Raw genomic sequence first — 72,089 nt, forward strand, 5'->3', positions numbered from 1 at the left:
CCACCAATATAAATTTAATTAAAGATATATGTTGTAAGGATGGTCTGTTGTGTATCTCTTCAGCCTGTGTGGAAAAAACCCCTGCTCATTTACAGATAGATTACCAATCTGCACGTCAACAAGTCATCTTTTCCCAGGGAATCGGTTTCTCCATGCTTTGATCACTCTGATAGTAGATAGAAAACGTATAGTAATGTAAACTTTTTCCAATGAAGAAAACTACCTATTGGAAGATATTTCTGAGATAATAAATTTCTTGACAACATTGTGTTAATGGCTGAGAAAGGAAACAACTGGCTTCTATTTGGGGAAGAATTCATTAATAATGTTTCAAGCAGGTTAGTGAGCTAATATTCCTAATGATTAAGAATGAACATGCATAGTTCTCTAAAATAGTCAAGGACTTGTTAAAAATAAGATATTAAAAACTTCCATAAAAAATTTATGTTACAGCTAAGAGACAAAACAACCAAAACAATTTTGAGTATTCTAAATCCTAATATGAACCTATGCAAAATCTAAAGCTTAGAATCTCTAGTGGTAAAACTTAGGATCCAAATAATGAGAACTGTCTAATAATGTTGTTGATTCTGGATAGCCAATTGGAAATTTTAGCTTTATTTTTTCATCTAGTCCCCTGCGTAAAGTCAGTAATGAGTAATTGTAAGTGAAAACACCATATCACTGCCCCACAGATTTTTCTACATGGTGTACACTCAAAGGTGCTCCTTCTGTTACAGTTGCAAACACGAATTCCAAAGATTTTGCTTTTTGTAGCTTTCCCTCTCATTTATAGCTGGTTGAAAGCCTTGGCCCAAACAGAATCTCCTTTTTGTTTGTTTGTTTGTTTTGTTTTGTTTTGAGTAGCTGGAGCTACAGGTGCATACCACCACGCCTGGCTAATTTTGTGTAGTTTTAGTAGAGACAGGGTTTCACCATGTTGCCCAGGCTGGTCTTGAACTCCTGAGCTCAAGCGATCTGCCTGCTTTGACCTCCCAGAGTGCTGAGATTACAGGCGTGAGCCACCACACCCATCCCAGAACCTCCTAATTTTTAAATTGTTGCATGTGCAGCTAGTCTAGATGTTTCTGAAATCCCCTAACTATTCCTAGCCCTGCTTTGTTGTTTGAAGTACACAAATTCATTCCAGGACATTAATATTGTTAACCCTCCCTTGCCAGGGATTATTCAAAGATTAATCTAGCTGCTCTACTAGTTACCTATGGTGACTTTTTGGGTTTTGTTTTGTTTTTGTTTTTGTTTTTTAGGTTTTTTTTTTTTTTTTTAATCATCTGTGAAAATTCCAGAAGTACTATGGTGAGTTTTACAGTCATACACAATTAATGGTTTTCTCACATTGGCAGGAAATGAATGAACTATTCTGCTTAATCAGATAGTTTGACTACCAAATAGTTATGTGTACCAAATGTGCTTTTACCAGTTAATGAATCTTTCGTGATTCAGATGTTACTTAAGGACCAAATCCTAGTCTTTTATAGCTCTGTGTGTGTGTGTGTGTGTGTGTGTGCGCCCACACGGATGTGCACATGTATCTTTCGAAAAGTTGAGGTCTACATGAATAACTTACTATACACACACACACGTATACGTGTATAAACACAGACACACACACGTTTAAGAAAGTAGACATTCCAATTATTTTTATAGCTTATTGGCCTGATCTATGCCATGGTGTCATACTCATTGCTTCCAAAGGAGGTTGTATTGGACACCTTGTGATTGTATGATGTTTTTTCCTACCCAGCCAAATTTGAAGAACACTTTTTCATTCTTGTAGTGGCAATAAGGTTCTTTGCCTCAATGTCATGCCAAGCCATCAAACCCTTATTCAGAAGTTAATCACAAGAGGGCGCTGTTGCTTATAAAAATGAATCAGCATGTGTAATGATTTGTTTGAGCTCATTGGTGGTGGTGGGGTTGTCCAAAGTCCTGTTTCTAGATCCCCTGTTTTAAGTTTCATGTATTCTTTCAGCCTCATAAAAATCATTAGCAAATATTTTAAGAGGTGGCCTACTTTCCCAATGTCTGCATCCAAAATGAAGAGAACAGCTTTGCTGTCAAAGATTCTCTCTCTCTCTCTTTTTTTTTTTTAGACGGAGTTTCGCTCTTGTTCCCCGGGCTGGAATGCAATGGCGCGATCTCGGCTCACTGCAGCCTCCGCCTCCTGGGTTCAGCGATTCTCCTGCCTCAGCCTCCCGAGTAGCTGGGATTACAGGCGCCCGCCACCACGCTCGGCTAATTTTGTATTTTTAGTACAGACGGGTTTCTCCATGTTAGTCAGATTCTCTTCTTAAGAGCCTGATTAACAGTTGGTTCTGGTAGCACTTCCCATGCCTCTCAACACAGAAGCAAGGAGCAATCACTTTTGTTTGACCGGAACTTCAATTGGTTTCCTTGGCAGAGAAACTCAGTTTTCAGGCTGGACTATACAACATCTTCATCCCCAGGCAGCTCCAAAATACATGGAATAATATTTTAAAATCATATGTCATTTCCATTTTAGAGCAGTGGTTTTTAGAGTATATTCAGGGAGCTTGGAAAGTTTGTTTGGTGGAAATACTCCTAAGTTGGAATTGAATCCAGAGAGGCCTGTTTCCTGAGTTCCACATCAACAAATATTGATTGGATGCTTGTTAGCTTAGGACACCATGACAGATAGCAATCCAAAAGGAACTCAACCAGGAAAATAAGCAGTGACCGTAATATAGTAAATCCTCACCTCACGTGGTCAATATATTTTTAGAAGCTGTGACTTTAAAGGAAACAATGTCCAACATTATTCAGTTATAATGTTGATGAGGAAAAAAAAATTGATTTGTTATATGTCGTTTAGCTTTAAAGTCGAAGTTTCCAAGAACCTATGGACGTTAAGTGAGGACGTACTGTATGTACACTGGAGAAGAGGTATGCTAGTCTGTCTTTGACTACCAAATCTTACTAACTCTACACCTATCAGATAATGGGGGTTTTCGCAAGAGTAGCTGTCTGGAGGAAGCTGGCTCACCAACTTGTTCCTCAAAACATGGGCTAAAATCACATTTACGTAATCTTAATTATTTATTTCTCTATTAGTGGACTGCATATCCAACACCTGACCCTGCAGGATAACAAATTGCTTACATCATACCAATTTATGCCAAATATCTCTGCTTCCCCCTCCACCATCACATTTCATCCTGCTTTCTGCCCCAGAGGGTTCCTGAGCCCTCTAGCTTCTGGTTGGTTTCAACCAATTGGAAGTCCCCGCAGAATACCAGAGAAGGGGAGAAGAGTTGGGGTAGGGTATTTATTTTCATGGCTCCTTCTCTATGAGGTCACCTCAGGTTGGCTTGTCACTCTTAATTGAATGTCCCTACTCCTCTCAAGATGACTTGCTATTCCTAATTATCTTCCTTTCTGGTTCCAGTAACCCCTTCTTATGTTTTTAGGTCTAGGTGTGATGGGTACGGTGACAAGTCTGCTGTTGCTGTGCTGCTAGACTTGGATTCCTGAACAACCATTTGTGATTCCCCCTCCACACCATCTATATATTTCTAATTAAATGCTCCTTAGGTTATCCTAATTTAAGTGTGTTGTACTTTTGCTGTTGATACTCCAATGAATACTCAACACTTCTAATTTTCAAAATCTAGAGTAAGTGCTTTATTTCCATATGTGACAAAATGAGGGTGAATTGATAAAACCGACATGCATGATTAGGCATGCATCTTTGACTTTGAACTAAGGGATGGGCCAGCAGAAATATGACTTAACACCACTTAATCTAAGACCTAGTTTATGAAGAGTTATTGGAAGCTGTGTTCCAGGGTACTTATGGTGAAATGAGGCAAAATATGTTCCTTATGATCCTAAATTATTTATCTTTTTCCAAATAGTGTCCCACTGGATCTCTAAAGAATGCACTTTTATTTCCCCCAGGTAGTCATTTGTCTTCCTCCATCTTAACTTCAAATAATTAATTTGTTACCTCATTAGCAGACTAGATTACAAGTACCAATAACTCATCTATGAAAGCTCCAAAAAGAAACTCCTGGTAGTATTACTTCAACCAGAGGAATCTGCTAAGCCAGATATACCTGCTTGCAGTCAGTGAAAAGCCCCAAAGTGTTACTAGCTGAGAAAGGAGTAATTTATTAGTGGTTTTCTAGCCTCAAGAGCATCTGTAAAAGTAAACCTGCAGAAGTTCTTCTGATCTGCTTCCCTTGTATTCAAGGGTACCTGAGTGAATGCTTATACTAGGGATTATGGAAGACAGGTCAGGTTCTAAAGCCAAAGACAGTCTGAGAATACTGTACTTGGTAATTTCAACCAGTCCCACGTCGAACCTACCAAGAAGCCAACATACTTCCTCTTCCTGCAAAATAGTTTTCTGGTTGATTTTCATAGGGGCAGGAAAGTGCTTGCTGTTGCCAGTCTATCAAAAGCTACAATGGTAACCCCCGATGTCAGATCTTTGTGTCTCTCTGACATAATAATTTGACCTTTGCTTGGGCTCCAAGGAAGGCTACCTCTAACACCTCAGTAGTAATAAGACTAACACCTTATATTTATATAGTTCTTATTAAAATATCATCCTTCACACATTTCATCTGAGTTTCAACAACTCTGATGTACTGAAGCAGTGCAAGGATTAGTCTCCAATATATGGATGCGGAAGCTGAGCCTTGGAATGGTTAACTGACCCCAAAAGTCACAGGACAAGTTACTAAGTTCTTTTCACTCAAAATCTAATCATCACTTTTGAGCCATGAAGATGCCCATATCTAAAATCTCATGATCCTGTGTGGTGGATATTCATAGCAATATATATAGGGGTCTCTGCCTCATAAGAAGTGATAGGCTGTGTTTTGGAAGTCTTGGTTCACAGGTAAGGATGAGTGCTTTCCTAGCACCTTTACAGCACCTGAAACCCCTTGGAATTAACCTTTAGACATAAGGGGCTTATAGTGAATCCATTGTACCTCAGGATGCTCTGTCTGGTCTAGGCCTCTATATCTAAAGAAAACTTTATGGGTCTGGCCTGGTGCCCACCTCATGTGAACTTCCTCAGGGCTTTTGAATCCAGATGAGCTCCTGGAAATTTAAATGCCCTGGCCTGCAGCCTCGTCAATGCTATTAGTGTCTAAGGAAGGGCCAATTTTGTAAATCTGAGACCATCCTGCCAGTTTTATCATCTATTATAGACAATGCAGAAAGGACTCCATGGAGGGGAAAATTTCTTTAGCTCCAACAGTAAAGTTCGTTATATTTTGTTTACACTTAATATACATAAACACATAGAAGCAATTTGAGTTGGCTAACTGTAACCTCCATTGGTCATATTTTACGTGCAGTAGTTTCCCTTATTTGACTCCCTGTAGCAGAAATTTACACTAGGAATCATATGAGCAAACATAAAGTCAGCTGGGCCAAGCGGTATGTGGCTATTTGTCAGATTAGAGAGGCAGGAAAGGTTAAAGACAAGTTAGAGAACTTGTAGGCTAAAATAGGGCCCTGCATAGGTTATTGTAATCAGAAACAAACCTGGCTTTGAGGTTACTGGGTTTAAGTATGTTCTTAAGTTGACTATGTACTTTCAGATGTGGCAGTTGTTGCCCACCTTAAGGCCAGCAACAGCACAGAAAACTACTCCCCATGGAGTGTAAAGTGATAACAATCTAAAATCATTTTTACAAACACTTCCTTCTCCTACTCAGAAAGCAGCATTTTCTTTTATTCTCTGAGCAGGCAGAAGCACCCATGGGTGCATGAAAGTGTGTTAGTGCTTTTCTTCTTGCAGCTCTATCTGTTTTTCCTTCACCTATTTTGAAAATTTGCTATTAGGTGCATAAGTATTTATGATTGTTATATCCCCTTGATGAAATGATCTCTTTGCTATTATAATAAATGGTAATATAGAAAAGAAAATGTTAATATTATTTGCTCTGAAAACTACCTTGATAGCAGTATAGCCATCTAGCTTTCCTTGTGTTAGTGTTAACATATTTTTCATCATTTTACTTTTAACCTAGTTCTGTCTTTCTATTTGAAGTCCATTTCTTGAGGGGCACATAGTTGGATCCTACTTTTTAATAAAGTGTGACAATTCTTACTTTTTAATGGACTGCATTTAATGTGCTTATTGATATGGTTAAGTTCAACTCTGTTGTCTTATTTGTTTTCTATTTGCCTCATTTGTAATGTGTTCACTTTTTATGTTTTGTTTTAGATTAATTGAATATTTTTTCTGATTCCATTTTATCTCCTCTGTGGACATTAACAATAACATTTTGTTTGGTTAATTTAGTGGCTGCTTTCCGGTTTATGGCACATATTTTTAACTTATCACAGTCTATATTCAAGTAAAGTAATACCACTTCATGTATGCTATAAGAATGTTACAGTAGTATACTTTCAATTCTCCCCTCTTGATCTTTGCACCACTATTTTCATGTGCTATGTTTATTATGTTATAAATGCCACACTACATTGTTAATATTTTTGTTTAAACAGTATATTCTCTTTTGTATTAGATTTAATTCATATACAATAAAATTCACTCTCTTAAAGGGTACAAGGTAATGGTTTCTAGTATATTCACAAAATTGTTCAACCCTCAATCCTGTCTAATTCCAGAACATTTTCATCACCCTGAAAATAATCCCATGCAATCACACCCCATTTTCCTCATCCCTTCCTCCTTCCAGCCCCACGAAAACACCAGTCTGTTTTCTGTCTCTATAGATTTGTCTTTTCTGGACATTTCATATAAATGGAATCATACAACATATATGACCTTTTGTGTCTGGCTTCTTTAACAAGGATCATCCATGTCATTGCATGTGCTGGTACTTCATTCCTTTATTTTTTAAATTCAAGTGAAATTCAAGTAACTTAAAACTAACCATTTTAAAGCAAACAATTCGAGTGCTATTTAGTACATCCACAGTGTGCAATGTGGTGCAACCACCTCCTTTAGCTACAAAACATTCTCATCACTCCAAAAGAAAACCCCATATCCATTAAGCAGTCACTCCCCAGGCCCCAGTCACTGGTAGCCACTAATCTACTTTCTGTCTCTATCGATTTACCTATTCTGAATGTTTTATATAAATAGAATCTTACAATATGTGACTTTTTGGGGTCTGTTTTTTTTTCATTTAGTATAATGTTTTCAAGGTTCATCCAAGTTATAGCATGTATGAGTACTTCATTCTTTTTTATGTTGCATAATAATCTGTCATATGGTTTTACCACATTTGTTTATCCATTCATCCATTGACAAATATATTGTTTCCACCTTTTGGTGATTTTGAATAGTGCTGCTATGAACATTCATGGACAAATATTTGTTTGAATACCTGTTTTCAAGTCTTTCAGGTATGCCTAGGAGTGAATTTGCTGAGTCATATAGTAATTCTGTTTAATGTCTTGAGGAACTGCCAAACTGTTTTCTACTGGACCAACACCATTTCACATTCCCAGCAGCTATGCACAAAAGTCCAATTTTTCCACATCTTTACAAAAATGTGTTATTTTTCCATTTTTAATTATTGCCATCCCAGTGAGTGTAAAGTGGTATCTCATTGTGGTGGTTTTTGGTGGTGGTGGTAGTGGTGGTGTTGTTTTTATTTAGACAAGGCTCTGTCACCCAGGTTTGAGGGCAGTGGCAGGATGATACCTCACTGCAGCCATAAAGCCTGGGCTCAAGGAATCCTCCTGCCTCAGCCTCCTGAGTAGCTGGGACTAAAGGCACATGACATCATGCCCGGCTAATTTATTTTTATTTATTTTTTGTAGATATGGGGTGTTGATTTGTTGCCTAGGCTGGTCTCAAATTCCTGGGCTCAAGCTATCCTCCCACTTTGGCCTCCTAAAGTACTGGGATTACAGGCATGGGGCCATTGCACAGGTCTCATTGTGGTTTTGATTTGCATTTCCCTAATGACTAATGATGCTGAGAGTCTTATGTGCTTGTTGGCCATTTGTGTATCTTCTTTAGAGAAATGTTAATTTAAATGCTTTGCCCATTTTCAATTGGGTTATTTGTCTTTTCACTGTTGAGTTGTAAGAGTACTTTATATATTATAGATACCTATCCTTTATCAAATATATGATTTCTGAATATTTTCTCTCATTCTGAGGGTTATCTTTTTACTTTCTTGATGGTGTCTTTTAAAGCACAGGATATTTTAGTTTTGATGAAATATCAAAAATATGTTCCTTTTGTTACTTTTGCTTTTGGTGTCACGTGTAAGAAATCATTGCCTAATCCAAGTGCACAATATTTAACTCCTATGTTTTGGCTCATACGTTTAAGTCTTTATATTGAGTTAATTTTTAAACATAGTGTGAAGTAAGAGTCCAAATTTATTATTTTACGTGCAGCTACCCAGTTGTCCCAGCACCATTTGTTGAAAAGACTTTTCTTTCCTCTATTAAATTGTCTTGATACACTTATTAAAAACGGATCCACCACTTTAATAAATAAAGCCACGGAAGTATGGCTTTATTTCTGGATTATCCATGCCATTGATCTATATGTCTGTGTTTATGCCAGTACTACACAGTCTATTTTTTTTTTTTTTTTAAGATAGAGTCTACCTCTGTCACCCTGGTTGCACTGTAGTGACATGAACATGGCTCACTATAGCCTCTACATACTGGGTACGAGTGATCCTCCTTACTCAGCTTCCTGTGTAGCTGGGACCACAGGTGGTGCCACCATACCTGGCTAAGTTTTTGTAGAGGTGGTATCTCACTTTGTTCCCCATGCCGCTCTCAAACTCCTGGGCTCAAGCAGTTCTCCTGCCCTGGCCTTGCAGAAGGCTGGGATTACAGGCATGAGTCACTGCGCCTGGCCTCACAGTCTTGATTACAGTAACATTGCAGTAAGTTTAGAAATAGTCAAGTGCCAGTGTTTCAACATTGTTCTTTTTCAAGATTGTTTTGGCTATTCAGGCTCCCTTGCAATTCCATATGCATTTAGTCTCAGCTTGTCAATTACTGCCAAAAAATAAAAGAAGAAGAAGACAACTGGGATATTAATAGATTACATTGAATCTGTACGTCACTTTGGGGAGTATCGTATTTTAACAGTATTAAGTCTTCTGATCCATGAACACACACTCTTTTTCCATTTATATAGATCTTCCTTAATTTCTTTCAATAATGTTTTATAGTTATTGGTGTACAAGTCTTGCACTTTTAATTTATGCCTAAGTATTTTATTCTTTTGTGTTACTATAAATGGAATTTCTCTTTTAATTTCCTTTTCATATTTTTCATTGCCAGTGTATAGAAATACAATTTTTGCTTTTGGTTGTATATTGATCTTGTATCCTGCAACTTTGCCTAATGCATTTGTTAGCTATAATAGTTTTTTAGTGGATTTCTCAGGATGTCCTATGTATAAAATCATGTCTTCTGCAAATTGACGTAGCTTTCCTTCTTTCTTTCCAATCTTTATGTTTTCTCTTTGTTTTCCTTGTCTAATTGATCAGGCTGGAAACTTCAATACAATATTAAATAGAAGCAATGAGAATAAACATCTTTTTCTTGGCCCCAGTCTAAGGAGGAAGGTTTTAGTCTTTCATCATTAAATATGATGTTAGCAGTAGATTTTCATAGAGACACTTTCTCAGTTTGAGACAGTTCCCTTGTATTCCTAGTCGTTGAGTGTAGTGTTTTTATCATGAAAATGTGTTGGATATTGTCAAATGCTTTTTCTGCACCAACTGAGATCATTGTGTGAGTTTTATCCTTCATTTTATTAACTAGGTATATGACATCGATTGATTTAAATATGTTGAACCAGTCTTGCTTTCCTGGTATAAATCCCACTTGGTCATGGTGTCTATTATTTTTAATATGCTGTTGAATTTGGTTTGCTAGTATTTTGTTGAGTATTTTTACATATTTATTTATAAGGGATATGGCTCTATAGTTTTCTTATAATGTCTGTCCGGCTTTATTGTCATGATATTACTGGTCTCAGAGAGCATAAGTTGGGAAATCCCTTATCTTCAGTTTTAAAAAGAGTTTGAGCAGGATTGGTATTAATTATTTAAATGTTTGTTAAAATTCACCAGTGAAGCTATCTGGTCCTGGACTTTTAATACATTGCTTGATTGGATTTGCTACTATTTTTGTGTGTGTGTGTGTGTGTGTGTGTGTGTGTATCTATGTCCATAAGGGATATTGGTCTGTATTTTCTTTTCTTTTGGTATTCATGTCTAGTTATAGTATCAAGTTTTTGGCCTCTATGAAGTTTTGGCCTCTAGAACTAGTTGGGAAGTTTTATCTCCTTTCCCATCTTTTAGAAACTTTTGTGAAGGGTTGGTGTTAATTCTTCTTTGAACATTTGGTAGAATTCTCCAGTGAAGTTATCTGCCGTGGACTTTTATTTGTTAAAATTTTTTTTTTTTTTTTTTTTTTGAGACGGAATCTCGCTCTGTCGCCCAGGCTGAAGTGCAGTGGCCGGATCTCAGCTCACTGCAAGCTCCGCCTCCCGGGTTTATACCATTCTCCTACCACAGCCTCCAGAGTACCTGGGACTACAGGCGCCCGCCACCTCGCCCGGCTAGTTTTTTGTATTTTTTAGTAGAGACGGGGTTTCACCCGGTTAGCCAGGATGGTCTCGATCACCTGAGCTCATGATCCACCCGTCTCGGCCTCCCAAAGTGCTAGGATTACAGGCTTGAGCCACCGCACCCGGCCTAAAATTTTTAAATTACCAATTCAATCTCTATTTTTATATCTGTGCAGTTTTCTCGTTTTTTTCTGTTGATTTTTATTGCTCATGTCCTTTTAGAAATGTGTCTATTCCATCTAGTGTATCTAATTGGTTTGCATACAATTGTTCATAGTATTGGTTTTCTTGTTTCTGTTTTTGTTGTTTTTTGTTTGTTTGTTTGTTGGTTGGTTTGCAAAGGATCTCATTCTCTAACCCAAGATGGAGTGCAATGCTGAGATTATATCTTACTGCAGCCTAACTCTTGGGCTCAAGTGATCTGCCTGCCTAAGACTCCTGAGTAGCTGGGAGTACAGCTGTGTGCCATCATGCCCAACTAATTTTTATTTTTTTGTGGCGTTGGGCATCTCTCTTTGTTGCCCAGACTGGTCTGGAACTCCTGGCCTCAAGCAATCCTCCCTCCTTGGCCTACCAAAGAGTTGGGATTACAGACTTGAGGCGCTCCACCCAATCCATGATATTATTTTATAGTCATTTTTATTTATCTAATGTCAGTAGTAATGTCCCCTCTTTCATTCCTGAATTTAGTAATTTGAGTCTTCTCTCTATTTTGGCTTAGTCTATCTAGTGAAAGATTAATCAATTTTGTTAATTTTTTAATAGAACCAACTTTTGCATTTTGTTATTTTTCTGTATTGTTTTTCTATTCTTCATTTCATTTATTTTCATTCTTCTGCTTGCTTTGGGTTTAGTTTGTTGTTTTTCTAGTTTTTCAAGGTGGAAGGTAGAAGGTTATTGAGTAGGTTATTGATTTAAATATTTCTGCTCATTTACAACTATAAATTCCCCTCTAAACACTGCTTAGCCACACGTTATAATATTTGGTAGGTTGTGGTGTGTTTTCATTCATTTCAAAGTATTTTTAAATTTACCTTGTAATTTCTTCTCTTACTCATTGGTTACATAGAAGTGTGTTAGTTAATTTCCATGTATTTGTTAATATTCCAAATTTCCACCTGCTAATTTCATTCCAGTGTGGTCAGAGAACAAACATTGTATGATTTCTCCTTTAAAATTTATTGAGATATGTTTTATGGATTAACATATGGTGTGTTCTATATAATGTTCCATATGCTCTTTGGAACAATATGTATTCTGTCAGTGTAGAGTATTCTATAGAAGTCTATCGGATCTGGTTGATTTATAGTGTTGCTCAGGTCTTCTACTTTCTTGTTAATCTTCTGCCTACTTGTTCTGTCCATTGCTGAAAGTGGGGTATTCCAGTCTCCAGCTATAATTGTTGAATTGTCTGTTTATCACTTCAATTTGGTCAGATTCTGCTTCATGCATTTTGGGACTCTGATCTTAGGGGTGTGTGTGTGTATATATATATACACACACATATATGTACAAAATATATTATTATGTGTGTATATATTATATATATACATATATATGTTATATCTTCTTTATGGATTCATTCTTTTATCTTTGTAAAACCCTTTTTATCTCTGGTAGCCATTTTTGTCTGAAAAGACTATTTGTTTGATATTAATATAGCCACTTCAGCTCTCTTTTGGTTACTGTTTTCATATCTTTTTGTCATCCCTTTACTTTCAATGTATTTGTGTCTTTGAATTTTTTTTTTTTTTTTTTTTTTTTTTTTTTTGAGACAGAGTCTCACTCTGTCACTCAGGCTGGAGTGCAGTGGAGCGATTCTCAGCTCACTATACCTCCACTTCCTGGGTTCAAGCGATTCTCCTGCCTCAGCCTCCGGAGTAGCTGGGACTACAGGCACCACTATGCCCGATTAATTTTTGTATTTTGTAGAGACGGGGTTTCACCATGTTGGCCAGGCTTGTCTCAAGCTCCTGACCTCAGGTGATCCGCTCACCTGGTCTCTCAAAGTGCTGAGATAACAAGAGTGAGCCACCGCGCCCGGCCTGTTTCTTTGATTCTTAATTGTTTGACTTCTAGGCAGCATACACTTGAATCATGTTTTTTATGTCTGTTCTTCCGATCTCTGCCTTTGAGTGGATTGTTTATTCACATTTAATGCAGTTACTGATAATGTGGGATTTATGGCTGCCATTTGTTTTGTGTATATGCCATGTCTTTTTGTTCCTTTATTTCTCCATCATGTCCTTTTGTGTTAAATAGCGTTTTCATTCCCTTCTCATTTATTTTACTATATTTTTGGTGTAATTTTCTTATTGTTTGTCCTATGGATTACAATTAACATCTTAAATTATAACAATCCAGCAACTTAATTTCATAGTAAAAATAAATTTTACTCCTAAACGGCTCCATTATTTCTCCCCTCCTTTGTTCTGTTACTGTCATATAATTGCATCTTTACATATGGTATGCCCATCAACACAGATTTATAATTATTGCTTTATGTAGCTGCACTTTAAATCAGGAGTAGAAAAGAGTTATAAACAAAAACTGTATTTATACTGTCTTTTATATGTACCTGTACAGTTACATGTGCTTTTTATTTCTTCATGTGTGTTTAAGTTACTGTCTAGTGACCTTTCATTTCTACCTGAAGAATTCCTTTTAGTACTTCTTGTAGGACAATCCACTAGTGTTGAATTCTCTTAGTGATTACTTATCTTGTGATCTTTTAATTTCTCCTTCATTTTTGAAGAATAGATGCACTGGAATAGAACACTTGAATGACATTCTTTATTTTATTTTCTTTTTTTTTGTGTGAAACGGAATCTCACTCTGTCGCCCAGGCTAGAGTGTGGTGGTGTGATCTCGGCTCACTGCAAGCTCAACCTCCCAGGTTCAGGCCATTCTCCTGCCTCAGCCTCCTGAGTAGCTGGGACTACAGGCACCCGCAACCACGCCTGGCCAATTTTTTTGTATTTTTAGTAGAGATGGGGTTTCACCGTGTTCGCCAGGATGGTCTCGATCTCCTGACCTCGTGATCTGCCCGCCTCAGCCTCCCAAAGTGCTGGGATTGCAAGCGTGAGCCACTGCGCCCGGCCGACAGTCTTTATTTTCTTTCAGTACTTTGAGTATGTTATCCCAATTCCTTCTGAACTGCAGTTTCTGAGCTGGGCATATTATGAAGCATCTCTTGTACATGATGAGTCACTTTTGTCTTACTGTTTCAAGATTCTTTGTCTTTGACTAATTTCTTTTTATTTTTAAAACTTTTCTATTGCGGTAAAATACATGTAACACAAAATTGATCATCGTAACCATTGTTAAGTGTAGAGTTTAGTGGTATTAAATATATTCAGAATGTTGTGCAACCATCACCAAATCCATCTACATAACTGTTTTATCTTACAAAACAAATTCTATACCCATTAAACAGTAACTCTCCATTTTCTCCTTCTTCCAGCCCCTAGCAGCCACCATTCTACTTTCTTTCTGTATGATTTTGACTACTTTAAGTACCTCGTAAATGGCATCATGCAGTATTTGTGGTTTTGTGACTGGTTTATTTCACTTAGCCTAATGTCCTCAAGGTTCATCAATGTTGCAGCATACTTCAAAATGTTCTTCCTTTTTACGGCTGAATAATATTCAATTGTATGTATATTCCACATTTGCTTATCCATTCATCTGTTGATGAACACTTGGGTTCTTTCAGTGTTTTAACTATTCTGAATAATATTCCTATTAACATGGCTGTCCAAATACCTCTTTGAGAACCTGCTATGAATTCTATTGGGTATATAACAAGACATGAAATTGCTGAATCTTACAGTAATTTTGCTTTTATATGTTTGAGGAAACACTATACTGTTTTCCACAGTGGCTGTACCATTTTGCATTCACATCAATAGTGTGTAAGGGTTCCAACCTCTCTACGTCATCACCAACACTTATTATTTTCTGATTCTCTTCATAGTTACCATCCTAAGAGATGTGAGGTGGTATCTCACTGCGATTTTGACTTACATTTGCCTAATGATTAGTGATGTTGAGACTCTTTTTAAGTGCTTATTAGCCATTTGTATATCTTTAGAGAAATGGTCTTTTTTACTTTTGACGTTTAATTATAATGTATCTCGCTAAGGTTGTCTTTGAGTTATTCCTACTTGGAGTTGAGCTTCTTGGATGTATATATTAATGTAGTCCATCAAATTTGGGTAGATTTTGGCTATTATTTCTTCAAAAGTTCTTTCTGCCCTTGTATATTCTCTTTCCTTCTGGTACTTCCATTATATGTATGTTTGTATGCTTGATGGTGCCCCATATTTCTCAGAGGCTCTGCTCACTTTAAAAAAATTATTTTACATTTCTGTTTATCAGACTAGATAATCTCATTGGACCTATCTTGAAAGGTGCTGATTCCTTTTTTTGCCAGTTCAAATCTATTGTTGAGCACATCTAGTACATTTTTTATTTCAGTACTTTTCAACTCCAGAATTTCTGCTTAGTTCTTTTTATAATTTCTCTCTGTATCGATCCTTCCCAAACTTTTCTTTAGTCCTGTAAACATGGTCTCCTTTTGTTCTTTGAATATATTTGAAATAGTCAATTCAAAAGTCTTTGTCTAGTAAGTCTAAGGTCAAAGCTTCCTCAAGAACACTTTCTATTGATTGCTCCTTTTCCTGTGTGTCAGCCATAATTCCTTTTTTTTTTTATGTCTCATACTTTTTGTTGACACTTGGACATCTAAAATATAATCTGGCAACTTTGGAAATCGGATTCCACCACTACACCCAACTCCCAGAGTTTGTTGTTGTTGCTATTTTTTATTGTCCAACTCCCTCCTCCCCCAACCCTCCACTACCCTTCCCAGCCTCTGATAACCCTCATTCTACTCATTCTACTCTCTATGTCCATGAGTTGAATTGTTTTGATTTTCAGATTCCACAAATAAGTGAAAACATGCTATGTTAATCTTTCTGTCCCTGGCTTGTTTCACTTAATGATTGCTAGTTCCATCCATGTTGTTGCAAATGACTGGATCTCATTCTTTTTATGACTGAATAGTACTCCATTGTGTATATGTACCACATTTTCTTTATCCATTCATCTGTTGATGGACACTTAGGTTGCTTCCAAATCTTAGCTATCGTAAACAGTGCTGCAACAAACAGGAGTGCACAAATCTATTTCATATACTGATTTCCTTTCTTTTGGGTATATACCCAGCAGTGCATATTTGCTGAATCTTATGGTAGCTCAATTTATAGTTTTTTGAGAAAATTCGAAACTGTTATAGTGGTTGTACTAATTTACATTTCCAACAACAGTATACGCGGTTTCTCTGTTCACATCTTCACCAGCATTTGACATTTCTTATGGAGCAGTCTGCTGGTAATGAATTCCTTCAGCTATTATAAGTCTTAAAAAATCTTCTTTTTTGCCTTCAATTATGAAAGTTCTTTTCACTGGATATAGATTTCTAATACATAGTTTTTTAATCCTGTCAGTACTTTAAATATGTTCTTCCAACATCTTCTTATGTGCATACTTTCTGGTGAGAAAGTTGTCCTATTTATCTTTCTTCCTTTCTACATTACATAATCATGCTGTGTCTTAGTGTAATTTTCTTCATATTTCTTGTACTTGGTATGCATTAAGGCTCTTGGATATATGGATTTATGCTTTCACTTAATTTGGAAAATTTTCACCTACTATTTCTCAAAACAGTTTTCTGCCCTTTTTCCCTTTGCTGTACAGACTGTATTTATGTATATCAAGACACTTAAAGTTGTTCCATATCTCACTGATGCTTTGTTGATTATTTTTCACTTCTATTTTTCTCTTTGTGTTTCATGTTGAATTTTCTATATTGCTGTGACTTCACGTAGATGAACTTTTTTCTTCTGCAGTATATAATTTGCCATTAATCCCATTCAGTATATATTTTAATCTCAGAAATTGTAGTCTTTGTCTCTAGTAGTTCTATTTGTTTCATTTACATATATGTATCTTCTCAGTCTCAACTTTTAATATATGGAATATGGTTATAGTGACTGTTCAAGTGACCTTGTCTATTAACTCCATCCTCTGTCATTTCTGGATAGGTTTACACATATTTTTCTCTCTAATATGGGCCATAATTTTCTGTTTCTTTGCATGTCTAGTAATTTTTTCATTTAAAACTAGACATTGTGATCTTATCTTGCTGAATGCTGTGTATTTTTTAACCTTTTTATTTATTTATTTATTTTTTGAGACAGGGTTTTGCTCTTATTGCCCAGGCTGGAGTGCGACGGTGCCATCTCGGCTCACTGCAACCTCCGCCTCCCGGGTTCAAGTGATTCTCCTGCCTCAGCCTCCCTATTAGCTGGGATTACAGCCATATGCCATCACACCCTGCTAATTTTTGTATTTTTAGTAGAGACGGGGTTTCACCCTATTGGCTAGGCTGGTCTTGAACTCCTGACCTCAGGTCATCCACCCACCTAGGCCTCCCAAAGTGCTGGGATTACAGGCATGAGCCACCATGCCCTGCCTGTATTTTTTAAAATCTTAACAATACTTTTAGCTTTGTTCTGAAACAGTTAAATTACTTGGAAACTCTTTGTTCCTTTCAATTCTTACTGGTAATATTTTTTAGGTAAGTCCGGCCCCATTACTGGGGCAAGATCTTTCTGTGTTTTTGTGTAACATTCCATGAATCCTGAATTTTGCTATTCTGGCTAGTGGGAATATGTCCTATTGCTGAGCACATGTGAATGTCAACCACTGTTACCTCTACTTCTTTCAGTTTGTTCTTTCTTTGGCCTCAGATAATTTCATTGTATGAGTGAGATGATCAGTATTCTGATGAATACTCAAGGAGGACCCTCCCTCTGCAGATCTCTGGAGTTTCTCTCTCTCTCTCCCCCCCCCACCCTCCGTGTGTGTGTGTGTGTGTGTGTGTGTGTGTGTGTGTGTGTGTGAATCTCCTTATTCCTTATCCCATGAATTATAGCCACCTTCATCTTGGATGCTGAGCTCCACCTCTTCAATTTAGGAAGTCTACTTGGGTTCCCCCACTCTGACCCATGGCCTAAAATCGCTCTCAAATCAGTAAGGCAGGCAATTGTAGGCTTCACCAAGTTTGTTCCTCATCTCTTAAGGATCCCTGTTTTTTATTGCCTGATTCCAGTGTCTTTAAAACAAAAACAAAAACCAAACCCTTGTTTCATATTTTGGGTGTTTTGGGGATTGTTCAGGTGGGATGGTAAAACTCATCTATCTTGGCCAGAAGCAGAAGTCTTCCTAAAGTTTTTTAGTCCTCATTATTTCCAATGCCTTGGTGCCAGGGCAGGGTATATATTCACTACAACAGCAGGTCAAAATTATTCAAGAAGATTTTGTTTACTCTGTGGCATGTGGGCTTTCAGTGTAGGGTTTTCTGGTGTGTCTCTTGTGATATGAATATTTGTATTAAGATGGCCTAATCTTTTGTCTCAGTTGTGTCTCAGTTTTCTCTCAATTGGAATTTCAGTTAACATGTGTTTCTCTTTAATTCTAGCAGGATGGGGTTTTACTTTTCCTATCACAAGTGAGGAAAGTGGAAAATGGTTTTAAAGTCTTGGAATTCACAGAAAGAAGTCCTGTGAACACCATGTGAAATTAAGCCATTCTTGTTGAGGGAAGGGAGTATAATAACAGGGAGGGAGAGGAGACAATATTCCTTTTAAATCCTATATGGCAAACTTTCAGTTTCCATGACTACTATGAGTCAGAAAACTGTAGTTTAAGAAGAAATCTTTCCAATCATTCCATCCCATTCCGCTACAAGACCTTTTATTAAGACTTTAAAAGCTAGGAAAGATGATTAAAATAACTTCTCCAAGGGAGAGAAGTAAATGAACAGAGATGTAGTTGAAGACTAATAGGGATTGATCTATACTACATCTAAGATTCCTTGCAATTCCAAACCCAATTCCAGAATACCCACTCTATACAGAGTCAACTATCAGTTTCTAAAGTGTTATGGAGTCAAACTAGACCGTTTAAAGACTAAATGTTGACCGAGTGTCATTGTCACACATCCACAAAAAGACATGGTAGTCTTTCAAAACATTTTTTTCAAGTATCTATATCACACATGAGTTTTATCTACTGTAATTAAAGTAATATATTTAGCTATAATTCTAAGGACTAAGCACCACCACCAATATCTCCTGTGTTCCTGGAATGAACATAATCTTAATATAAACAGGGGAAAAACAGAATGAAAACAAGGTTAGAAAGATAGTCCCTAGCTGCTTGTGAGAAAGTCAAAACAACTATAACAAAAGTCTGAGCATGGATATATTTTAAACGGCCTACATACTTTTAATTCCCTGAAAATAATGCAGAAAATCTAAAAATGTTGAAAACCTTCTTGGGGATTGCAAGTGTGGAAATACAGAATGAATTGCAAACTTTACATTTTTTTCTGTACATATTTAAGAATCTGTTTCCATTTCAATATTTCCTTGCTCTTTTTGTTATTGAAATGCTAATTCAGATGATTGCCAGTGAAATAGAAGATCCTATAATGGATATTCTGAGATTGAAAAGTGAAGGAGGGTATTGCTTCTAGTTCAATTCTATGGACCCAAACATTCAACATTAAGTAAAATCAATGGTCTCCTCCTAAATTCTCAGGACTTTATTTTAAATAAGCTTTCCCTATTTACATAGCATGGCACTGATGTTGCTGACAAATTCCAATGTAGCATGCAACAGTGGTTCCTAATTGCTTTAGCATTTATCATGCACAAGAGACAGGAGGGAAGTTGTCTCATTTTGTACAGCTCAGTTGCATTTCTTATCTCTGAAGTACATTTAAGCAGCAAACTGGGATTTAAGGTAGCTGCCTGAAAACCAGCATCCATTAACATGTATATCTTGGGGGGAAAATGAATTGGGTGTTCTAAAGCAGAGTACAGTTCCATCTCATTCTGTGCATTAATTTTACATAATTTCTCTTTTGCACGTTTATAAATTAAGGACCATAATCCTCCTTACCCATACAAATTCTCATGCTCACGTTTTCCAGGTTGTGCCTTTTGTCTGCTTTGTTTTCAAAACATTCATTTTATTTTTCCTTTTTTGCCCACACTATGCAGATGTAAGTTTTCAAAAAATTATGAAAAAGTATTTTGGTGTACTTCCAAGATACCCTTTGGGCTCAATTAGCACCTGGTAATATTCTTCCAAGCAGTCATGGGAGGTGCTTAACTACTGTGCAATTAGGCATCTTTTACCTGACAAGTCTTCTGAACAGGTTTTATGTTACAAAGAAATAGTACCCCTTCACATTCTACAGCAAACATTTGGTTACCATATATGAGTCTAGGAGAGTGGGGGAGCTCAAGTTCTGCTTATGCACTCTTGAATGTAATCCTTCCTGCCAGTGAGTTCTGATGATTTGTCTAAGCAGCCACAGACTACGGCTACTGTTCCAGGAATTCAAATCCCATTAAGATGTAAACCCCCAAAGGGGTATACAAAATCAGATGGACTGAGAAGCACAGGTGTGCCTATTTGTCTTTGAGGGGCTGTTTGGATGAATAAAGTATATTTGGACTATGCCCTGACAAATATAGATTGCCCCCTTGAAGTGAGGATTAAAGTTTATGTATATATACATATGTATATATGGGTATGTAAATATACACTGATCCTAAAATGGTCGCTGCTGTAGATAGTTTCTAACAGTTTCTAATAATAAAGGCAGTCTAATTACACCTTCCTATTGTGACATAGATATTGTTTTACAAAATACCCCCTAGGTGCATCAAGTGAAGTCAAGCTTTACAATAAACTATTGTCTGTATATAGACAATCCATGTACCTTGTAGATTTTGCACACCATTTGTGACTTGCTTTCCTATCCTGTGGCCCATGTGATCCCACAGATGCCGTCTTTGGACAGGCACTGGTCTCTAAGTCTTACTCTTACTGCCCTTCTGCATGGCAAGGGTGATTTGGTAAAGAAAGAATCAGGGGTAGGGGCCAATTATTTTTCTAAAGTTCTTTTAAACTTTTGGTTTCTAATAAGGCAGGCATTATAATTTGCTAATAAATTATTGATATTCAATCCATCGTTTCTTCTATATTCCATCAGTGCAAGCATACTTTCTTGTCTGTGACGAGTTTATTTTCCATGTACTCACAGTTGCCTTCCGAGTGGTTAAAAATAAGAAAATGAAAAGGGAGTCATTTAAAGGGCAAGAGTAAGTGTCAAGGGAAGGAGACAGAAAAAAAAAAAAAAGTAAATGATCACCTCAACCTCCTTGAGTAGTTGCTTCAATAAAGGATTCACTCATTATCCAAGGTCTGCATGAAAATTTAGGTAAGTCATTTTATAAATTGTTCTACACTAGTATCACCTCCACATTTGAAAAATCAAGAGTTGACTTTACTGACTCTATTGAAAAGCCTCATGTTTCTAGGCAAAGTACCTTTAACCCAAACCCTAAAATACCCCATTTGTTTCATTCTGAAAAATGCAGTCAATCCTACTACAAAGCAGGAAAATATATTTATAATAAAGTAGAGACAATAGTAATAAAAATGAATCTCCACAGGAATAATGTACATGAACACATTTATTGTGAGTAGCTCTATGGAAAGGCAAGTCAGATATATATAGATATACATATATATATAAACACTATACACAGTTGCAAAGTCATCTCCCAAAACCGCAAACGAGATGTTTACAAAGAAAAGAAAGTACAAGAGTATTTACAAAGGAAGACAAAGCCAAAGCAACTCAAAACATATCTGTGAAGCAGAAATAGCAGATGTAATTAGCTGGTGGAACTGTAAAGTTTCAGTTTTTAACGACCAAGTGACTATGCCTGATACCAAATTAAATGTAGAGGTCACAAAAAAAAAAAAAAAAAAAATTCCATCATCGTTTTTTCTTAACAGCAGCATGAACTGATAGCTGGAAGGTAAGTGATATGTTGGTAAACATATTCCTTAAAGATTCTTCCAGCATAATACTGAATAAATTAATTGTCTGTAAACTAATAAATAATGACAAAAAGATCGCATTTGTTATGCAGTACCTGTGACTATGTGTGCCTGTTACTATTTGTATAACACATACTACTGTGTATGAGGTTTCTCATTCATTTATTCAGCAACTGTTACATCTGTGCTGTACCCTCTTTACCCTGTCTGCTGGCAGCTTCTGAACCTAATATGCAAATAAAGTGATATAGCATTTTCCCCCAAGTAATCTTTTTTCCCACAATTCTGAACAATTATTACTTAACTTACTTGAAAATAAAATGGTGACAGAAGGCTTGAAAAAAGGCTGCCTAAAGAGCACGTTGTTATCATAATGAACAAAAGCCACACTGTGTTATTTGATTAGGTTGGAAAAAGAGAAGAGTCTGAAGGAACTGAAGAAGTTGATGCCCTAGCAGTGACCAGTAACTGGAACAATGACAGATCTCGTAGCCACATCCTCTCCTCAGCACAATTTACAAGGGGAAAAAAGAGCCCACCATCCCTTTGGTTGGTAGGCAAGGAAAAACATAAGTCAGCTCGATTCTTTGGAAAAGTTAGTTTAGCAACATGTACTATATAAGCTTGCTTGAAGATAGAAGTACACATTCAAAGACATCAAAACCAAGTAGTGAAAAACTTTAGATAAATATTACACTACTTCCAAGTTGCACATTAAATGCGAAGCAAATTTCATTTTAACAGTTTACACACAACAGGTACATCTACAATCACATGTGCACAGGTACACAAAGGTGTACATACACACGAATACGCACACACACTAGTGCTCACACACACACAGACACTCACTCACACCCATCTGTGATATGATGAGGTTTGCCAATGATGGTACAGCAAGCCAAGATTTGTGTGCCACCACGAAACAAAGCTCTAAGCAAGCTTCAAGACCTTTGTACCTATTCTTGTGGTCACCACCTTGTTAGTGTCATGTTCTCAAAGGTCCAGGTTCCTAAAATCTTAATTCAGTTTACATCAGAGGCAAGCAAAAATAGAACGGGGAGGAGCTTGCTCTGATTTTTTTTTTAATTTGGTACATCTTATATTGGCTCAATATCCAGAAGGAAACAAGGCCTTATAAGAGGTTCCTTTTGGCTTAAGTTTTCATCAGAATATTGATTGATAAGTAAACACTAATTTCTTGAATATGGGAAACTGATCTCTTTATAGTAGCCATGGGCATAGGAGGGAGAGTGTGCATTGGGGAAAATGGAGAAATAATAAGAAAAAGTAGAATAGACGTTGAAAGTGGGGAGAGGCCCAGAGAAGCAGGGAGGGGCCTTGGGAAGAGACTTTTGAAGAGCGTTGCTTCTTTTAGGAGGTAAATGTAGGTTTCACAATAAATGAAAAATAGTAGGTTTGGAAATACTCAGTCGATTTTCAGGCAGAACATCATAGTGTTGTATGTGAACAAATAGACAGCTGTTTCTCAGTTCTGCCTTTAAAATGTTGGAAATGCTCAATCAGGATATCAGTTTCATTGACATTTAACATGAGCAGAATATTGCAGTTTTGCTAATGAGCAAAACTTTAAATAATCCGCCCTTTAGTCCTGCCTGTAAAATATTGGTAATGTTCCATCAAGATATCAGTTCAGTTGACATTTAATTCATTGATCAAGAAATGTTTTGTGTGTGTAATACTCGGAAAAAAGATTCCAGATCATACCTACCTTCCCATTATGACAGCTTTTTTTTCTTTATGTGCTGGTTTAAAGGTTTTTCAACTTCAAAATTGAATCTAAATATTTTACATTATTAAAATTAGCATTGACCAAATTTATACATATTCTAAGTAACTTTTTTTAAAGAGGGAAAGAGTTATGAGATGCTCACTCATATAGTATCTGTTCCCTTTCAAAGGGACATATTGGGGAGGAATACCAGAAAACAAAAACAAAGCACAATGTAAATATTGTTAATTAGAAATCACTGGATCCATAAGCAGCAGTACAAATGATCTGCATTAATAGGATCATTCAATTGCCAGAGTCCACTTGTAGGCTTGTAGAAATTTGGGTTGCTTTCTACTCAGAAGCCTCTGAGTTTTCTTTCCTTTAGGCAGATCTGGAGTAGATGAAGATAAAATTCCATAAGCATCACTTTTCTTCTAAAATGTGTTTTTGCGGCAATATAATCACTCTAGGAAAAAGATGATAAAACAAAAGTTACTTGCAGAATTAATGTGGAGAGCTGTCACCCCCACCCTGTTTTAAAACAAAACAAAACAAAATCTAACTAGAAGTTTTTGAGAGATATATAGAGGAGACTGCCTGGGCATGGACATGGTTAATCAACTCTGCTGGCTGCCTGTGAGGAATATCAGCTGGGCAAAGACACAAGGGCAGTTATTCCTCTTGCCCCCAGGCTGCTACTCTGACATTTCTGGTGGACAGCATCTTTGCACGTGCGTGCACTGTTCTACTTTCTTCCAGTGGAGCCCACAAGTGAGTCAGGCATTGTGCAGAGAAACAGATTTTTTTCTTCTTCTTCTACATGTTTGACTATGCCTTCACCAGGTTATATGGCACAAGTCATAGGATTTAAGTACAGCCTTGGAGATGGTCTCTAGACTCAATCATTGAATTTCTTCTCATAGAACAAAGTCATACCTGCAAAGGAGACTTGAAATTCCCATCGGTTTAATAAAAGAAAAAAGTTCCAGCATTATTCTCTTGGCTTTCTGCTTTTGAGTGGGTGCATAATGGGGAGTATGGCAGGGGTTGTGGATCAGATACACAGAAGAAGGTGCTGGACCAGGGAAGGGACAGGAATAAATGATCAGCAAATTGATTATAGGATGCCAATGTTACCTTAAGATCAGGTCCCCACAAAGTACCAAGTATTCTATTTTATTTGAGACATCCTAAAAGAATCCATAGAAAACATCCTCCAGAGTGGGCTTCAAGTACAAGATTGTGTATTAAACTGGAAATATACATTTTAAGTATTCATTTTCTTATCAAAGGTTTTACAATTTTTTTAAAGAGATGAGGTCTCACTATGGTACCCAGGGTGAAGAGCAGTGGCATGATTATGGCTCACTGCAGCCCCACCCAGACTCCTGGGCTCCAGGATTTTAAAAATGTAACAAAGTTGCAGCTGGATAAAGCACTGAGTGGGAAGAGTACATTTCCCTCTTACTACTTGTGTCTCTTCATTAAGATTCAATGTATAGGTTTGTTCTTGCAGATTAGAAGGTTAAAAAAATGCCAGCCATGGTGGCTCATGCCTATAATCCCAGCACTTTGGGAGGCCAAGGCAGGTGGATCCCTTGAAGCTAGGAATTCAAGAACAGCCTGGGCAACATGATGAAACCCTGTCACGCCACTGCACTCCAGCCTGGGTGACAGAGTGAGGCTCTGTCTCAAAAAAAATGCCATAGATTAGTAAAGATATTAAGTTTTCCTGTCAGCCTTGGGTTTAGGAAATTTTACATTTTATGTATCTAGTTGTACACAGGAAGAAAGGAGTCTGTGATAACCACAGTTAACTATGAGACTGCATATTAGTAACTGTTATTTGCTGCAAAATTAGGCTAGACCAGTATTACAGAGTGTTATCAGATATTAGCTACATTTTAAAATAGATATTTAAGGTTAGAAAGGTATTTCACCTAGTTTAGTTTACTATTTTGTTTTAGTACCAAAAATATCTTCATGTGTCCATATATAGCACATTGCATGTGCTTTAAAAGGGACTTCTTGCTGTCTTATATGATACACTGGATTTCATATATATTTTTCCAGAAACCTGCAAATTAAGCTCCATATAACTACCCTATTGGCATTATACTAAGATTAGGAACATTTGCTGTTATTGGAGTTTTCTTTCTTTTTTCCCTTTTTTAAATGACAGAATCTCTACTAAAATTTGATTCATGTTGCCATTGCTTTCCTATAACACCTACACCAGCATTAAGTGAATGCTTGATAACTTAATAAAAAGTGACAAATAATTGTGTAATTTCATGTTTACTTTACAAAATACATTTGTCAATTCTTGATTAACTATGCTAGTAGAAAGGAATAATGCTATCCAAAACAGGATAATCCCAAAATAATTTAACTTGCTTTTGAGATGCATTATGGGAACCTGAACCACAGATTTGCCTTTATAATCCTATTTTACTTAGGCCAATATTAAAATGAGTTTACATTCCCCGGGCACATTCCAAAGAACAGCGTTAAGGAAGCAACTCAGAAGCTTGCTGGGTGGCAAAGGAAAGCAATTCCAGATTAAAACTTGATTGTGAACAGTCTGCAAAATGAATATTAAAGGGCTAACAGTCATACCTTAGATTTGTCTCCCGTTCATTTTTATGTGATTTCATCATCAGAAAGGTAAATGGTGATGCTTTTAATAATGTGGTCTGTTTTGGATGTATTATTCCCATTTGATACTGACAGGTTATAAATACTTACCTTATTGTATATTCTTATTTTCCCAATTAATCAAAGGTCTTTTAAACAACAAGTTAATTTCACCCCTTTTAATGGGTGGTATACTCTTCAAGTAATTTTTCTCTATAAGACAGAAAATCTCAGTGGATTCTGATGAGTCAAAATATTTCCCTACTCCTCCTACCAAAATCTGGCAGGGAACATTTTTTTCTCAAAAACAAATGAAGTCAACTTTTCTGTTTCAAGTTATATAATGATATAAATCTGAACATTAATCTTTAACATGCTAATAACGCACAGATGACTTCAATACCCCTGGAAATTTGTAGGGCGAGCCAAGAAGGCAGTTCCTCCAGGGTATTTCAGACCTCTTTATATGAATCGTAAATATGCCTCTACTACATTTTGAAGTCCGAAAGAGCAGTATTTCCTCTGCTCAGAGAAAGGTGAACCTATAACAATATATTGTTATTCTCGCATTCTCTTTCCCCTTCTGCAACCTTATTCTCTTAGTTATCTTTTCAACTTCAATTTTCCTAGAGCTCAAAAATGGTTTTCAAGGGTTTTTGCAAATTTCTCACTCTGTTCATTAGACAACATGCTATCCCTGCATCCCTGCAATCAACTGGAGCTCACATAAGCAAGGGCAAGCAAGTAAAGCACCAAAAAAAAAAAAAAAAAAAAAAGGAAGCAAATAAAGATAAATTGAAGCATACATGCCAAAGATGAATGTATAATAATGCAATTATATTACTTAGCTTAGCATTGTCTCTGGAGTATACGTAGGTGTTTTTTTTTCCTCAATAGGAACAGATCATCATACTTTTCTGTGCCCTGTGATTGTAGTGGAGGATGATTCTCTAGGACTTGATAAAATTAAGTGCTATTTATTGCTCAAGGCTAAAAATTACTAATAATCGCAGCTAGTCTTCACAACAACAATTATACCAGACTATTATCTCCTTCATAGATCAGATGATGAAACACCTTTGTTCCCACAATGGCAATAGTTTTGGGACAGAATGGTCAAACGAATCTGTAAGGGAAATGTATGACACTTGTAAACCCCTAGCTCCTCAAAGGTCAGCTCACTCGTTTCACATCTGCGCCTTGTTAGCAGGCCCTGGGCCACTTATGCATGTGCATATTCCAGTCTTGAGTATCTGGATACAAACTCTATGGAGATCAGCTACAGGATTTTCATGGTAGGTCAGCTTCTCCACTACCTCCCAACACACACATGGGACACTTCACTCTGCTGGCCAGTTACTGCCAACTTAAAGAATGCAAGTTACTAGAATTCTAATATAGGCCGTTTCAAATTTACAAAACATATTTCAAGGTCACTGTTTAGTTGAAACTCAGAATAAATTATCTTATAGAAACAATGTCATAAATTAATGGTGGACAGGTTCATAGCTTTGTCTAGATATGCCTATATTTAACCTATGCAGCTCTTGAACTAACAGAGAACTATTTTGACTATACCCAGTCATCATTTCTGAGGGAAGATGTATATGAAGTTTCAGTTTGAGACTCCAGGAATATATGTCTTCCAGCCATGGCAATAGGAATTTTGTCCCCCAAACTCAACCAGCTGGAATAGTCGAAGGCAGGGTGACAGTGGAAGGGAAACTATGGTAAAAGCTGCAGCAACAATAAGGATTTCATCATGGAGGTGAGTGGGGGCACAGGACTTTAAGTGCGAGGACAAGGTTGGTATGCTTTCAAGACTGGGGGCATAACACTTTAAAAAGCAAGAGTGAAAATCACATTTGTTGGTCAGACTTTCAAGGGCCCCATAGGTACACATGTGAGCAATTTTCAAGACTGTGAGATAGAAACTTCACTGATATTCTTTCTAAGTTTCAAGTCTATAAGTAGGAAATTATTAATCACAGAAAGAAAAATTATATAAATTGTCAAAACTAGCTAAAGTGACTACAATTTACAGGGAATTAGATATTTGGTAAATCCAGAAGGTGTGGCTAGCATCACACATATTGTGATCAATCCAACCATGAAAATAGCTTTAAACATCAGCCCAGCTGCTTCTGTGCCAAGTGACAGTAGGGCAGGCAGCACAGCCTTGGATCTGTGCAACAAGGATCCCCACAAGGAAGGTTGCCTCTGCAAGCTAAGTGCAAGAAGCCTGTGTACTGGGAGTGATCAACATCTGGAGAAGTAAGCCCTCTATGGGCCCTGCAGGACTCCCACAGTGGCCCTCTCCTTTTCAGCCAGCGAAAGAACAGGAAAGGGCATGTATCCCCGAATTTAAGGGCACAAGTTTGGCAAAGGGCACATGAGGGTAAGACTCACAGAATACAACCAATGTAACCCTAACCAATAAGAAAGAGGTATCAGGAAGCTAAGAGAAAATAGCAGTAACTTTCTCATTCACTTAATAAGTATTTGAGTACATTTTCCATTCTAAAAAGAATTAATTATTCAGCCAGAAGTTGAAAGGTACCCTCTAAAAATGCAAATCTAAAATAGTATATAATTTACACTAGAAAAATCTTTAAACATTCCTATTTCTCAAGTGTTGAATCTACTTTTCCAAAATAAGGTGGAAATGTGAGACCTGTAGCTACATTACCAATAATCAATGCAGAATTGCTAGAGAATATATTTTAAGTTCATATGGCAAGCACATTTTTCTTGGCAATTTTATCAATAGCTTTAAAATCAGCAATGTAATGGTTATGGCAAAAACTCAGTGCATTGTGATGTATTTATTTCATTATTATAAAAAGCAGTGTTTTAAATTTCTCATTTCTCATTCAAGACCAAGCAACATTTTCTAGTAAACGATCCTCACTATCTAAGAGTCTGGCAGCACCTCTTAGAGAAAATATACTGAAGGTTTTAATTAAGCATTTTACAAAAGCTATTTTCCAATACTGCCAATAAAACGTCTGGGCTATTTTTACATAATCTTAAAGCCTTAAAAAAGGTGCTAAATCAAAATGAACTTAATTGTAAACAGGGATTTTTATGTCCCAAGGAGAGAGTTTGATTTTCAAGGCTTCTAAAATCTACTTGCCTGACTGCGAAAAGCAAGTTTACTTTTTAAACAAATGAAGAACGTCTATTGCTACACTGCTTATTCTTCCACCTGTCTTACTTTATCCTGTTTTGCCTACTGTGCTGGTTTAGATTAGAATACCAAACTTTATAATGAAGGAAGAAATTAAATGAAAAGACTTTTTGCTATAACTCCCAAATGTCAATGAATTATTCTTTGATTGGAAAATCAAAGAAATCTAACTTCTAAAGAAATGACCATTAATGGAAATTTACTGAATGCACCCTCAATTTACTTTCTTTCCTTTCCATGTTTCTGTGGGATCTAAATAGATACACACACTATTTGTGTTTGGGCAGTAAAGATTAACCAACTCCTCCCCAGATCAGATTTAAAACATTCAATTCCAGCACAAGTCAAATTCTTTTATTCTAAAAGCCAGGGCAAACAGTTCAATGTAATAAAATTACCCAAGTCCTGGAAGGTAGTCCACGGTTATAATGCTCTGAATGAATTACTTTCAACAAAATTTGCTACTATCAAGTGAAAGCAAACTTGTAATTTTTTCCTAATCATTACCCATGTAATAATCTGTCACCAATGGGAAAATAACAGACTACACACCTGATTAAAGGGAAGTGTCATATGTTGGGTGGAGCACTGGACTTGAAATCAGATGTATGAGTTAGATTTTCAGCTCTGCCACTTACCTTTTTGATCTCAGGAAAATTCTCAACATGGGCTTCATTTCCAGTACTTACCGTCCATCAGTAAAATAATGAATGTGAATGTGATTTGCAAACTATAAGGCAATCTGCAACTGGAAAGCATTTCCTCAATCAACAATTTGACAATTTAATAATAAACCCTTTTAAATCACATAAACTATTTCTTAGTTCTCCCTACACTCGTCAGCCACATCTATTCCCACAGGAAATTTTTTTTTGTCACTCTGAGAAGCCTGAGTTTGTTCCCAAAACAGGGGATTAGGGAGAGAAAAAGAAAGTAAGAGATCTTGTTTGAATTTTAATACATATATGATATTCTGGTGTGCTTAATTAAAGTTCTGGTGCTTGTTTAAAGTAGGTATTTTGCTAGTAGTTGAAATTTTTACCCTGAAAACATCACTCTTAGAATGAATGCAAATGAATAATGATTGTGAACAACTTTAGTTAACTTTAATTAAATGAGGTCCTCTTTAATTGTTACAGGTCAAATACCTCATTAGTCCAAACACTGTCCAATTTTGAGGGGTTGAATATTACCTAAAATAAGTGATCCATCAATGGTAGCCGGGAAATTTCTGCTATATGGAAATTTTATTATAATAAATTATAGTTAAGTTCAATGGAATAAAAACAATGTGCTCTTAGTGCCTATAACTGATAGCAACAAGTTTGGCAGTAGTACACTCAAAAAAAGCATAAGATTGCTTCATGGTGATAACAGTGTCTAACACGCAAAAATTAATTAATTACTAAAGTTTTTTTTTTTTGCTTTTTAATACCAAGTGCCCATCATAACATTACTAACTTAGCTGACCGGTTCTCTCACCCCTCCTAGAGCTGCCCTTTTATATCCTCCCAACTCTTGAATAAAAAACCAGGAAAATGTTCACCTCAAGTCATTTTGAACTATGAATTCTCTATCAGGTAAGGTAGAAAAAGAAGCAAACAGTCATACATAGGTTAACAGTCAAACTAAACTACATAAGAAACAACATTCTTCTCCTAAATGCTAATGCCTATGACCTATGTGTTTAAAATGTGAAGACTTCATCTTCAATAAATGATTAAAAAGTATTTCATTTATTAATACAGCCATGTCTAAGGTTATACTTCTGGGTGTTTCTTTCTAATCGACTTAAGTAAATTCCCTTAAGGCATTTACTTATATGCAATGTGACTGTAGGTAAATGGAATTATATGCTAAATTTGTGTTACATGAGAACAGCTGTCTCACAGATTTATAGTCTCACTTAAATGGTAATCTATAAAGATCCCAACTCTGAACAATAATGTAAAGTATTTTAAATGCAAGTAAAGACTAACTGAAAAGTGAGCTTTTCAGATGGAGAATCTTAATTTAGGTTTGTTTTTCTAAATGTAATAATAATAGTAGCAACAATAACAATGGCAATAGCTATAAAATAATTCATGTATAGTACTTACTGTATGCCAGGCACTATTCTAAGCACTTGCCATCAATTAAAATGACTTTTTGAAATACATAACTTCTAACAAAGACGGTATTTGTTCCTCTGTCAAAGCATTATGTTTTTGTTTCCTAACACGATTGTTTTTGTTTTAATGTTAGATAGGAAAATAGAGATCAGAAATGAGTGAAAATTATTCTACAGCTTTATGATTTAAAAAAAGGATCAGAATCATTCAGCTTGTTCTTAACACTTCACAGACAACATTCTACCATACAATTTACATTAAAATGGTAACCAAAGTCATTTCCTACAATGGTTTGTTTCACCACCATCAACACCACTACCACCACCACCACCCCCCCCAACCCCCACCATTCCTTTCATGTATTTCAGCAAATTATGTGCAGGAATCACTCTCAAGACTAATTATTTTGCAAGAAACTAAATCAGTTTAAACTGCCGAAATTTCACTTCAGTATTAACCCAATGACACTAAAAATATCTTACATTTGCAAAGTGCTTTAACATTCCAAAGTGCTTCCACGTTGATTCTCTTATTTCAACCTAAGTACCTGCCTCCCTGTGAGATAGAACTTCCTTGCTGTAGTCACTCAATAAAGCTAGGAATTTCCTCAATAAACAATGCATTTACAGAACGTTAAATCCCCAAAATAGCTACAAAGTCATAAATCAGTAATTTATGCTAAAATAATGATCATGGTGTCTAGGTATTCCTTGGAAGTCAGAATTTATTCGAGGAACAGTAAGATTTCACTATTTTAAATCCTAAACTTCTTAGACCTCTATGAAAACTGGTCCTTTTGAAAGTACTACAGGGACACAGGCAACTATGTATCATCTACATCAAAAGTATAAATGGTGTCTTCAATAGTTAGACTCGAACAATAGCTTGAGATCAATTTTCAGGTATATTCTGCAGAATAAAGTAGATCTATTCTTGAAAATCTTATTATGGATTAAAGTCTTGGAAATGAAATTATATAGTTTAAATGTACGATTATGGTAGCAGTGGTGATCATGTGTGTTTGTGTGTGTGTGTATGTGTGTGTGTTGGGGAGGGAACTCACAGTTTAAAAGAGTTCTGAATTGAATCTTTTGGCAAGCCAAAGCATCCTTTTGTTGTTTTAACGATCACTCTTTAATGTGTCCCTGCTGCAAATGTGAGTTTTTGTATGGCAAGTTTTCTATAGCAAGGAGAGAAAGGGGATGTGGGGGGGCTACACCTGCATTAAATAGGGAGCTTGTTAGGTGACTGTTGTGATCAGTCCCCGACTTGTTCTGCCTGATCAAGCACAGTGGGTAGAGATCCAATCACAAAAGCATTCCACAAAGCAAGCAAAGCAAAAATCTTCACTAAACTGACTACTGGAATGAAAACTGCCGAGGTCCATCCCTTCCCTTCACTGGGAAAGAAGCATATTCTACTAAAGAGGGAAGGCAGTTGAGACTATGGAGACATCATCTTCTGCAATCATCTCTTGAAAATGTTTCAAGACACACTGATGACAACACTGCACAATATTGTACACAGTAAAATTACTCTAAGTCTTGTTTCCAAGTCTGACAGCTCCTACTCTTTCTTACTTCTTCCTTTGGAAAAGTAGCCCTTTAAAAACTTCCACCATTCCAGGGTAAGCTGCCCCTGGAGTCAGGTCTTCCTCCAGCCTTATCTTGCTTTCCTTGATTTCCCATAAGATATACGAATTAAAAGTTTTAACTGCTTTTTAAGCCTTTGAAATAATATTCATATCCTTTATCAAGTTGTCACCACATCCTCTTTTGGAAGGGTGGGGGGTTAAAAGAAGAAAATGAGGCACAGCAAATGTGACTTGCCTGTCATTACTAGTGACAGAGAAAAGGAACACTCAAGGTTTCTGGAATTTATCCTGTGTAAAAACAAAAAGAAAATCAACACACAAACATATTCCCGAGCCAAATACTGTCTTCTTTTAATCACCTCTTGGTTTGGATTGTTTATGTTTTGTTCTCCCCAGACATTCACGTTAACAATTGAGATTTAACTTTCTTGGTAAATCACAACAAACTAGCATAACAATGACTGCTCTTTAAAAAGTAACTTTCGGTGGAGAAAAATATCCTCCCCAAACACAAATAGTTGATTGTTACTGCTTAATAGTCTGTGCTCTTATTAAATTCCCACACTTAAATATGCGCATTTGCAGAAGAGCAACTTTTAATTGTTGCTTTGAAAATTAGTTGGTGGAACCCAATTTACGACACCTGCTTTACATTATCATTAAATGATGAGGAAGGATGTTTGAAAGTATCCTTATGTTCTATGTCTGCGTTTTAACTACTCCTAAAAAAGTAGAACCAATGTTTAAATGATAATCAGTTCTGTCCAGATAAAGAAATTGATTAGATAAAAACAAATTTTTGCAAAGATCAAAAAGGCATTGTGTGAATAATTAAAACTGAATTCTATCCTCCATGTCGAATAGCACCAGTTAATGAAATATTATCCCTAACACTGTAGACTGTAGCACATCGAATCATTAGACAATGACCATTCTCTTTAGGGAAATTAATTCTAAAATTACCGACCTCTTTTGGGAGAGTCGAACTGGTTATCAGGTCTGGTAAAATCCATTCTCACGTAAGTGTCGTCGTCGTCGTCAGAATCTTCTCTCTCCGGGGGTCTTGGCACCCGGCGACTGCGAGGTGGTGGTTCGGGAGCGGCAGCTGCAGCGGCAGCCCCGCCAGCCTGGTTCTCACCTCTGGCAAGGTTTGCAGATGGGTTGTGGGCTCCGGGGTTCGAGCCACCGGCAACGTCTTGGGCTCCCCTTACTGCTTCGGTATCAGCAGCATTAGCAACAGGTTGAAACCAGCGGGCAGAGGCGGAGTCAAATCCAGCAGCGGCGGCTGCTGCGCCGATGCCCGGGGCTACGGCGAGCGCGGAGGCCGCAGCTACAACTTGGCTGACCGCTAAAGTCGGCTCTGCAGCCGAAGTAACCGCCGGGACTGAGGATAGGGAAAGGTCTCTCTCGAGGCTGTCTGTTGGAAAAGCAGAGACAGCGGCTCTGGCTGCTGCAAAGAAACTTTGAGAACGACTTTGTGGGCGTCTTCTCTCCTGCTCTTCCTCCTGCAGCAGCCTAGCTACAGGTGGTGGTTCAGAACATCGGCTGGGGGAGAGAGAAATATCCATACAGCACTCAGAAAATGGGTCGACCACATAGATTCGACCTGTTTCAGCATCGTAGCGAATGGCACTGTCAGCAAGAGGCATGACTGGTGTCATTGCTGAGTTGAAAATTACTTCAATGTAGTCACCCTCTTCCTCATTAGCATTGCTACCTGTAGCACTCAGGGGAAGGGGAGGAAGTGGCCACCTAGCACTGTCCAGAGATAAGGGGTTGGCACGTGGTATAGCTCTGAAAAGATCGGAGAAGTCGTTTGCTGGATTTGGAAATAGTACTCCAAACTCAACGTTCACATAATTAGAAAAGGCTGACTGTCTGGGGTCAGCAATTATGCCCCACGAACCTGGTAGTCCTTGAGTAGAGGGAGCTGGTGTATTGCTCTCTCTTTTAGCGAAGTCGATGTTGACGTAGTCACGAGAGCTGTCAGCTTCTCTCTGTTCACGTGTGGGCTTTTGTGGTTTTGGCTTGATTTTATATCCTTTTGTAATAAAAGAAAGTCGATTAGGTCTCTTAGCCTTATTCTTTAGGGACCCATCATCCCAAGGCTTTGAAGGTGATCCCCCATCTCCAGGCTTTGAGAATGATCCCTCACCTGAAGGCTTTGAAGCTGCATCTTTGGGGCCCCAGTTATAGGAGACTTCTTTGTCTAGGCCCCTCCCCAGGAACTTTCCAGGTAACATTGGCACATACTCACTGTTGTCACTCTGTCCCAAAGGTGAGCTCTGAAAAGGGTTTGGTAGAGAGAAGTAGGAGCTCCAACTTTTGGAGGAAGAGCCACCCTGAGGATTTCTGGGGTTTTTTGGAATTGCACCGGCTCCAGGAGCCATAAACATGTAGTCACTCTCACTGTCATTGTCCTTTGAGTCATCCTCTTTATTAGTATTAGGTGCTTTTGGAGGACTGGGAGCAGGTGGTGGGCTCACTCTGGGAAACATCATCATGTACCCTCTTGAATCTTCAAAAGGGGATCGAGAGTGGCGCTTTTTTGAAGCAGAGACATTTTGAGGAGCCATTGGCATATAATCACTGGAGCTTACAAGAGGGGCAGCCACCCCTGGCCTCATTGGCACGTATGGGTCATCCTCATCTTCATCAAAAGCTCTGGCTCTGTGGGGACCTCGAGCTGCACCTTCTGGGATCTCTGCATCTTTCACTTCTTTGGCTTCTTTGCGCTCTTTTGTGGCTCCTCTGTCAGCACAAAAATAAAGTCGGAATCTTCCCCCAGACTTCCCTTTTCCACCAGTTGCTCCAGCTGGTGGGGGCGGAGGAGGTGGTGGTGGAGGTGGTGGCATTTGCTGTTGCTTGCTTTGAGTTAATTTGCCAAAATAGGATCTTTTCTTCAGAGATTTTCCACGTTCACCATCAGCATCGGATCCTTTCCCACTTCCTGAGCCTTTGCCCCCTCCAGAGTTCTTGCCACCACCTGAGCCATGCCCACCTCCAGGTCTCTGGCCACCACCTGAACCTTGCCCACCTGCGGTGCCGTGGCCATCTCCAGAGCACTGGTTTCCTCCTGAGCCCTGGCCATTTGAGCCCTGGCCACCACTTGAGCCCTGACCACTTCGGGATCCCTGTCCCTCGCCTGAGCACTGGTTTCCTCCCGAGCTATGGCTACTGGAGCCTTGGCCACTTGAGCCCTGGCCACCTCCTGAGCCCCGGCCATTTCCTGAGCCCCAATTGTTCATGGGCATGTAGTCGCCTCCGCTTCCTTCCTGATCTTCTTTGCCCTGGGGATTGCCTTCCTCCCCAGAGTTGCCAGAGCCAGAGCCAGACACTTCAGAAGACAGGCAAGCTCCATTGTTCGGGGCTTCTGCAGGGTGCGGGGGACGTGCTGGGCTGGGTGCTAAGCGGTGAAAAAAGCTGGCCGGCACTGAACTCGCTCTCCTTGACCTGTGCCCTCTGGGCAGGTGCAGTCTTCCTCGCCTGGAGTGGGGCACAGGCTCGCTGGGTGTTATGAAACGCCTGGTGAAAAGCATCTCGTCTTCCCCGTCGCCGATGGCCCTGAGGTGGCAACACTGCTCAAAGCGGGACCTTCTGAGCCAGCCTCCCGGCTCGAGCGGCAGCAAGCCCAGGTGCCTCCTAGCGGACAGCAGGGTTAACAGGTGGGCGCCGATGCTGATGCTGTAGCTGCGGCAGCGGGCTCTGTATTCGTCTGCACATAAGGCTCTCATCTTCTCCAAAAACAGCTCATGCATGTTTTGGGCAACCACACAGTCATCGACCTGCATCCAGAGCTCTCCCGGACCGATGACGGTGGACCTGCCTACTTCCAAGAAGAAATACTGCTCCGAGTGTCCACAGCGACGGATGCTCAGGAGCTGGACGACCACGCTGGCCACTTCGGTGTTCAGTCTCACAAACACAACCTCCTCGTCGGTTAGACACAGCCGGAACACGCCGCTCAGCTCTTTTCTGTGCCCCAGCCCCCTGGGTTTGACTATTACCTGCCACACATCTTTATAGAAGGGTGGCTCCGCCGCCGCTGCCGCCGCCAGCGCGGCCGGCTCTCCGTCCGGCTGCGCGCGGAGCGTGCCGCAGCGGCGGCGCTTGCTCTCGAGGATGAGGCGGCTGAGCAGCAAGTACCAGCTTTCCTGCTCCGACTCGTTCTCGGCCACCATCGCGAAGTACTCGTCCTGGGTGAAAAGGGCAATGAGGTGTCGGTACCTTGCATCTGCTCTCTGGCTCACGGAAAAGCACTGGTATAGGATGATCACGCGTCGCGGTGGAATGAGCCGGGGGATCGCGGCGCCAGAGGCGGCCGCCGCTGCTGCAGCCGCCGCGGCGCGGACACTGTGCCGGAACTTCCTGGCATTTTCGTAGTATTCCAGGCGAGCTGGGGCGTCAGCGGTCTCGAGTTTGAGCACGAAGTAGCGCCTGTGCCCATGCTTCTGTTTCCGCAGGTAGCCGCGTTTGCAGACTTCCTCCCCGACGGGGAGGTCCTCCTCCTCGGACTCGGAGTCTGACCGGGAGCCAGTGGCCGTGGAGAGCCACATGGCTCCCGGACAAGACGACCCGGTCCCAATGAGTGCGGTCGGGGTTCCCGAGGAAAGAAGCGGGGTGGTCACCACTGCTGCTAGAGCTGCCGCTGCTGCCGCTGCTGCACCTCTTAGTCTTCTTGTCGCTTGGTCGCGAGTGAAGGAGCAACTCGCCATGGTGATGCACGATGGTTTTAAGGTGAGCGAGGAGGAGGGGGAATTCAGGAAAGGGAGGGTTGGGGGAAGAGGCTGTCTACCCCCGTCTGCCCGCCCCAGCCCCCTCCTGCCTTGGCCCGCGCCCCCGCCCACTCCACTCTAAGCGCACGACAGCGGGCAAAACAACACGTGACCGAAGCCTCACGCGGCGGCCGCTGCGGATCCTGCTACCGGCGCAATGGAGGGGCGCGAGCGGCCACCAGTAGAGGTGTGCACGGAAGAGGCGGCGGGCTTGGGAGGCGGAGCCACCTCCAGCTGTGCCAACACCCTCCGGGTGAATCTCCAGGCCTGTGGGCCAAGGGAGGACTAAGAGGAGGAGGCGGGGCTCTCTGGCCAAGCAGATTCTACCCGGGAGTCGAGGAAGGCATGAGGGGGCGGGAGAAGGCCTGGAGGGGCAGAGGAGAAAGCGGCCGGCTATCAGGGCTGGGAGAGGACGCCACAGTCGGGGCCCCATTGGTGGGAGGTGGTGCGGGGGGGGCGCGGAGCGCAAGCAGTGCCGGTGGCGCCGGGGTGCAGAGCCCGCACAGTCGCCGGACGGTTTGTTTGTTTATTTGGGAAGCTGGAGCCAGGTGAAACTGTTGCAAGGCTCTGATTGGCTGGAATAGGAGCCAATGGGAGGGTCCGGCAAGAAGGCAGTCCCGAATTCATTAGTTTGGCGGGAGGGAGGGGTGAGAGGGGAGAGGGGGCGTGGCTGGGGTCCCAAAGTGGCTTCGCTGTCGGCTTGTGGCGCTCTCAGGCGGTAAACAACCTTACACAAATAGCTGTTAATGGTGGTGGTAAACTCGTGCAAATCCCAGAGCCATGGTGACCCGGGACGGAGTCGGGTGCCCTGGTATTCCCTGTCAATCACATAAATTCTCTGTTCCTGTCACAGTCTGGTTTATTCTTTCCAGTCGCTCACGGCGGCTGGTCGAGCTTCTTGGGAAAAAGTGTCGGCACCCCTTGAAAGCGGGTTGATGACCCGGGCGCTCAGACCCGCTTCCCACCGCGCTGCAGGCACTCCCGAGCCCGCTCCACCCCTGACGAAGCCCGCGACTCTAAGGCACACGAATAACCACGATGAATTCAAAATGAACATGATCTTTATTAATCAGAATGCACTTCTAGCCCACGAAACACAGGTTCCCTAAATACAGTGTTTCTGCCTATTTGATTAACGATGACTACGAAAGCACAAATTTGGGGGCCTGCAATGTATACAGCCATATTGGAAAAGATTGGACTCGATTCTTACTGAAATAACCAGTGTTGGGCTGTGAGGTATTTTTCTGTGGGAAATGCTTTGGAAGGTGCCTTTAAAAGAATCTCAAAATATTGCTTTCCTTTCCTTGAGCGAGACCGAAAAACTTTAGAAAAAGAAAAGCTCATACCTAGAACAAAGGACCACGCTGAATGCATATTCTAGAGCGCATTTCACATCCCTCGCGTCAACAAGAAGAAGGTGAGGAGCTTTGATGCATTTCAGTTTACAAGTTGACATCACAAAAGTAAGAGCTGCTGCCTCCCTAATTTCTGGAAAAACTGCCAGAGTGTAAGTGCAACCTCCTGAAGTCTCTCTCTCTCTCTCTCTCCCCCTTTCTCTCTCTCTCTCTCTCTCTGTCCCCCCCCCCTCCCTCACCACCCCAGTTATTTCTTGACTAGGATTTTAGACTCCTCTCCCTCTCTCCCCCACCACCCCAGTTATTCCTTGACTAGGATTTCAGACTCTTAATGGTGGAGATGGGTCGTGAATTATCAAAGGAGTGACCACGTTTGCAAAGAGGAATGGAGGGACAGGAGGAAATAACAGCATTTCTCTCTGAAAGAATGGAATGTCAGTTCACCCTTGCTCTAGGGTTGATACGGCAAAGTATACTATTTTATAAAATCCCACAGTAAACTAGGCAATGTGTATATCATAAAAATAAACCGTATCTCTGCCCTCTTAAGAATTTGCTCTCTGTTAGAAACAGAACACACGTATTTGAATAAATGGCTCCTTTTTGATGCTATAATTTAAGAGAAAGAAAAATTGGTTTTGGTTGTCCCCCAGATATTACAAACATTCAATAACATTCCCTCTGCTGCCAATGGTTTATAAGTGCAATATATTCACAGGTGCCGGAAGCAGCCGTGGTTTCGGAAGGGAGCTAGAGGCAGAACCAGAGTGGATGCTGAGAGCCCTGTCTGTGACTGTTACATATTTCAGCTGCGTAGTCACATACATACAAGATTCCCTGCATTTATAACCAAAATGATAACAAATGCTCTCATTTGGGATTTTGTTTGATAGTCATTAGGATATTTTATAAGTCTTTCCAAGCACAAGGTTCTTCTCTTTTTTTTTAAAGAGAAATGTGACAAGGCAACACATTTGAAAGTGCTTTCAGTAATAACATGACATTGAAAATATCAAAATGAATATTAAAACAAATGGGAAAATACTGGAGATTTTTTAATCCTCATGTCCTTTTTCCTGTACATATAGAGTTTTTACAAAGAGCAGTAGGCTTACAATTTATATAATTTTGCATCCTGTTCTTTTCACTTAACATTATACAATATTTTCCCATATTATTATGCATCAGCCTAAATATCATTTAAAAGCAACATATTATCCAACACAATTAATGTATATTAATGTAATTAATCATCTACTTTGGGGCATTTGTTTTCATTTTTTTCAGTATTATAAATAACATGTCAATGAATATCTTGTATCTACAGCCTTTTAAAATTCCCATTGGGTAAAAACTGAGTACTGGAATTAGTAGGCTAAAAGATATGAATATTTAATACATTATTTTTCAAAAATATCATATTAGTTTACACTGTCACCAGACTGATTGTCACTTTGGACATTCTTATTTTTAAAAAATCAGAGATAAGATGGGTGAAATGGTATTCCACTATTCTTTTTTTTTTTTTTTTTTTTTTTTGAGATGGAATCTTATCCTATCACCCAGGCTGAAGTGCAATGGCATGATCTCAGCTCACTGCAACCTCGGCCTCCTGGGTTCAAGCAATTCTCCTGCCTCAGCCTCCCAAGTAGCTGGGATTACAGGTGCCCACCACCATGCTCAGCTACTTTTTGTATTTTTAGTAGAGAAGGGTTTTCACCATGTTGGCCAGACTGGTCTCGAACTCCTGACCTCGTGATCCACCTGCCTCAGCCTCCCAAAGGGCTGGGATTACAGGCCTGAGCCACCGCGCCCGGCCTGCACTATTCTTTCAATGTGCATTTTTTTCTTTTTTACTAGTGAGATGAAACATTTATATATATTTACTGACATTGTATTTTTCCTATAATGTGTCCTTTGTGTTGTCTATTGTATTCTTAGTATTTTCTTCTTATGTTTAACTTGTTTACATAATAAATACATTAAAACTCTGTGGTATTTGTTGCAAGTTTTTTTTTTTCCTACTCTGTTGACTTTAAAAATCACATTTAACCTGATTCTCTTCTGTTTTGAAAGATATGTAAATTTGGCACAATGTGGTTTGTAGCACAGTTTGAAAGGGAGCTGTTGATACAAATGTCACCATGGTCACTTTTAAACTTCTTTTAAAAGATCTCATATATTTCAGCTTATATGCTCTTTTAAAAGGAGAAATGTTTCTTCTCTTGTCAACAAATTATAAGAGAGCATCTAAACTAGTTAAATTTTATCACTCTGAAATAATACTTTATGAGACATTTTCTATTTTAAGGGGAAATATCAAGCATTAATCAACGTGTTAAAAAAAAGAAGTGTGAAAATAATTTCTAAACTATTACAGTGAAAGATGAACAGTGCTGATCATTTTGTACCAAGGGTATATTATTTGGCTGCAGCAAAGTGGAATTAGAGCTATAGTGAGATGCTTCACAGAGGAATTTTACTTTGTATATTTCCTACAGTGGAAGATAATCTGGCAAGCATGAGTACTTGTAAACAGGGAGAATGTCTGACTAGAACATTATTTTCTTCCTATAGGTCAACCAAGCCTTCTCAGTCCTAATGTTATCTCAACACTGAAGCTCTGTAGAGCAGACCAGTATTACTGAATTGTACCAGATGCTAGAGCTTGTCGGACATATATTTAAATTTTCATTTTCCTGGACAACTTAATGATATAGAATAGTCATTTAGTTTAGGTCAGATTCTCATAGGCAAAGTAAAACAGATATCTAGATGGTTTAGGCAAAATATAGAGAATTTTTATTTGGCTTGAACTCACCAGATGGTGGCTTTAATGCTCTAGCCTCTTTTGGTTATAGATTCCTGTCTCTTATTATTATTATTTTTTTTGGTTTTTGTTTTTATTGTAGGACAGTTTATCCCAGAAGGCTAAAGTTGCCTTGCATATTCATTTATTACAACTGTAAAGTTTGGAATCTGCACAAAGAGTCTGAAATACAGATTTTTAAAACAACGGATAATAAATAATAAGACTTAAAAAATAGTTCTTGTTTCAGTTTGCCAATTCAACTCAAGGGATAAAAAACAGAAGCATTGTAACTGGCATTTTACACCTATAAACTAATGTAAATGGATAAATAGCCACAATATCTTTAACACCGATTCCAACTAATGAAGAAATATATGCCTTTAATGATGTGTGCTTTTAAAAGGAATTTCCTGTGAATCCTGTTTTAAGAAAGCAGTTGTTTGAATTGACTTGTCAGTGATAACAAAAAATTCATCTGCTTCTTTTCTTACATACATGATCATGAATGTTCTAAACTCAACTTGTACTAAAAATGGGTAATTGAAGTGTGGATTTATTTAGTTTAAAAATTAAGCTGTTGTATTAAATATGGATTACATTATTCAAGAGAATAAAACCTAAGAGGAAAAGTAACCAGCATAAAAGAACTATTATTCTTGCCCCATGTATAAATTATCTTGTAAGTGTTAACTCTATAAGCTTCATGAGCTAACGTCCAATTATGTTGATAAAAATGTGGTGCTACCCTTGATATTAAAAAATCATGTTAGTGATGACGATTGCTTCTCTGTGTTGGGACATAAATCACGTAGAGTGAAAGATGCTTTCTACACTATGCAGGAATAAGGGCTGCCCTGTGATTTGTGGCTGCAGCCACTGTTTGCAGATGATGGCTTTGCTTCTCAGCTTCTTTACTTCTGTGTTACTCAAAACCTCTGCTGGAGAAAACAAGCATCAAATGCCTGACTGCTGCACACAGAACAGGTCTGTTTGCTGCCTTTGTTTCCTAGCAGTCTCCAGCGAAAGTAATTAGAGCAAATACGTGGTTTAATTAGGCTCCTAAAGCTTTCCTGTTATCTTAAGAGTCAACTTAAAATTAACTTAGTTAAAAATCAAGCATTTCTTCCCATCTTCAAAAGATAAAAGTTTCATTTGGAAATAACTTTTACTAAGTAAGATAAACATCAGAACAATGAGGTCTGCTAGGTTTCACATAAATTTCAATGATTTAACATCATATATGTTCTCTATGCTAATGTAAATCAACAATAGAAAATTTAGCTTAATGCTATGTTCTTCCTTATTAAAATCATATAGCAGCATTTTTCTTAGTGTGAAAAGCCTATCAATTCATACTGCCTTGTCTTCAAAAGTTAGAATCTTTATTTTTTAAATTAAATAGGATAATTACATAGTTAAATATATTATTTTAAAGGAGTTAGTATCATAGGCTTATATTTTTCTTTGGATATTTAGAAAGCCAGCTGTCATATTTCGGATAATATATATTATGTTTCTTGTTGATTCCCCTCTCTCCACTCCTCACATGGTCCTGCCATGTCTGTCAGATTGAACCCTTTGTTTCACTTTCATAGTTACCATCCTTGTCCATGCCATAATTAACTCTACCAGAATTGCCAAAGTAACTTCTTAAACTGGCTTTAGCATTCTTCAGTCTCTTCTTCATATAGCCAGCAGAATATTTCCTTTCATATGTTCCTTTCATCATACAACTCCCTGCTCAAGGACATACAGAAGCCCCCCTCCCCCTTTTTCTGCTATATCAGAAATAAATAACGAACCCTAGTATGTTTCCCTGTTCTCCACTGACACCACAACCAACCTCTTTTTCTCTCTTGCTGTATACAATCTTTTCTTCCAAATTTGCCTCCCATTCTACTACAATACATTCTTGCTGCTCACACCTCCATATAGGTTGGTTTCTTAATGGCATGCTGTATATGATTTATCAATTTCCACCTTTACTTAAGCGGTTTCCCTCTTTTTCCTCATCACCAATTGATGCCAATCATCTTTCTCAAGACTAAGATCAAGACCCAGAAAAAGGTTTCCTCCATCACATAATCCCACAGCCAATCTCTTTAAGCACTGGATGTAGGTGGAGCTAAGGATTTAGTTGGTATTCATCCATACAGGCATATCATTGTTAAATGATAGTCATTGGTAAAATAACGAATACTTTTCTACCACTTAGTAAATAGCTACTGCCCTGAAACTACTCCCTGCTGAGTAGTCTTGCCCACCCATTGTCCTGGCTACTACCGCACCTCCGTTAGGACCTTCTACCTCTCCACTATCCAGCAACTACAAGGTTAACTACTGGCACATTAAGGGGCTTCCAGGATTCCACACTCAAATTTTGACTGACATACATTCTCATTGGTTGGCTTGTGCTACACAGGTTGTTAAATAGTTAAAATTACCACGCCTGGATATAACTAATCCCAGAGTTGAGAACACGATTCTAGGCTATATGCTCCTCGAGGACCAGGAATTAATGCTTGGTATAACAGTCTGGCAATTATCAGTACATGTTTGCTTCAAGGAAGGAAGGAAGGAGAAAAGAAGAGTGGGAGGGAGGGAAGTGGGAAGGGAAGGAAAGGGGATTAAAGGAAGGAAAGGAAAGAAGGAAGAAGGAAGGGAGGGAGGGACAAAGGAGAAGAGAGGGACAAAGGAGAAGAGAGGGACAAAGGAGAAGGGAAAGAGAAGAACAACGATGTTCAAGACTGGTCTCAAACGTCAGTGCAGACTACCTCCTCCTCCAAATCACTTGCAAGCATGCCAAAGCTCTCCATGACTGATGGCAAGACTTGGTGACTTTTGCCCAACTTAACATCTCTTCCCCCTCAAAAATATCATGCCCATTGTTTTCCTCATCTATCACAGGTCGGCAAATCTTTTTCTCACACATATTTCTTTCCCATCTTGCAGTGGTTGTCAGAAACCACAGGAAATGTCTGTACCCATAGATTTCCCTCTCCTGTCTTTAGTTCCATTTAGGAACAAAGAGAAATTTTAACCTTGATCATGTAAGGTTGTAAGTATAAACTTAATATTGGTCTTAGGGTAATGGTAATGATAAACCTCCATTAAGGAAAAGCACTTAGCAGTTCCTGATACCTTTTTTTTTGTTTCTCATTTCTTCCACTAAAATATAAACTCCCTGTATTCCCATATATTCTCCATGTATACTTACCTTGTATTCGCAGTGCCAAGAACAGTGCCTGACACATGCTAGATACTACTCTCAATAAATATATGTTGAAGGAGTGAATGGAAATGAAAAAAAAAGTTTTGAAATAGAGATACCTCAAGGATCACAAGTGCTTTTGCAGAGGATCCCCTTAAGAATCTATACAGAAATCTTCATCTATCTACTTTAATTAAACATGCTCTTTCTCAATCATCAGCATTCAAAATATGTCCAGATATATTTTATAAGCCTAGTTTGAAATAATTTTTATTTTCCAATGTTTGTCTAATTGTTAGTATTGCAACACTTTTTATTGTATTTTCATAGCAAACATGCAGACAGAATTTTCATATATTGTGAGTTAAATGAGTTTCTTTTGGCAAATATATAAATTCAATCGGCATTTATTCAAAATGTTTCTGTTGGTAAAATGTGTTCTTAAGTTTGAAGCAATCATTTTACAAACTGCTTTTGAAATACAACCATTTTAAGTTTCCTGAGTTTCTGTATTCAGTCTTTATTTTACTGTCAGATGATTGTTTATGAATTGTAAGTACTTTTCATTTGCCTCCTGAGTGGATGCTTTATCCTCCCAAATGTTTTGTAAGCCCTCCTGAGGGCAGGGATTGCATTTTTCTACTTTTGTTTGCCCTTTCATGGTGTCTACTACTGCATCGAACTCAGTAACTACTTGTTGAATGAAAGATTTTACCTAAATGCAAAATACTACATAAGGTGATGAGCTCAGAGGACAATGTATTATTTTTTGCAGAAGGTGAAATATCAGTGATTCAATACACTTTTCAGTATTTAGGGCCACTGCAGCTGAGAGTCATGTTAGAGAATACATTTTCTTTAGGCTTGTTAATCATCCCTCTTTGTCAAAATTTTTCACATAAGGTTTATATAAAAAGACAGCAATACAGGACATTAAATTATAATTATAAAAATAGCAGCAGCATAAGTTTAAAATGTTTTATTCATTAATTATATGTTGTTTCTTCTTCTTAAATTCATTATCACGGAGGACCATGAATTATTATATAAAGAATATGATTTGAGTTCAGGAGTTAGGAGGCAAAATATTAGTGCTTATTCTTTTCAGGATTTGAGATTTGAGACTAAGAAATCAAAAGAGAAATAAGGAGAGAAAACTTTCATTTGTGATGATGGAACGAGGAAATTTAGACTCTCATAGTGAACTGCTCTCTTCCTTCTGTGGCTGCATTAAAAATACCTAGGATTGTATTTCTTAACCCGAGTCATAGTTACTTGGACATTCAGTTTATAGTTATTATTTAAACTGCATATATGTACTTATGTACTTTTCTGAATGTATGATATATTTTGCAACATAAAACAAAATAGAAACCTTAAGGCAAAATCTGGTCCAAAGAGGGAAGCATATTAATACTTCACACTGATTCAAAATTAAGAAACAAGTAAATCATTTTTTTCTTTTTCCTAATTAGCATTCGGAAAGGAATAATGTCAACATTTGAATACATTGTTTAAGAAATGGTTGACATTTGCGTCTGAAAGGAAGTGTCCCTTGGAAAATAAAATTGGTGCTTTCAGTATTAAAAAATAAAAAACCAAACGAAGCAAAGTGCTTTGTCTACCTAAAAAGATTTCTTGAAAGATTAAGGTCTACCTGAAGACTTTTGTCACATGGTTCAGCACTCCCCTGGAATCTTCAAGGTGTTATAGAATGAAAGCTGAGAGTACTGCAAAAAGTGAGACGTGTAAACGGAGAAATCTTATTCAAAGTATCTAATTGTACAAGTTGATATTTATCCAGGAAGCTTTTTTTCTTGAAGCTTATTCGTTTTCCGATTTTGTCTGTGTATATGTGTGTACAATATAATTGCGGTTTTAGTGTAATTTTTTCTCATCAACAAGATTATGTATTTCTTGAGGATAGGGACAATCTGTTGTCTGGCTTTCATGCTCCCTGCGTAGCATAACTCTGGTTAGTCACCTAATACTTTTGCTTGATTTGCAAATGCATACATGTCACATTCTGACAGCTTGTGACTCCTTTGTCTCATCCATTTTATACCCGAAAGCATATGCTAGAAGATAGCTTTAACAGCCTCTTGTTTTGTAATGTATACCATCTGGAGGCAGTAATAGCCATTAATTGTAAGTTTTTAGGGTGTTTGTACAATTAAAATGATTTAACTATAAATTTGAAAGCAGGTGTGATTTGGAATCTTGAAATATTATTCATTCTACAGACATTCAATTTAAGTTGAATCCAATTCAATTTGTATTCTTACCTACCCTAAATTTAAACAAAACAAACTAAAACCCACTGAATTTACTAGAACTATAGGCTTATGCCTAAAATAATAGCATGACATAATATTTGAGAAATATATTTCTGTTACTCAAAGTACGAACTGATTTCCTCTCCATAATCTTTCTTTGAATTGCAAGTCTCGTATATTAAAATTTAATCATTGTCATAGTTTACAGTGTTACAAATTATTTTTAGCAACTGTATTGCTAAATACAGGTTCTAATTTCTAGAGATCTTTATTCAGCTTTGGCTAAGTGTTCCTCTTTCATAAGAATTGTACATGTATGATTTATCTTTGTTTTACAATTTCAAGTACATCCCCATAAGTATTAATAAAACTTTCTTTAACCCTTCATGTCTCCTCGCTAACTAGTTGGACTGCCATTTGACCTTTGTTATGCCATAATGGAACCAGTATTTGATAATGACCACAATATTGATCTTTAGTAACAAGAAAGGTATGGAAAAAGCACTCTACTGGAACTCAGGGGAGATGGGTTCTAGTCCCATTTCTGCCACATATTAGCTGTGTGATCTTAAGTAGGCCATTTAATCCCAGTTTACTCTTTAAAAAATGAGAGGTTAGGGCCCAGTGGTTTCTAATGTTTCTGAGACAGGGAGGAAGAGGACAGATATATACTCTCTGGTTTCTGTATGTTCAGTTTGTTTCTTATTTTGAATCATTTCCACAGAGAATGTTTCACTGTGCTTTCAGAACAAAAAATGTAACAATGGAACATCTTAAAATAAACTACAATTTTGTTTTCATCCCTTTTTTCTTCCATTCATTTATTCAAAAACATTTATTGCAGTTCAGATATGTTCCAGTTAGTGTTTAAGGTACTGCAGATACGGCAATGAATAAGACAGATAAGGTCTTTATTCTCTTATGGGGTTTAGTTTATATTCCAGTAAGGGGGTAGCAAAATACATAAAGAAATAAGAAAATATCAAGTGGTGACAAATGCTGTGATTAAAATGGAACTGGGTGATATGATGGATAATTTGACTATATTGGGTATTCAGAGAAGGTCTCTTCCAAAGGAGAAGACATTGTTCTGAGACCCAAATGCCAAGAAGAAACTAGCCATGCAAAGATCAGAAGAAGAATTCCAGGCAGAGGAACAGAAAGTGCAAAGGTATAAAAGCCTTCATGAGCTTGGAATGTTGGAGGAACAAAAAGAAGGCCAGTTTACTTTAACATAGTATAATCAGAGATACAGGGGCCACATCAGGGAGGGGTTTATAGGACAGGCAAAGAGGCTGGAGGTTATTCAAAGTGCAATAGGTAGCTTCTGGAGATATTGTAGCAGGAGAATGAGATTCCCTGGATTATGTTTTAAAAGGGGACTCTGGCTGCCACTTGAACTGTAGGTGGCCAAAAGTGGAAGCTGAGAGATCAACTAGAAGAATATTTTAGTGCTCTAGATAAAGATGGCTTAGACAATGGTGTTAGTAGTGGAGGTAGAGATAATTGCACAAACTTGGGATGTATCTGGAAGGTAAGGTCTACAGAACTTGCAACAGGATTGGGTTTAGATTGTGAGGGACAGGAGCGAATCAAAGCTAACTCCTAGGTGTTTGGCATGAAGAGATGTAGTGGAGCTCTTATGCACTTAAACATTTTTACAGAAAATAGAACCCATTGAACATTAAACTCTATGTAACTTCATTTTCCCCATCTTTTTGTGTACACACATGTGATTTGGTATAGTAGTCCTCTCTCATATGTAGTTTTGCTTTCTGTAGTTTCAGTTACCTGTGGTCAACCACAATCAGAAATTATCAAATGAAAAATTCCAGAAATAAATAATTTATAAGTTTTAAATTTCACACCATTCTGAGTAGCATGTTAAAATCTTGTGCCATCCCACTCCATCCATTCCAGTACATGAATCCTTCCTTTGTCCAGCATATCCACAGTGCCTATTCTACCCACCTGTTAGTCACTTAGTGACCATCTGGGTGATAAGATTGACTGCCATGGTATTGCTGTGCTAGTGTTCAGGTAACCCTTATTTGACTTAATAATAACCCCAACATGCAATATAAGTGATGCTGGCATTTTGTTATAATTGTTCTATATTATCATGAGTTCTTATTGTTAATCTCTTACTCTGTCTAATTTATAACTTAAATTTTGTCATAGGTATGGATGTACAGGAAAAAAACCCAGCAGATAGAGGGTTCAGCACTATCTATGGTTTCAGGCATCCACTGGGGGTTTCAGAGGATAAGGCAGAACTGATATAGCTGTAATCAGTGAAGCAGAATGTTTGAACAGTTTGATGTTATTTTTAATATTATTTACACAAACAACTATATGAACATAAATCCTAGCCCTTGTCATTTTCAGCATGACTATATCATTCTCATATATTTCTCTATCATTATTCCTATTATCACCCTAATCTTGAAATGTATTTGATATTTTTAAAAATACTACCAATTTAATTTTTTTGTCAAATTCCACACTACTTTCCCAGGTCTGTTTTCCATATTTTATCAAATATTTATTAAGTACCTTCATGTACTAGGTAATAATGATTATCATTTTATTTAAAAAAATTTTTTTTAAATTGTAAAATTACTGTGTAACTCTGGAGATTAGGTTGCAGAAGGATAGGTAAAAGGAGCATCTGAAAGCAACGGACGAAGTTTTGTCCTACTTAGTTCCAAATATAGTATCAAACTTTTTTATGATGAATGCTATCATACATAATATGAATTAAATGATGGTTTTAGGTATCTTCATGTTCAAGCGGGACTATAGGAGTCTGTTGCACAGAAGCAGAACACGCATGAAGGTGATTTGTAGTTTTATGAGAATCTTTTTTTCAGATTATTATTGTGTTACCCTAGAAACTTTGTTTGGAAACAGACATTCAGTCTCTGATAGCTAAACAAACCAAACTGATGTGTCTTCTGCTACTGTTATTTCTCAGCTGGATATCCAATGCTACACTGTTTGAAGTTTTCATATTCAGAATGCCCTTGAAATGTTTCCTCTGTTCTCCTTGGTTATTATTTCCTCTCTGAAGATGATCATACCTGCTTTCATCTATCCTTTTCATTTCATTTGCCAAGATACTGTCTTGCCATTTAAAGTTAGGTGAGGGGACTAAAAGAAGACATTAATAAAAATGTTACAAAAGGCCATCAGGCTCTCCACAGTAGCCGATGATCAACACCCATGGAAAACATGGAGTGGGAAGCTCTAGTGCTTATTTAATTTGGAATTACACTTATGCGTAGCATCCTGGCAGGCTTATATTTATGTTGTTGTTTTTGCTGCATTTGGGGTCATGTTTTAAAAAATTATGTAGCTCTACAAAGATTATTATAAAAACAACAGCCCTCTTCCCCCATTTCCTCCTCTCCGGAGGCAACCATATTCATCTCTTATGCCTTTATCTTTGATTCTTAGCTTATTATTTCTAAACTAAGTGTTTATATTGTTATGTCGTGACTGTTCACGTTTAGGTATCTGTTAACTTCTCTCTATGAAAGATCAGTATTTTGCTCTATTTCACATAGATACATAGGCACTCATATACACTCCACACACATGCACCCTTCCTGTCCCTTCATTTTTGCACTGCAGATATACTGTTTACATTGTTTTGACTATGCAAATGCAATTAATAGGTGAGCCAGGTCACATACTAGGATATTTTCCATTTCCTCTATTACTTTGTATTCTTCTTGGAATTAATATTTTTTTTTGGCTATTGAATTTTTTGTTAGTAGCACTAATTCAACCATATATTTTCCACCTATTTTCTAAATATGCTTTCAGTTTATTCAGACACAGGAAGTCCTTGAGTTTTATTTGCTGTCCTATTTTCCAGGTCTTTTACTCCATTCTTATTGAGTATTCCATTTCTGCTTTCATATTTTTTCATCTTTGAAAAGTTTTTTTTTCTGTTCCCTATTTTTAAATAGCATCCTATTATTTCATAGTTCAACATCTTCTCTAATATCAGGGTTATTGATTTTAGTTATAATTATTCTCTCTGCATGTGGAAGAGAAAATTCATTGCCTCTGAACATCATGGAAAACTGGAAGTGGTTAGACAGCAGGTGGCAAGGACAGATTTTTCATACCAGAAAGCTGGTACACTTTTGTTAAAGGTAACAGTCACCTAGGATATCTTGCAAGTCCGACCACATGCTGCTAACTGAGCCTTCAGTATTAGAGGAAATGGTTTTTGAAAACTCATAATGTTGGTGCATCTCGTACTTTGTGCTGCTTTTAACTACTAAGTTTTCTTACAAGGGAGACGGTGCAATCCAGTGATAGCCAAAAAGGAGGCAAGCTATGCTTGTAGTTTACAATCTAATTTTACTTGCAGAACATGCAGAGATGAAAAAAAACAATTACTTTTAATATTACAAAATGAAACTGTGATAATCAATAAGACAATATTAGAAGGAGAGAAATTTTTGGCCGCAAGTATTTTTTTAGGAGGGTCTATTTAAGAGTTCTCTTCCTGATGATGGGATCTAGCAAAAATTAAAGTAAGGGAATTTTCTTACCACTAAAACTTATTTTAGATGACCTCCTGGTATCCACCATTAGGTTGAGATAGAAAGAGTAAGGAGAAACACAGAGACTAATAAATAAAATATCAGAGATTGGATTAAAAACTAGCTCTAGAAAAGATCATTGTATGTGCTTACTCCCTCCTGAGACTGAGAAGAAGTAATGAGTCCAGAAGCCCATGTTTTTAAAGATATTGAATTGCCAAAGAAGCTACAAAGGTTCCGAAAACCTGTGATACAATGGCACCAAGTCCTGTGAAATATTACGTATAAACCTAATAAAATATGTGCATGATCTGTACGTTGGAAACTACAAAAGACTGATGAAATGAAGACCTAAAGAAATAGAAAAATATTTTATGTTCATGGATTGAAAGACTCAGTAGTCTTAATATGTTGGAACTCCCTAATCTTATCCATAGATTCAATGCATTTTCAATAAAAATCTTAGCAAGATCTTTTGTAGATATCAACAAGTCATTTTCTAGAATTTATGTAGGAAATAAATTGGAATAGCCAAAACAACTTTGAAAAAGATTTAAGTAGGAGGGCTCACATCCTGAATTCAAAATTCACTATAAATTTATAGTAATCAAGACAGTGTGATATTTGTGAAATAACATACATATGGATCAACGGACAAAAGATAGAGACCAGAAACAAGGTGCAAAGGCAATTGAATTGGGAAAGAGTAATCTTTTCAACAAATGGTGCTAAAAAAATTGGAAATCCATGTGCAAACAACAACAACAAAATTAAAAAAAACTTGACGCTTTATTTTATTAAAATTTTGTTGTGGGCACAATGTAAGTGTATATATTTATGGGATATATGAGACATTTTGATACAGGCATACAATGTGTAATGATCGTATTAGGATAAATGAGGTATCCAGTACCTCAAGCATTTATCATTTGTGTTACAAACAATCCAATTATACTCTTCTAGTTATTTTAAAAAGTACAATACATTATTATTGTACTCATCCCCTTGTGCTATCGAATACTATATGTTATTCATTCTATCTAACTATATTATTGTACCCATTAACCATCCGCACTCACCTGCCTCCCAACTACACTTCGTAGCATCTGGTAACCATGATTCTCCTCTCTTATCTCCATGAGTTCAGTAGTTTTAGCTCATAGAGATAGACAGAGCTAATTTTATTAGCTCCCACAAATTAGCTCCCATGTCAGAACATGCAAAGTTTGTCTTTCTGTGTCAGGCTTATTTCATATAACATAATGAACTCTAGTTCCATCCATGTTGTTGCAAATGACAGGCTTTTTTTTTTTTGAGACGGAGTCTGGCTGTCTCCCAGGCTGGAGTGCAGTGGTGCATTCTCGGCTAACTGCAAGCTCCGCCTCCCAGGTTCACGCTATTCTCCAGCCTCAGACTCCCGAGTAGCTGGGACTACAGGCGCCCGCCACCATGCCCAGTTAATTTTTTGGTATTTTTAGTAGAGACGGGGTTTCACCGTGTTAGCCAGGATGGTCTCGATCTCCTGACCTCGTGATCCGCCCGCCTCGGCCTCCCCAAGTGCTGGGATTACAGGCGTGAGCCACCGCGCCCAGCCTTTTTTTTTTTTTTTTTTTTTATGGCTAGATATTACTCCATTGTATATAAGTACAATATTTTTGTATCCATTCATCTGTTGAAGGACACGTAGGTTGTTTTCAAATCTTGGCTGTTTTGAATAGTGCTGCCACAAACATAGGAGTGCAGATATCTCTTCAACAGACTGATTTCCTTTCTTTTGGGTATATACCTAACGATGGGATTGCTGTATCATATGGTAGATCTATTTTTAGGTTTTGAGGAAACTCCAAACTGATCTCCATGGTGGTTGTACTAATTTACATTCCCACCAACAGTGTACAAGGGTTCCCTGTTCTCCACATCCTCACCAGCATTTCTTATTGCCTATCTTTTGGATATAAGTCATTTTTAACTGGGCTGAGATAATACTTCATTGTAGTTCCGATTTGCATTTCTCTGATGATCACTGATGTTGAACATCTTCTCACATAGCTATTTACTACTTGTATGTCTTCTTTTGTGAAATGTCTATTCAGATCTTTTGCCCATTTTTAAATTGTATTATTTGATTTTTTGCCATGGAGTTGTTTGAGCTCTTTTTATATATTCTGGTTATTAATCCCTTGTCAGATGGGTAGTTTGCACGTATTTTCTCCCATTCTGTGGGTTGTCTTTTCACTTTGTTGATTGTTTTCTTTGCTGTGCAGAAGCTTTTCAACTTGATGTGATCCTGTTTGTCCATTTTTGCTTTGGTTGCCTGTACTTGTGGGGTATTGCTCAAGAAATTTTTGCCCAGATGAATGTCCTGGATATATTCCCCAATGTTTTCTTGTAGTACCTTCATAGTTTGAGGTCTTAGATTTAACTCTAATCCATTTTAATTTCATTTTTGTATATGGCTAGAGATAGGGGTCTAGTATCATTCTTCTGCATATAGATATCTAGTTTCCCCAGCTCCATTTATTAAAGATATTGTCCTTTCCCAATGTGTGTTCTTGGCAACTTTGTCAAAAATGAGTTCACTGTAGATGTATGGATTTATTTCTGGGTTCTCCATTCTGTTTCATTGGTTTATATCTGTTTTTATGACAGTACCATACCTTTGGTACTATAACTCTGTAGTATAGTTTGACGTCAGATAATGTGATTCCTCCCATTTCATTCTTTTTGCTCAGGATAGCTTTGGCTATTTTGGGTCTTTTGTGGTTCCATATAAATTTTACAATAGTTTTTCTATTTTTGTGAACAATGTCATTAGTATTTCGATGGAGATTGCATCTAATCTGTAGTTTGCTTCAAGTAATATAAACATTTTAACAATATTGATTCTTTCAATCCATGAACATGGAATATCTTTATTTGTTTTGTGTCCTCTTCAACTTCTTACATCAGTGTTTTACAGTTTACATTGTTGAGATGTTTCTCTTCTTTGGTTAAGTTCATTAATAGGTATTTTATTTTATTTGTGGCTACTATAAATGGGATTACTTTTTTATATCTTTTTCAGATTCTTTGCTGTTGGAATATAGAAATGCCACTGATTTTTGTATGTTGATTTTGTAGCCTGCAATTTTACTCAATTTATTTATCAGTTTTAATAGTTTTTGGTGGACCCTTTAGGCTTTTCTAGATATGAGATCATATCATCTGCAAACAAGAGTAATTTGACTTCTTTCTTTCCATTTTGAATGTGCTTTATTTCTTTGTCTTGTCTGATTGCTCTAGCTAGGACTTCCAGTGCTATGTTGCATAGGAGTAGTGAAAGTGGGCATTCTAGTCTTGTTCCAGATCTTAGAGGAAAGGCTTTCAATTTTTCCGCATTTAAGACGATACTGTGGGTCTGTTGTATGTAGCTTTTATTGTGTTGGAGTATGTTCCTTCCATACCTGGTTTTTTGAGGGTTTGTATCATGAAGGGAAGTTGAATTTTATAAAATGCGTTTTCAGTATCAATTGAAATGATTGTATGGTTTCTGTCATTCATTCTGTTGATATAATGTATCACATTGATTGATTTGCATATGTTGAACTACCTTTGCATCCTTGGGATCAGTCCCATTTGGTCATGACAAATGATCATTTTAATTTATTGTTGAATTTGGTTTGCAAGTATTCTCTTGAGGATTTTTGAATCAATGTTTATCAGTGATATTGGCCTGTAGTTTAATTTTTTTGACATGTCTTTGTCTGGTTTTGGTATCAGGGTAATAATACTGGCCTCATACAAGGTGTTTGGAAGTATTCCCACCTCCTCTATTTTTTGGTGAAGTTTGAGTAAGATTGGTATTACTTCTTCTTTACATTTCTTTTGAAATTCAACAGTGAAGCCATTGGGTCCTGGGAACTTTTTATTCTTGATCTTTACCTTACATCCTATAAAAAAGTTAACTCAAAATACGTGTTACACTTAAATGTAAAACCTAAACCTACAAAACTTGCAGAAGAAAACATATAAGAAAATCTCTGTTAACTTTCAGTTAGGCAAAAATTTCTTGCATATTACACTACGCACATGATCCATAAAAGAAAACCTTATAGATTTGCCTTCTTCAAAATTTAATCTTCTGCTCTGTGAAAGACACTTTTAAGAGAATGAAAAGGCAAGACATGAACTGGGAAAAAATATTTGCGAAACACACATCTGATCAAACACTTGTATTCAAAATATGTAAAACATTCTCAAAATTCAATGAAAAGGAAATGAAGAATTCAAATATAAAAGACGTGAAAAGTTTGAACAGATACTATATACCTAAGAAGATACGCATATGACAAAAAAAACACATGCATAAATTCTCAGCATGTTAGTCATCAGTGAAGTGCAATTTTAAACTGCAATTAGATACTACTACACTCTTATGAGAATTGCTAAAATATAAAAAAAAAAAAAAAACTGGCACATGGAATGTTGGTGAAGATGAGGAGCAACTAGAACGTTCATACATTGCTAGTGAAACGCAAAGTGTCACAGCTATTTTGGAAACATCTTGGTAGTTTTTTATAAAGTTAAGCAGACACTTTACAATACATTCCAGCAATCCCACTGCTAGCTATTTAGGCAAAATAATGAAAACTTACGTTCATACAAAACTTGTATGTATTTATAGCAGTTTATTTTTTGTGATTACCCCAAACTGAAAACAACTCAAATATCCTTTAATTGGTAAATAAAGGGACAAAATTTGTTTTACCTATACAGTGTATAGATTTCATCTATACAATGGAATGCATCACTTGATGGGAATGTCTTCTGAGAAAATGCATTGTTAGGCAATTTTGTCACTGTGCAAGCATGATAGAATTCATTTACACAAACACAGATGTTATAACCTACCTCACACCTAGGATATACAGTATAGCCTATTGCTTCTAGGTGGCAAACCTGTATAGCATGTTACTGTACTGAATACTGTATGCAATTCTAACACAATGGTATTAGTGTATCTAAACACATCTAAACATAGAAAAGGTATAGTGAAAATATGATATAAATGATTTAAAAAATGCTATACCTCTATAAGGTACTTACCACGAATGGAGCTTGTAGCACTGGAAGTCGTTCTGGGTGAGTCAGTGAATGAGTGGTGAGTGAATGTGAAGGCCTAGGACATTACTGTACACTACTGTGGGCTTTATAAACACTGTTCGTATAGGCTACACTAAATTTTTTAAAAATTATTTTTCTTTCTTCAATAATAAATGCAACTTACTGTGACTTTTTTGCTTTATAAACTTCTACTACTTTAACTTTCTCTTTTGTTATAACATAGCTTAAAACAAACACATTGTACAACTGTACAATGTGTTTGTTTATATCCCTATTCTGTAATCATTTTTCTATTGTTAAAAAGTTTGATTTATTTTTTAACTTTTTTCTTAAAGACAGAGACACAAACACACACAATAGCCTAGGCCTACACAGGGTCAGAACCATCAGTATCATTGTCTTCAACCTCTACATCTTGTTCATTGGAAGGTCTTCAGGGACAGTAATATGCATAGAGCTCTTACATCCTTAGATAACAATGCTTTCTCCTGGAATACTTCCTGAAGGACTTGCCTAAGGCTATTTTACACTTAACTTTGTTTTTGTAAGTAATAGCATGATGTAGCCAGAAAAAAGAATGAAATCATATCATTTTCAGCAACATAGATGCAGCTGGAGGCCATTATTCCAAGCGAATTAACACAGAAGCAGAAAGCCAAATATCACACATTCTCACTTATAAGTAGGAGCTAAACAGTGGGTATACGTGGACAAAAAGATGGAAATAATAGACACCAGGCACTTTGACAAGCGGGAAGGACGTAGGGAAGAAAGGGCTGATAATCTATTTATTGGGTAGTATGTTCACGATTTGGGCGATGAGTTCAATAGAAACCTAAACTCAAGCATTATGCAATATGCCCATGTAACAAACCTGCACATATACCCCCTGAATCTAAAATAAAATTTAAACAATAGAAATTATCTCAATCATGCTGAACAGAATTTGATGATTCCTACAGGGCAGTGATTACCACGTGTTCTCATTTTTACCTTGCTTCAATATCAGTTTTTGTTTTTGTTTTGTTTTGAGACAGAGTCTCTCTCTGTTGCCGAGGCTGCAATGCAGTGGCGTGACTCGGCTCATTGCAACCTCTGCCTCCTGGGCTCAAGTGATCCTCCCACCTCAGCCTCCTCAGTATCTAGAACTACAGGTGCACACCACCACGCCCAGCTAATTTTGTATTTTTGTGGGGGTGGGTAGAGATGAGGCTTTGCCATGTTGCCCAGGCTCGTCTCAAACTCCTGGGCTTAAGTGATCTGCCCGGCTTGGACTTCCAAAGTGCTGGGGTTACAAGCGTGAGTTGCCGTGCCCAGACAATATCAGTTTTAATTCTATCTTATTCTTACTCTACTATCTCATATTTGCTGTTTTGAGGGTGAAGTAATGAGAGCAAAGTAACCTGCCATTCACATGAAGTTGAATCTGCAACCTATCTAATACATTACATAGTCTGTTTACTTAAAGTTGATCTCTTCTATTTGTTTTAGTTGCTGTCTCTCACAAGAGAAAGTTATCAGGTTATTCTTGGTTGCCCGCTCATGTTAAAGAGTGTAGAACTAAAATGTTGACTGAAGATTTCTGCTTCTGGTAATTGCAGAATCAGTAAGTTGGACTAAACCACAAAAAAAGAAGTAATATCTCTTAATATCTTCAGTGCATCTGAGAGTTAATAAGGTAGTGAAAAAACACTGAACTTGGATCCAAGGAGACGACTGAAATTCGGAAATATGGGCTCCCATTTTGGGGATGCTCTCCCCCGGGATGTTGCTAATTTTATGAGACAAGGCAGATATACAAAGCAGAAATATTGAAAGACTATTGGGTCTAGGGGGATAAAATTTAGAGTTCAAGAGCTTCCAAGAAGTGGGAAGCATGAGTAATCGCATATATTTTGGTTAGGGGTCCTGAAGGCTCCACCAAAGAAGTAAGGGTAACCTTGAACTAGACTAAATTTTGCAGGAATTGCAGCCCAGCTTCAAATAATACGAGTCACTGAAATTGTAATATAGTGATTCTATATTGTTATGTTCCACAAATGCTTGGCAGAAGCTAATGTAAATTTTCTCTGGAGGAAGATAACATTATCCTAAACTCCGAATTATTTTTATAACCAATTTTAATTGCAATGTTTAACATACGGTAAAAATCACAACGGAAAAAAAATAATAGGAACAAAAATCAACAGAAAAAATAGACAATAGCAGCATCTCCACAGCTGATCCAGAAATATGAAATATGTCATACAAATTTTAAGATAACTACATTTATCATATTCAAGAGGTTATGATACAAGATTGAGAATTTGGGCAGAGTAATAAAAACTAAGAAGATATGAGATTTGAAGAATAAAATGGATATTTTAGGATTGAAAAACTATGAAAAGCAATATTAAGAATTCCATGGATGTGTTCTCACAGGAGGTTTAAACCTGGCGGAAGAAAAATTTGGTGAACTGAAATTTGGTGAAATTTTTCCTCGGAAAGATCAGAAGAAAAATAACCGGAATAAAGCATACACAAAACATGAAAAACACTAAAACAAGGAAGGAACCATAAAGAATGCAAAGAGAAGGTCTAACATCTGTGTAGCTTCAGATGTAGAAAAAGAGGAGAGAGAAAATAGACCAGAAGTAATATTTGTGGAAATGATGGCTGAGAGTTTTCCCAAACTAATGAAAGACATTGAGACGTCCAAACAGAATAAGTACAAGGAGCTAAACACCTAAGCCTATTATAGTAAAATTGCTCAAACCCAAGTTAAAGATAAGATTATAAAATCAGCCAGAGGGCCGGGCACAGTGGCTCATGCCTGTAATCCCAGCACTTCGGGAGGCCGAGGCGGGAGGGTCACCTGAGGTCAAGAGTTCAAGACCAGCCTGGCCAACATGGTCAAACCCTGTCTCTACTAAAAATATAAAATTCAGCTGGGCATGCTGGTGTGTTCCTGTAATCCCAGCTACTTGGCAGGCCAAGGCAGGAGAATGGCTTGAACCTGAGAGGCAGAAGTTGCAGTGAGCTGAGATCATGCCACTGCAGCCTGGGTGACAGAGCAAGATCCGTCTCAAAAAACAAAACAAAAAAAAAAAAAAAAAGAAAAGAAAAAAAAACAGGTAGAGGAAAAATAGGTCTGTTTGTTTGTTTGTTTGTTTATTTATTTATTTATGACACAGGATCTCACTGTTGCCCAGGCTGGAGGGCAGGTGTGATCACAGCTCACTGCAGTCTCAACCTCATGGGCTCAAGCTACCAACCCACCTTAGCCTCTGGAGTAGGGTGGGACCACAGGTGTGTGTCACCACACCCAGGTAAGTTTTTACAGGTTTTTGTAGATATGGGGTCTTATTATGTTTCCCAGATTGGTCTCAAACTCCTGAGCTCAAACGATCCTCCCACCTTGGCCTCCCAAAGTGCTGGGATTACAGGCATAAGCCACTGTGCCTGGCCTAGTGGTCACATTAAAAGGAGCAAAATAAGACAAGGCCCAGGGATTCGCATCTGTAATCCCAGCACTTTCGAGGCCGAGGCAGGTAGATCACTTGAGCCCACAAGTTTGAAACCAGCCTGGGCAACATAGTGAGACCTCTTCTCTACAAAAAAAAAAAAAAAAAAACAAAAAAAAAAAAACCTGAGCATGACGATCTCCCCCGTGGTCCCAGCTACTCCAGAGCCTGATGTGGGAGAATTGCTTGAGCCCTGGAGGTCAAGGCTGCATTGAGTCATGATTGTGCCACTGCATTCCAGCCTGGGTGACAGAGTTATATTGTCTCAAAAAAAGGTGGGGAATAAAATAAGACTGACAGTTCACTTCTCAGTATAAATAGTGGAAGCTAGAAGACAATGAAATGATACCTTTAAAGTACTGAAAAAACAGTTACTGCCTATGCAGAACTCTATATCTAGTTAAAATATACTTAAAGAATGAAGGTATAATAAAATCGTTTGCAACCATCCAAAAACCAAGAGAATTTGCCACAACAGATCCAATTCAAAGAAAATACTATAAGATGTTCTTCACGCAGAAGAAATGGATACAGATAAAAGGTTGGAGATGCAACAGAAATAATAAACAATGAAAATAGAATATATGTACCCTAAAATGAAAGAATATTTCCTAATAATATCTTGTTGCTTTTTAACAAATATAGAGAATGAAAATGCATGACAGCAATCAAGAAGGGAGTAAATTGATTTAAACTATTCTAAAATATTTGTATTTTTCAAATAAAAGGTAAAGATACAAATGAGTATTAGATTCTATCTTTGTTATCTCTGGGGTAACTGCTTGAAAATAATACAAGAGTGTACAACTTTCTTTGACAGCTTTATTGAGATATAATTCACATACCACACAATTCATCCTTTTAAAATGTATAATCCCATGGTTTTACTATATTCCCAGAGCTTTACAGCCATCACCTCTACCTAATATTAAACATTTTCATCACTCACAAAAGAAACTTTATTCTTATTAGCAGTCAATCTCCATTCTCCCAGAATCTATCATCCTAATCCTTGGGCGGCCATTAATTTACTTTTGTCTGTATAGATTTCCCTATTCTGTACATTTCATATAAAAAGTATCATACATTCTGCATTTTTTTGTGATTCACTTTTTTCACTTACCATAATGTTTTCAAGGATCATCCGTATTGTATCATGTATCAGTACTTTACATATTTTTATTGCTGGATACTATTCCATTGTATGGACATACCACATTTTATTTATCCATTCATCAGTTGATGGACATTTGAGTTGTTTCCACTTGGCTTTAATGAATAATGATGCTATGTACATTTGTGTACAGGTTTTTGTACGGATGTATGTTTTCGATTCTTTTGGATATCTACCTAGAAGTGGAATTGTTAGGTCATGTGGTAACTACATATTTAACTTAACTTTCAGAGGAACTGCCAATTTTTTTTTTTTTTTTTTTTTTTTTTGAGACGGAGTTTCACGCTTGTTGCCCAGGCTGGAGTGCGATGACACGATCTCTGCTCATTGCAACCTCTGCCTCCCTGGTTAAAGTGATTCCCCTGCCTCAGGCTCCCAAGTAGCTGGGATTACAGGCATGCACAATCACGCCTGGCTAATTTTGTATTTTTAGTAGAGATGGAGTTTCATCATATTGGTCAGGTTGATCTCGAACTCCTGACTTCAGGTGATCCACCTGTCTTGGCCTCCCAAAGTGCTGGGATTACAGGCATGAGCTACTGAGCCCAGCCCCAAATTATTTCATAAAGCAGCTGCACCATTTTATATCTCCACTGCAGTGTATGAGGGTTTCAATTTTTCCACAAAATGAATAACACTTGTTATTGTCTTTCTTTTCTATTTTAACTATTCTAGAATAAGTATAAGGAACTAAACACCTAGGCCTGTCATCATAGTAAAACTGCTGAAAACCCAAATTGAAAATATGATCAAAAAGCAGCCAGAGGAAAAATATAAGTCACTTTTATTTATTTATGAGATACGATCTCTCTCTGTCACCTAAGTTGGAGAATGGTGGTACAGTCACTTCTCACTGCAGCCTCTACCTCCTGTGCTCAGGTGATCCTCCTGCCTCAGCCTCCCAATTAGCTGCGACTACAGGCATGTTCACCACCCGTGACTAATTTTTTTGTAGAGATGAAGTCTTGATATGTTGCCAGGCTGGTATTGAACTCCTGGACTCAAGTGATCCTTCTATGTCAGCCTCCCAAAGTGCTGGGATTACAGGTGTGAGCCGCCACGCCCAACCTCATTGAGGTTTTGATTTGCATTTCTTGAATGACTAATGATGTTGAGCATCTTTTGTGTAACTTCTGTGGTGCAATGTCCAAATATTTTCCCATTTTCATTAAGTTATTTATCTTCTTATTACTGAGTTGTAAGTTTTCTTTATATATTATGAATAATATTGTTTTATCACATATATAATTTTTACAGTCTGGGACAGAATTTTCACTTACATAATGTCTACATAATGTCTTTTTTTTTGGGGGGGGGGACGGAGTTTTGCTCTGTCACCCAGGCTGGTGTGCAATGGCCCAATCTCAGCTCACTGCAACCTCCGCCTCCCAGGTTAAAGCTGTTCTCCCACCTCAGCCTCCAGAGCAGCTGGAATTACAGGCGCCTGCCACCACACCCAGCTAATTTTTGTATTTTTGTTAGAGACGGGGTTTCGCCATGTTGGCCAGGCTGGTCTTGAACTACTGACCTCAAGTGATCCACCCGCCTCAGTCTCCCAAAGTGCTGGGATTACAGGCGTGAGCCACTCCACCCAGCCCAACATAATGTCTTTTGAAGAGTAAAAATCTTTAAAATTCCACGAGTTCCAATTCATTAATTTTATTTTCTTTTGTGCCATGATTTTAGTGTAATATTAGGAAATCTATGCTTATCCCAAGGTCAAAACAAATTTTCCATCTTTGTTTTCTTCTATAAATTCTATAGTTTTAGCTTTTATGTTTTGAGGTATAATAAATTTAGAGTTAATTTTTATATATGGTTTTTGGTAATGATCTAAGTTCACTTTGTTTTATGCATATGGTTATCAAATTTTCTCATTACTATTTGTTAAAATGACTATTCTTTCTTTAGTGATTTGGTTCAATAACTTTAATGAACATCAATTTAGCATAAATATAATGATATTCTCTGTGCTTTCTATTATTTTTCATGTTTCTTAGTCGGTTTTGTGCTGCTGTAACAGAATATTTGAGACTGGGTAATTTATAAATAAAATAAATTTATTTCCCACAGTTCTAGAGACTGGGAAGTTCAAGATTAAGGAGTCAGCATCTGGTATCTGTCAAAGGCCTTATTGTTGCTTCCTCCAGAGGTGAAGAATGCTGTGTCCTTACATGGCAGAAGGCAGAAGGTCAATGACTCTTCATCAAGCCCTTTTATAACGGCATTAATTTATCCATGAGGACAGAGTCCTCATAACCTAAACATCTCTCCAAAGACCGAACCTCCCAACACTTGCACTGGGGATTAATTTTCCAATACGTGGATTTTGGGAGACACATTCAGAATATAGCATTTTGCTTCTGGACTCTCAAAATTCATGTCCTTCTTACATGAAAAATACATTCATTCTATCCCCAAAGCACCCTCAAAAGCCTAAAATCCAGAGTCTTGTCTAAATTAAATATGGGTGAGACTCAAGACACGATGCATCCTGAGGCAAACTTCCTTCCATCTGCAAGGCTGTAAAATCAAACAAGTTACACATTTTTAAAATATAGTGGTGGGATAGGCACAGGTTATACAATTCTATCCCAAAAGGGAGAAATAGGAAAAGAGAAAATAGTAGTGGGTCCCACGTAGGTCCAAAACCCAAAAAGACAAACAATGTTAAATCTTAAGACTGGAGCGTTATCTTCTTTGACTTTATATCCCACCTTCCAGACTTACTGGGGCAGAGGTTGGGTGTCCAAGGCTCCCGAAAACCCTACCCCCATGGTTCTCATGGTTTGGAGTCAGATGCCTGTAACTATGCCAGGCTGATGTGGAATACTGGTAGCTCTACAAGTCGGAGGCCTCAGGGGCAGCCCTGTTTCCATGGCTCCATTAGGCATTGCCCTAGTGGGAACTCTCTGTGGGAGCTGTGCCTCTTTGACAGGTGTCTGCCTGGACCCTGAGACTGTCTAAGACATCCTTTGAAATCTAGGTGGAGGAAGTCATGCAGAATTAGTACCACATGGATGCTACCAAGGCTCACCACTTGTGCCCTATGGACCAGTGGTCTGAGTTACACTGGGGCCTGCTTAAGCCGCAGCTGGGGTGGGCCAAGGAGTACTGCACCATAATGTGGAGAGCGTAAACCTGAGGTGACACTTGGCAGTGAGCACTGAGGTCTTGCAAGTACCCTGGGCCCCTTAATGAAAATCGTTCTACTCTAAAGGGCCTAGTACTCTGAGCCCGTGATGAAAAGGATAGCTTAGAAGATCCCTGAAATGTCCTTAGGATCACTCTCTCATAGTCTTGGTGAACAAAATCTGACTTCTTTCTATTCATACTAATCCTCTTATCAAAAAGTTGTTGGCCATGCTCTTAGTTTTCTCTACTAATCACACTTTTAAATTCTTCATATGGCCAGGCTGAGAATTTTCCAAATCTTTACGTTCTGCTTTCCTTTTAATTATAAGGTTTGTCTTCAAATAATTTCTTCTGGCATTTTACTATAAACAGTTAAGAGAAGCCATGCAGTGTCCTGAACAATCTGCTCCTTAGAGATTTCTTTCTGCCAAATATCTCACTTCCTTGCTCTTAAGTTCTGCCTTCCATAAAGTCCCAGGACACAGACAATTTAGCCCAGTTCTTTGCCACTTTATAATAAAGATGACCTTTTCTTCAGTTTCCAACACATTGTTCCTCCTTTCCACCTGAGACTTCATCAGAACAGTCTTTATTGCCCATATTTCTAGCAACATTCTGTTCGCAATCATTTACATAATTTCTAAGAAAAATGAAGCTTTCTCTATAGCTCTTCTCCTTCTGAGCCCTCACCAGAATCACTCTCAATGCTGTATTTATGTTAATACAGACTTTCCTTCCCGGATTCACTTCAAAACTGTTCCAACCTCTACCTATTACCCAGTTCAAAAACAGCTTCCACATTTTAGGGTATTTGTTATAGCAACATCCCATTCCTCTGGTACCAGTTTCTGTCTTAGTATGTTTTGTGCTGCTATAACGGAATATCTGAGACTGGGTAATTTATAAAGAACATACATTTATTTCTCACAGTTCTGGAGGCCAGGAAGTCCAAGAAGGCATTGGCATCTGGTGCCTGGTGAGAGCCTTCTTGCTACATTCTCTGGAGGGGAAAAATGTTCCGTCATCACATGGTAGAAGGTGGAACTCCAACAGAGCAAGCTCCCCTCATCAAACCCTTTTATAACAGCATTAATCCATTCATAAGGGCAGAGTCTTTATAACTTAAACACTTCCCAAAACATCCTACCTCCTAACACTGTTGCATTGTTGGATTAAATTTCCAACACACGAATTTTGGAGGACACATTTAGACCAAAGCACTATTGATATATGTGTCTATCATTAAGCCAGGATCATTCTGTCTTTATTAATGTAGATTTATCGTAAAGTTTTTAATGTGGTAGTTTAACGTCTCTCACATTTTTCTTCACTTTCAAAATCGTTTAGGCTATTCTTGGTACATTGCATTTCCATATGGGACTTAGCATCAGCTTGTTAATTTTTCCAATAAGGCTGCTCAAATTTTTACAGAGATTTCATCAAATCTATAAGGCAATACAGGAAAACATCCATTTTAACAATACTGAGCCTCCAATCTATGAACATGAATTTTCCATTTATCTTTGATTTTTCTAATTTCTCTCATCGATAATTGGTAGCTTTCAGTGCAACTTACTTGTGCACTTTTAAAAATCAAATAACTTTTTGTTGTGGTAAAAATATACATAACTTAAAATTTACTATTGCCACCATTTTAAGTGTACAGTTTGGTGGCATTAAGTACATTCACATTATTGTACAACCATCACCACCAAGCATCTCTAGAACTTTTTCATCTTCTCCAACCAAAACTTTATACAAATGAATCGTTAGGTCCCCATTCCACAGCATTTTCCACCCACAGCTTCTGGCAACTACCATCCTACTTTCTGTCTCCATGTATTTGACCACTATAGGTACCTCACATAAGTGGAAACTTACAATATTTTTTTAACTGACTTATTTGGCTCAACGTAATGTCTTCAGGGTTCTTTCATGTCTTGGCATGTGTAAGAATTTCCCAACCTTTTAAGGATTAATAGCATTCCATTGTATGTATATATTAAGTTTTATTTAACCATTCTTTCATCTATGAATATGGTTTGCATCATCTTTGTAGCTATTATGAATAATGCTGTTATGAATATGAGTGTAAAAATATTGCACACTTTAAAACTTAAATTTATACCTACTTATGCATCATCACTTTATTCTGTTTTATGGCTGTATATTATTTCATTGTGTGGTTATATAACATTTTGTTTATCCATTCATTCATTGAGGGGCATTTGTTTTCTTCCCCACTTTTTGACTGTTATTAAAATGCTGCCATGAACATTTGTGTACAGATTTTTGGGTGAATGTATGTCCTCATTTTCTTGGGCATATAATTAGGAGTAGAGTTGCTGAGCCGTATGATAACTTTATGTTTAGCTTTTTGAAGAATGCCAATTTTTTTTTTTACAGCAGCTGAGTCATTTTACATTTCCACTACCAGTACGGGATGGCTACAATTTATCCATGCCATTTTTAACACATTTTATTGTCTTACCTTTTTGGCTATAGCCATCCTAGTTGTGTGAAGTTCGTTGTTTCACTGTTGTCTTGATTTGTGCTTCATTAGTGGCTAATATTGTTGAGCATCTTTTCATATGCTTATGGCCATTTCTCTTTAGAGAAATATCTATTCAAATGTTTTGCCCATTATAAAATGGGATATTTATGTCTTTATAATTGAATCATATTTTTTATAAATTACAGATACAAATCCCTTATCAGATGTTTGCAAATATTTTGTCCCATTCTGTGTATTGCCCTTTTGTTTGATGGAATTGTTTGTAGTAGAAAGTTTTAAGTTGTGATGAAGTCAAACATATGTTTTTTTCTTTTGTTGCTTATGCTTTTGGTGTCATATCTATAAATTCTTTGCTTACCTCAAGAGCATGTGGATTAACTCCTACAGTTTCTTCTAAGAATTTTCTAGTTTTACCTTTTACATTCGGTCCATGATCAAGTTTTAGTTAATTTTTGTATATGGTTTAAGGAATGGGTACAACTTTTTTTTTTTTTTGCATGTGGATATCCAGTTACTTCATTACCATTTGTTGAATAAATTATTCTTTCCCCTACTGCACTATCTTGGAACCTTACTGAAACTCAGTTGACCATACTGAAAGTGTGTATTTCTGGACTCTCAATTTTGCTTCAGCTCTCATGTATCTATCCTTATGCTAGTATGTCTTGATCCCTGCAGCTCTGTAGCAAGTTTTGAAATTGTAAATGGCATCCTCAAACATTTTCTCCAGATTATCTCTCACATTTCCATATGAATTTTAGGATTAGCTAGTAATTATTTGCAAGCAAAAACTTTCAAACAGCTGGGATTTTAATAGAAATTGTGCTGAATCTATAGATTAATTGGGGGGGATCAGTGCCACTTTTAGAATATTAAATCTTCTGAAAAGGAATGTATTTATATTTATATGATTTTGTTTATTTTTTCACCAATTTTTAAAGTTTCTTTAACATTGCACTTCCTTTGTGAAATTCATTTCTAAGTATTTGATTCCTTTTGATGCCATTGTAAACAGAATTGTTGTCAATTTCATTTTGTTCATTGTTTACATAGAGAAATACAGTTAATTTTTATATATTAATTTTGTCTTGCAATCTTGCTGAATTTATTTATAAATATTAGTTCAAGTATTTTAGTATTAATGGTTAATTTCTTAGAATTTTTCCATATAAAAGATCATATCATCCTTGAATGACAAGGGTTTTACTTATTTTTTTCAAACCTGGATGCCTTTTATTTCTTTTTATTGCCTACTTGCCTTAGCTAGAATCTCTCATATGATGTTAAATGTAAATGTCAAGAATGGACATCTTTATCTCATTCCTGGTCTCGGGGAAGCATTCCGTCTTTCACCATTAAGTATGATGTTATCTGTGGGTCATCTGTAGATGTCCTTTTTCAGGTTGAGGAAGTTTCCTTTTATTCCTAGTTTATTTAGTTTTTTTTTTTGATCATGAAATAGTGTTGGATTTTGTCAAATTATTTTCTGCATATATTGAGGCGAGCATGTGTTTTTTGTCTTTTATTGTATAGGTATTGTGCATTTCATTAACTGTTAAATCAATATTGCATTCTTAGGATAAATCCAACTTGGTCGTGGTGTAAAATATTTTTTGTATGTTTCTGGATTATTTTACTAGTGTTTTGTGGAGGATTATTTTATTTATAACAGATGTTCATCTGCAGTTTTCTTGTAATGCTTTTATCTTGTTTTGTATCATCGCAATACTGGTTTCATAGAATGAGTTTGGGAGTGTTTTCTCCTCCTCTGCCTTTTGAAAGAATTTGTGGAGGATTGGTGTTAATTCTTTAAATTTCTAATAAAACTTACCTGTGATGCCATCTGGGTCTTGGCTTTTCTTTGTGACATATTTTAAATTACTAATTTGTTTTCTTTACTTGTTATAGGTCCACTTAGATTATTTCTTCTTCACTTAGCTTCAGAAGTTTGTGTTTTTACAGGAGTTGTCCATTTTATCTAATTTATCTAATTAGTTGATACACTGTTGTTCATAGTATTTCTTTATAATCCCTTTCATTTCTGCAAATTCAGTCCCAATGTACATTTTTCTTTACTGATTGTAATAATTTTATTTTTTAATTTTTTCTGGTTTATCTAAAGGTTTGTCAATTTTGTTGATGCATTTAAATAACCAATTTTGACTTCATTGATTTTCTCTATTGTTTTTATATTCCCCATGCTATTCATTTCAAATCTAGCATTTATTATTTTCTCCCTTCTGCTTTAGGTTTAGTTTGCTCTTATTTTTCTATTGTCTTAAATAAGTCAGGTTATTGATTTGAGATCTTTCTTATTTTATAATATAGGCTTTTAAACTAAATGCCTATATTAAGCACTGCTTTAGCTACATGACAAGAGTGTATAATTTTTAAGCCAATAGAGGGGGAAATAAAATAATAAAAATATTCACTCCAAAAGAAAGGAAAAAAGGAAGGGAAAAGGAAAAATAGAGAAAATGGGAGAAATAGAAGTGTATAGTAAAATAGTAGATTTAAGCAAATAGAATCTTGTTCTGTATGGCAGTCAGCTGGGTATATATATGTATAAAAGTTCATAGTTCTACACTTAATATTTCTATGTTTTATAAAGGTCAATCATGCCTCATTAAGGTGTATTTAAAAACTCAAAATAAAAAGTAATTATATTATGTGGAAAAGGACTAAATATTCCAATTAAGAAGCTTGTCAGACTGCTTAAAATCCCAACTACATGCTGTTTACTCGAGAATCTGAAAGGATATAGAAATATTGAAAGTAAAAAAAGGAAAAGACATGCTATATAAATTCTAGCCAAAAAGAAAGCTGGTCTAACTGTATTAATCTTAGTTAAATTCATTTTAAGCCAAAAATGTTTGTAGAAATAAAAAGAGGTACTACATTTAAAATGGTGAATTTATCAAGAAAATATAAAAACACTAAATATATGTGTACCTAATATTATAATTTCAAAACATATAAAGTAAAATCCAACAAAATTACATAGAGAAACAGACAAATCTACAATCAGGATTAAAGATTTTTATACATCTATCTTGGTAACTAATCATGTAAACAACAATAAATACTAAGAATATAGAATCTTTGAGCACGTAATTTAAATACTTGAATTGTTACATATAGAATAGTACGTCCAATAATTGCATAAAATACATTGTCTTAAGCACACATGGGACATTTATAAAAATTCATTATACACTAGGCCATCAAACAAGTTTCAGCAAATTTCATTGGACTTAAACAATATAGAATCAGTTATCTGATCACAGGTGAAGTGAGAAATCAATTATGAAATGATACCTGGAAAATACTTATATGTTTGATAATTTAAAATATACTTCTAAGTAATCAATAGGCAAAATAATATATCATAATGGAAATTTTTAGGAACTATTTTAACTGAATGATAACAAAAATATACTGCATATCAAAGCTTGCATTATTCAGTTAAAGCCATGCTCAGAGGGAAATTTGTACAGTTACATGAAAAAAATTAGAAAAGAAGAAAGGCTGTAATCATTGAGCTAAGCATGTATCAGAAGAAGTTAAAAAGAACAGTAAATTAAATTTATTAAGGAGGTAGGATATACTAATGATAAGAATGGAGATCAATGAAATAGAAAATGAATGTACTAGAGAGGATCAGTATAGACAAAATTGGATTATTTGAAAATATGAAAAGAATTGACAAACTCCTGGCAAGACTAACCAAGACGAAGGAGGAGAAGAAGGAGAAAATAGCTAATGTTATTAGTTATTAGTTCGTTTTCACACTGCTATAAAGATACTAGCTGAGACTGGGCAATTTATAAACAAAGGAGGTTTAATTGACTCAGTTCTGCATGGCTGGGGAAGACTCAGGAAACTTACAATCATGGCCGAAGGGGAAGCATATTGGGGGAACCCGTTCCCAATATTTCAACATAGGTTCTTTCTATTTACCATAAGTGTCGGCCGACTGAGAAATAAAGAGAAAGCGTACAAAGACAGGAATTTCATAGCTGGGCCGCAGGGGGTGACATCACATATCAGTAGGACTGTGATGCCCACCTGAGCCTCAAACCAGCAAGTTTTTTTTATTAAGCGTTTCAAAAGGGGAGGGGGTGTAAGAACAGGGAGTAGATCACATGCTTCAAAGGGCAAAAAGGAGAACTGCTGATAAGGGTCTATGTTTAGCGGTGCACGTATTGTCTTGATAAACATCTTAAACAACAGAAAACAGGGTATGAGGCAGATAAAATATATTGACACATAAAATCCCATAGCAATTCTCATATTTAATGGTGAAATGTTGAAGGCACTATTGGGTTGGAGATAAGACAAGAGTGACCACTATCACCATTTCTATTTAATATTGTACTGGATAATGCCAGTACACTAAGGGAAAAATAGAAAAAAGAAATAAAAGGTATTATGATTGGAAAGAAAGATATAAAACAGTCATCTCCTACAAATATAAGTATTAATAAGTGAGTTTATAAGTTTTGTGGTATATAAAGTTAATATGTAAAACTCATACCAGTAATAGACAGAAATATAAATAAAAGCATATAATTTACAATAGCATCAAAATGTCAAATGCCTAGGAATAAATCTAACAGTAGTCTAACATAAGATATATGAAGCCTCTATACCTAAAACTATAGGTCATTATTAAGCGATATTGAAGAACATGTAAAGAAATGAAAGGACACACCATTTTTTCTAGGATTGAAAGATTCAACTTTAAACACGTCACTTCTTCCCAAACTTGAATATATTTAATGAAATCTCAATTAAACTCCCAAGAGGTTTTTG

At 37.3% G+C, this 72,089-nt stretch overlaps 2 protein-coding genes and 1 long non-coding RNA gene across 4 annotated transcripts in view; 2 read left to right on the top strand and 1 right to left on the bottom strand.

Moving 5' to 3' along the window:
* COL4A5 (collagen type IV alpha 5 chain) overlaps nt 1-41 on the top strand; it is a 273,060-nt gene extending 273,019 nt beyond the window's left edge. For both annotated transcript variants that reach the window (XM_025373371.1, XM_025373372.1), the window contains one exon: nt 1-41. This exon is cut by the window's left edge and continues 1,238 nt beyond it. The gene's annotated coding sequence lies outside the window, so the exon portion shown is untranslated.
* Nucleotides 42-33,809: 33,768 nt separating this feature from the next.
* IRS4 (insulin receptor substrate 4) lies at nt 33,810-37,565 on the bottom strand. Its single transcript, XM_025373098.1, has one exon. The coding sequence runs from the start codon at nt 37,563-37,565 to the stop codon at nt 33,810-33,812; it is 3,756 nt and encodes a 1,251-aa protein (XP_025228883.1).
* Nucleotides 37,566-37,760: 195 nt separating this feature from the next.
* On the top strand, nt 37,761-40,170 carry LOC112616119. The gene is made up of 3 exons (XR_003117571.1): nt 37,761-37,812; nt 38,479-39,091; nt 39,702-40,170. It is a non-coding gene; the product is annotated as an uncharacterized LOC112616119 (long non-coding RNA).
* Nucleotides 40,171-72,089: the final 31,919 nt, after the last annotated feature.

The sequence above is a fragment of the Theropithecus gelada genome, chromosome X (assembly GCF_003255815.1).
Source record: "Theropithecus gelada isolate Dixy chromosome X, Tgel_1.0, whole genome shotgun sequence".
Classification (NCBI taxonomy): domain Eukaryota; kingdom Metazoa; phylum Chordata; class Mammalia; order Primates; family Cercopithecidae; genus Theropithecus; species Theropithecus gelada.

Bases quoted from the DNA above. Each gene is read 5' to 3' on its own strand.
- IRS4 (XM_025373098.1), bottom strand. From the start codon at position 37,565: ATGGCGAGTTGCTCCTTCACTCGCGACCAAGCGACAAGAAGACTAAGA.